General features: G+C 37.9%; 1 protein-coding gene, 1 long non-coding RNA gene and 1 pseudogene across 13 annotated transcripts; 2 read left to right on the top strand and 1 right to left on the bottom strand.

The window, feature by feature from the left end:
- Positions 1-20343: 20343 nt before the first annotated feature.
- Positions 20344-22866, top strand: LOC122070180 (annotated as a pseudogene).
- A 1301-nt stretch (positions 22867-24167) lies between these two features.
- On the bottom strand, positions 24168-59878 carry LOC122070184 (biogenesis of lysosome-related organelles complex 1 subunit 1). Of its 12 annotated transcripts, none has more exons than XM_042634297.1 (4): positions 59690-59878; positions 59396-59601; positions 45786-45887; positions 24168-24523 (listed from the first exon to the last, which is right to left on the bottom strand). In XM_042634297.1, the coding sequence occupies exons 1-3, from the start codon at positions 59844-59846 to the stop codon at positions 45795-45797; spliced, it is 456 nt and encodes a 151-aa protein (XP_042490231.1). In that variant the 5' UTR covers positions 59847-59878; the 3' UTR covers positions 24168-24523; positions 45786-45794. The 12 variants fall into 12 exon arrangements, with proteins under 12 accessions (XP_042490231.1, XP_042490234.1, XP_042490239.1 ...); XM_042634300.1 differs by having other exon boundaries at positions 24168-24512; XM_042634305.1 differs by having other exon boundaries at positions 45786-45884.
- On the top strand, positions 27226-29050 carry LOC122070185. Its single transcript, XR_006137693.1, has 3 exons — positions 27226-27687; positions 27810-27930; positions 28512-29050. It is a non-coding gene; the product is annotated as an uncharacterized LOC122070185 (long non-coding RNA).
- Positions 59879-71674: the final 11796 nt, after the last annotated feature.

The raw sequence follows: 71674 nt of genomic DNA, 5'->3' as shown, positions 1-71674 counted from the left end.
TTATGCCTCTTGTTCCAGGTTCGTCTGATGAACCTAAAGATTGTTTTGAAATTAAAGATGATTTAATTGAGGAAACCAAAAATGATTATTCTGAAAGAGAAAATGATTATTCTGAAAGAGGGTAAATCCCTAACATCCTTATGTTCCTCCTATTTCATTTCCTAATCGCTTGGTAAACAAAAAGAAGATTGCTTCCATGGATAAAATTTTAGAAGTCTTAAAAAAGGTAGAAGTGAACATCCCTCTTTTGGATGCCATATCCCAGATCCCCACCTATGCAAAGGTACTGAAAGATTTGTATACTCACAAACGTATCACTAGTGTGTCCAAAAAAGCGTTCTTGGCAGGTAACATTAGTTCCATAATTACTCAGTCTATAGTAGCCAACTATAAGGATCCAGGGAGCCCTACCATATCTTGTGTCATAGGAAACACCTACATTGAGCATGCCTTACTTGACATTGGCGCAAGTGTGAATCTTTTACCTTACCATGGGTACAACCAACTAGGATTGGGAGAATTAAAAGCCACTGGAACTACTCTTCAGTTGGCAGATATGCCTATTAAGATTCCTAAAGGGATGGTTGAGGATGTCTTACTAAAGGTGGAAAAATTTATTTTCCCTGTTGATTTCATTGTGTTAGATACCAAGCCCTTCTCAACCAAGGATGAGATCCTAATAATTCTAGGAAAACCATTCTAAGCTACCAGTAATGCATTAATCAATTGCCAGAATGGTTTTCTAAGGTTATCTTTTGGCAACCAAACTGTTGAGTTTAACATGTTTAAGATAGGCAAGCAACCACATATGGAAGAAAAGATCAATATGCTTGAGCATTATCTAGATTTTTCCGATGATTTAATTACCAACTTTGATATTGATTTTGATTCAGAATTTCAAGAGTGTATGGATAAGTTGGATGATAATAATGAAAATTTCTTTTCTGAAGTCTTGAGTCTTCACACAACTGTGGAGCACTTAGGACCCGTTTCCAATTCCATTCCCAATCATTCTATAGTTTAGCCCCCTAAGCTAGATCTTAAGGAGTTGCCATTTAATTTGAGGTATGTTTTCCTAGGGCCTGACCAGACTCTTTCTGTAATAATTTCTTCAAATTTGACTTCTAGCCAGGAAGAGGAGTTACTTAAAGTGTTAAATAATAATAAGGAAGCTCTAGGTTGGACCATGGATGATATCAAGGGTATAATTCATTCTATTGTGCAACATCATATACATCTTATGGAGGATTCCAAACCATCCATGAAACCCCAAAGAAGAGCTAACACAGTGATGATGGAAGCTATTAAGAAAGAGATCTTAAAGTGCTTGGATCATGGAATAATTTATCCTATTTCTGACAGCCAATGGGTAAGCCCAGTTCACGTAGTGCCTAAGAAGTCTGGGGTGACTGTAGTTCCTAATGTCAATAATGAACTAATTCCAACCCATGTCCAATCAAGGTGGAGAGTGTGCATAGACTATAGAAAACTTAATGTGACAACCTGGAAGGACCACTTCCCATTGCCATTCATTGATCATATGTTAGAGAGGTTAGCTGGACATAATACTATTGTTTTCTTGATGGATATTCTGGCTATAACCAGATCCCAATTGCTTTAGAGGACTAACATAAGACCATTTTTACATGTCCATATGGAATATTTTCTTACAGACATATATCCTTTGGGCTTTGCAATGCCCCTGCTACGTTCCAACAATGCATGATGAGCATCTTTTCTGACATGGTCGAAAAATTCTTAAAAGTATTTATGAATGACTTTTCAATTCATGGAAATTCCTATTGTGAATGTCTTCATCATCTTTCTCTAGTTTATAAAGGTACATATCCAAAAATTTGGTTTTGAATTGGGAGAAATGTCATTTTATGGTTAAATCTGGTATTGTTTTAGGCCAGTAATATCCAATGAGGGAATTAAGGTAGATAGAGCCAAAGTGGATTTAATTGATAATTTACCACTTCTCAATCTGTTGAGGACATCCGATCTTTTCTAGAGTATTCAGGCTTCTACATAAGGTTTATTAAGAACTTTAGTTAGTTAGCCCAACCTCTCATTTCATTACTTTCCAAAGATCAAACTTTTGAGTTTTCTAAATAGTGCCTAGAATCCTTTAAACAACTTAAGAAGGAGTTGACCAATGCACCCATTGTTCAACCACCTGTTTGGACTAAACCTTTTGAACTGTTGTGTGATGCTTCAAATTTTATCATAAGAGCTGTTTTGGGTCAAAAGATTAATAAGTTGCCCACTGTCATTTACTATGCTAGTAGGACCTTAAATGATGCACAACTCAATTATATAACCACTGAAAAAGAATTTTTAGCTATTGTGCTTGTATTAGAAAAGATTCGATCTTACTTAGTTGGTTCACATGTGGAGGTGTATACTGATCATTCTGCTCATAGATACCTAGTTCAGAAGAAGGATGCCAAAGCCCGTCTCATTAGGTGGGTTTTATTTTTGTAAGAGTTTTATTTAGAAATTAGGGATAAGAAAGGAGTTGAAAACTTAGTTACAGACCATTCATTTCGGCTTCCCAATTCCTTGACTGTCGATTCTCCAGTCAACGAGAACTTTCCAGATGAACAGTTATTTACAGTGTCCAGTGAACCATGGTTTGCTGACATTGTCAACTTCTTGGTTTCAGGTGTGACTCCGGATCATTGGTCCACCCAAGATAAGTATAGGTTTCATTCCCAAGTTAAGCACTTTTTTCTGGAATGATCCTTATTTGTTTAAGATATGTTCAGATTAGATTATCCGACGATGTGTTCCTAATCATGAGCAACATTCTATTCTCTCTTTTTACCATGATTATGCATGTGGTGGACACTTTGGACCTAAGAAGACTACCATAAAGGTTCTCCAATGCGAATTTTATTGCTCACTCTTTTAAGAGATGCTTTTGATTTTTGCAAGGCTTATCCTACTTACCAATCTTTTGACCTTATCAATAAGAGGAATATAATGCCTCTCAACCCTATTTTAGTAGTTGAGATCTTTGATGTATGGGGCATCGATTTCATAGGACCATTCCCTAATTTCTTTAGGAATTTGTACATACTTTTGGCTGTTGATTACGTTTCTAAATGGATAGAGGTCATACCTTGTAAATCTAATGACCACAAAGTGGTGGTCCAGTTTCTCAAAGAGAACATTTTTTCTTGCTTTGGTGCACCACGTGCAATAATTAGTGATAAGGGTAATTATTTTTGTAATCGGCTTTTTGAGGTCTTAATGAAAAAGTATGGGATCACCCATAAGTTATCTACCCCTTATCACCCCCAAACTAGTGGCCAAGTGGAGGTGTCTAATAGGCAGATCAAACAAATCTTAGAGAAAACTGTTAATCCCAACCGTAAGGATTGGTCTTTTAGGCTCATTGATACCTTGTGGGGCCATTAGACTGCATTCAAGACCGACCTTAGTCAGCCTCCCTACCGTTTGGAGTAGAGGAAAGCTTATCACTTACCAGTTGAGTTGGAGCATAAGGCCTTTTAGGCCATCAAGAAGCTCAACTTTGATTTGTCTGATACGAAATATCATCGTAGGCTCCAATAATCTGAGTTGGAGGAACTTAGGAATGATGCCTATGAAAGTTCAAGGATTTATAAGGAAAAGACCAAAGCTTTCCATAATATGCACATTATGTGTAAATCTTTTACAATTGGTGATAAGGTCTTATTGTACAACTCTCGATTACATCTTTTCCCTAGTAAGCTTAGATCCCAATGGGATGGACCGTTTGTTGTCCATAATATATATCCCCATGGGGTTGTGGAGATTCTGAATCCAAGAATAAGGGTAATTTCGAAGGTTAATGGTCAGCATTTGAAACCGTTCCTCGAGTTTCCTACTACTGGTAGTGAAGAGGTCATGGATCTCCATGAACCTCTTTACACTGATGACTAATTTTTAATCAGGTATGACCCCCTTGCATTGTCTTCGCTTTTAATTCTTTCCATGCATTGAGGACATTGCATGACTTAAGTGTAGGGTAGGAAAACCAGTTTCTGCTTTTTTCACTTTGTTTTGTTTGTTTTTCTTTTTATTTTTGAGCTTGCTAAGGATGAAGTCCTACTTTGGCATTTGGCTAATTATCATACCATTTGGTTGCTTAATATATGAAAATTAAAGTTTTGATTAAGGTACCCATTTCGAACGTATAAAAACCTTGTTGAGAAGAAAAAAACAAGTTTGTGTTTTGAGATGCAACTTTCTTTTGAAAAATAAGAGACTCTTATTTTATGGTGTTGGACCAGATGTAAGTCTGTGGGTTCCTTGTACTTTTGATTTGGAGTTGAGACATTCTTTTTAATTTGGCATGAGTTGACAAATGCACAATTTTAAATGAAATGTGAAATGTGGTATAAAGAAGAATAAGAGTTGATTCCCTTAGAACTAGATAAGGCATTGCGCTTCAGGAAGCATGGTGTCTTGAACGAAATTCCTAAAGAGAAAACTTCTAAAAGAACTCTAGCATCACTGTCTTTGTGGGTATATACAAAAAGTGAAGCTAGATACTAACTTGGGTGTCTGGTGTTTGCTCTACCATGTCATTCAAGCCAAAAGTAGTGGAGTAGAATAGAGTTTATTAAGCAAAAAAAAAATGAGAAAAAAATGTGCAAATGTCATTAATGCTAGGTAACATGTTTGGTCAAAAACACTCCAACGCCTTAGTCATTGGTTTCCTATTTCTTCACAAGTGGTTTTGCCTTAAGATAAGAATGTTTTGGAAGAGAAGAAGTGAGTTCCACATTAAGAAATATGCTAGTGCCTAGAATTGATAAAAGGTAATAAAAGTTCAAGTGTGGGGGTCCCTTGTAAGAAGAATTATCTTTACTCCGGATTGGTATGGCCCTTACCATTAGTCAAGGTTGGGATTTATTTATTCTGAATTTTGGGTATATATTTACTGCAAACACCCACAAGACACAACTCGTCCACTAGGGGTGACTTAGGGGTTTAAAGGCTTATTGCACATGCTAAGTGCAACCGTGGTTCATACGAAAGTAAGTTAAGTTTTTTTTTTATTCTTTTTCTTTTTGTTTTGCTCGAGGACTAGTAAAGGCTAAGTGTGGGTGAATTCTGATGAGCACATTTATGTGTGAAATCTAATGTAGTAAAACATGCATTTTACATATTTAGAATGGAGTTACCTTGGGTTTTACTCTTTTTTTGCAGGTTTTATATTTTCAATGCCTTAAGGACTATCGGGCGCTATATCTCCAATTTTACACACAAAGAGTTCCTATTTCTTTTTATAGTTGCGAAGATGATGCAATTTTGAGCAAGGTGGACGCGTTCAATTGCAAGTACACATTCTTTTGGTCAACAGTACAAGTGTCTATTCTTTCGGGCCAGAAAAAGAATAATGGATCAGAACTAAATCTAGATGCAAAACCAGCCCTTCTGCAGTTGTCCCAAGGGTATAAGGAATATTCTAAATACCAATAAGGATCAACGGACCACATCCGTAAGTGATTGAAGATTTATTTTTGGTAACAACTACCTAGCGTAGTTGGTGAGTTGTGGTGTGAAAGATCCCTTGCTTATTAGGAGGTCTCAAGTTCGAACCTCTTAGCTACCATTTTGTTGAGGTTCTTTTTCCAGAAGATTTTCTCTCTCCTACTCATCACTCAAAGGAGGTGGGCCAAAGGGTTTCTTACACAAGAGGAGAGATAAATAAGGAAATAAAGAGAAAAATAGAAAAAGGGAGAAAAAATAGGAAAGGAAAAAAAAAAAGGAAAAAAATAAGTAAAAAAAAAAAATCATCCAAGTTGCTGCCCATGTTTAAAGAAGAGAGAGAAAAGAAAAATAAAAAAAGGAAGCAAAATCGTTGGCGATTTCCTACTTTCTACGATTCTCTATCTTCTCTCTCCTCCACCTCATCAACAAGATAAAAAAAAATCTTTTTTTTTATAAGCTAAAATCATTAGCTTCCCTCCCCCATTCTCTATATAATAGAATTAACACAAGGGGAGGAGGCACTTCATTCTTCTTCTGGGGTTTTTTTTTAATTGCTCTATCTCTTTCTCCAGTTTTCTCTTTCTCTAGCTCTACTTCTAGGTTTATGCTTTAAACATTTTTGTAAGTTCTTTTTATTCAATTAATGCAAGCACTTTTGTTTTTTTTTATTCAGTCTTTTATTTTTATTATTTAAACAATTGAAGTTGTAATTTTCAAGTTCTAGTTTTAGGCTTAGTTCTAGGTGACAAGAACAAGCTATGAAGCATGTCTTTCAAGTTCAATTTTTTTCTTCAGATTTTTTTTCTCTAGCACTAGAAATTTCAGATTTGGTTTATTCCAGATCTGGTTTTTAGTACTGATAGTATCTCAAATCGATCAAGTTTTCAGTTCAAGGGTTAAAGTTCAAGTAAGTAGGCTCCTTCAATAGTCTTCTCTCCCCCCTTTCATTCCTTCTCCTGACTTCCCTTTCTTTCTTAATTTAGGATTTTAATTTTAGTCGTTACATTATTGCTATCCCTTTCCCCCAAGGTTCATGGTTAGTGTATGTGTTGGTTTTGCCCCTCTTAGCCATAGAACCATCATTTTATTATTTGTATTTTAATTGTCTCCCTTTCCCTAAAGCCAAGTAGAGTAATCCTTGTAAGAGTGACTCTCTTGTCAAGTAAGGAAGCTCATATTATGATGTATCCCTTGGGCTAAGTAGAGAAACCTACTTATGAGTCTCTGTCTAGCTTTATCCCCTTTCTTTTACTTTATTTTCATTTCAGCATTTTTTTTTCTTCATTGCTTTTTAATTGTGTGTGGTGTTTATTTTCAGCTATTTATTTATTAAATTTTAATTGCATTTCTTGCGTATTTAAATTCTTAGATGACGAATGGTTAGGACGTTATTTTAGATACATATGTTTAGGATGGTAATTAGAATTAGATCATAGCCATTTATTAGTTTACTTTCGCATTATTAAAAGAAACAAAAAAATAAAGTGGCTGCTCTCCCTGCGTTTGACCCGTAGCTACACTGATCCGTACGCTTGCGGTTATATTTTAAAATCTCAAACAGTGGGCCACTATAGGCACTTCATCGAGAATTTTTCTTGAATCACCGCTCCAATAACCAATTTGACCAAAAAGGCATGAAGTTTGAATGGTCTAAGGAGTGCAAAAATAGTTTCCAAGAGTTGAAGAACCAATTGGTGTCAACCCCAGTACTAAAAATTCCACAAGGCACAAGTGGTATGGAGGTCTACATTGATGCTTCCAGAATTGGATTAGGTTGCGTTCTCATGCAATATGGTAAGGTAGTGGCGTATGCATCTAGGCAATTGAAAGAGTATGAGAAGAACTACCCGACCCATGATTTAGAGTTGGCGGCAGTTATCTTTGCCTTGAAGATCTTGCGCCATTATTTGTATGGGGAGAAGTGTGAAATATTCAGTGATCATAAAAGCTTTAAGTATTTCTTCACCCAAAGGGATCTGAACATGAGAAGAAGGAGATAGCTGAAACTTATGAAGGATTATGACTGCGATATCTAGTACCATCTGGGTAAGGCTAATGTGGTGGCTGATGCATTAAGCCAGAAAGTTCAGACCGTATAACTTGTTTGCTTGGCCACCATCCTACAACTCAAGAAAGAAACAATACTGATGGATCTACCTTGGAGCTTGAACATCAACCAAATAATATTGAGCAGATGACTCTATCTCTAGCAATCCTGCAAGTACAATCATCCATCAGGCAAGAGTTAATCATGAAGCAACCCTTAGATCCTGAGTTACAGAAAATCAGAATTAAGATCTAAGAGCAAATGATGGACGATCCTGATTTAACAATAGCCAGTGACAGAGCACTATTGTTTTGAGGCAAGTTGTGTGTGCCCAATGACTTGGGGATTCAGGACAGGATAGTAAAGGAAGCACACAACTCAGAATATACACTTTACCCCGAAAGCAACAAGATGTATAAATATCTTAAGCAAAGTTATTGGTGCCCAGGGATGAAGATTAGAGCGGTGCTATATGTGGCGCAGTGTCTCATGTGTCGAAAGGACAAGGCAAAGCGGCATCGACCCTATGGCACTCTTCAGCCCCTTCCGGTACGAGAGTGGAAGTGGGACATGATTACCATGGACTTCATTACAGGGCTACCTCGTACACCCAAGGGGATGGATGCAATCTGGGTGATAGTCGACAGGCTTACCAAGACTGACCATTTCATTCCATTCAAGACTACCTATTCCAATGACAAATTGGCACAAATTTACATAGATAATGTAGTTCGCTTTATAGGATACCAGTGAGTATTGTATCAGACAGAGACCCAAGGTTCACATCTAAATTCTGGAAGAGCCTCCAGTATGCCATGGGAACAGAAGTGAACCTAAGTACTATTTTCCATCCACAGACTAACGGGCTATCCGAATAGACCATACAAATAATAGAAGATATGCTCAGGGCCTGTGCGACGAAAATGAGTGGCAGTTGGGAGGAAAACATACCTCTTATGGAGTTTTCTGATAATAATAGTTATCAAGCCACCATTAGAGTAGCTTTATATGAGGCACTGTATAGGAGGTGGTACAGGACTCCCTTATATTGGGATGATGAGAAAATGCCACATGTTTGATCCAAATATGATACAGATGACTTGTGATAATGTTGATGTCATTCGAGAGAAGATCAAGGCGGCCCAATCATGTCAAAAGAGCCATACGAACAATCGCAGAAATGACATTAAGTTCCAAGCGGGGGAGAAGGTATTTCTTCAAATCTCTCCTACCAAGGATTTACACAGGTTCCATAGGAAGGGCAAGCTGAGTCCAAGATATGTTGGCTCGTTTGAGATATTGGAACAAGTTGGCTCAGTAGCGTATATGCTAGCCCCTCCGCCTTCATTCAGCAACGTTCACAACATATTCTACGTTTCAATGTTGAAGCAGTATGTTCATGATCCATCGCATGTGCTAGCTGTGGAACCAAAGTACTTTGATGCTGATATAACTTATGAATAACAACTTGTTGAAATCCTGGATCAGAAGATAAAGACCCTTCGCAACCGATCTATTGCTTTTGTAAAGGTACGATGGGCCAACCACTCACTTGAAGAGGCATCTTGGAAGAAAGAATAAGAAATACAGGCTAAATACCCTCATCTATTCGGACTACCAGGTAACTTCAATTTCAAAGATAAAATTTTTAAAGAGGGGGATAAATGTAGAGCCCTGCTCTCTAAACCCGATTTATTGATCGGTTGGTTAGGTTTTATCATGCAGGGTCTGAACCGGCAAGGGTTAATGCAGGTACCCTATGGTGTATGACAGCAAGGGTGACGTCAATGCAGGATGGTCAGATAAGATTGAGTCGATACCTGATATGATTCGCATGCCTAAGCCATGCCTTTGCATGTATAATAAGGCCATGTATGAGTAGAGAAGGTATGTTGTCATATTTGATTACGAGAACGTGATCCACGACAAGTGGCAGGAATGAGATACGTGTTAAGAACCCATTTCCCACCAAAGTACAGCAAGATTGGCCTTATTTTGACCAACTAGTGGGTGTGACCCTCCAGTGTGACCCACCTGTGTGGGAAATATGGGCCCTAGCAAGTCCAACCTGGGTGAGCACGCATATTTTGGGTTTTCCATTGTAATAAAGTCACGTGTGCCCGATAATGCTAGCTATTTTGTCTGTATTGTGATTTAATGCATTTTGGTCCATAGAGGAACAAAACCAAATAAGCCTTAGTAGATATTTATAACCCAAGGTATAAATAGAATTTACTTCTCTCTCTCTCCCATTTATGATTTCAGCAAGATTTTGGTGGAGAGGAGTAAAGAAGAGGGAGAAAAGAGGAAGGAGAAGAGAAGGAAGAGGGAAGAAGTATTCCCCCTTGATTTTCGAGGCCGTATCTTGTCTTTTCGTTGCCAGAATAGTGACTAATGCCTTGAGATCTGCATATTAAGGTATGTAACGCCATAAACCCTTGGAATATAATGAAACCCTCTTATGCGTGGTCAAATCAAAGGGATAATAGAAACCCTATGTGATTTCTTTGAAGGTTTAAAAAAGGAAACCAAGAATTGAAATTATTTTGGTGACATTTTGTGTTGGGAAAGAGGATCCTAAGTTTTTGGGGTTTCTTGAGCTAATGAATTATTTTGTTTCCAAAAACCTTGATTGTACTTAGATCTATGGTATAATCAGGTGGATGAAGCCTAAAATGTGTGAAAAATGAGGTTAGAACAAACCCCTTGGATTCCTAAGAGGTGGAATGAATAAGGGAAGAAGTATAGCAGAACCTATTGAACACTGGTGGGTAGCATCAGCGGGTAGCCAGACGCACTAGTGTGACCCCCCAGTCTTACCTGGGCTTCTGGGCCTACAGGTGGGTAAGACCAACAGGTACCTAGACCCATCGGTATAACCCACCGATCTTGCCTGGGCTTCAGTAAGACCCATTGGTTTTGGATTAGCCCCTGGGTCCCTACCAGCAAGTAGGACCAACGAGTACCAGACCCACCGGTAGCACCCGTCGGTGTGTGCCTAAATGCTGTCTGCCTGGGTAGTTTGCACAGGTGGGTCCTCCTACCCGTCAGTATGACCAACATGTAGTCCAAATGAACTCTGTTTGAACTCAAACTCATCAACAACCTTCTTCACATTATTAAACTCATCGTGACCATATTCTATGTCTTTTTATAATTCTGAAATGGGCGTATTCTCAGTTTCTTATCTGTGTTAGGTTTCAAAACATCCGTCTTCACACGCCGGATCTTACATTGAATTTTATTTTAGGAGTGTTTATGGCATCATCCTCATTACATATATATATATATGCCATCTAAGGATACCATTTTTATGCATTTGCTTGCCTATCATAGGATGCATTATGAATCGATATATTGTATCTCGTCTTCCAATTACTTGTCTCTTGTTTTGAATTATGACCATGGATTATTAAATTGATTGGATGATAATAATTAGTTAGCCATGTGATAAATTGCTAGACTAGAAGCCGTAGTCGACATGGAAACGAATGCATTGGTATACCGTGAAATGGGACACAAAAGTACTATGCATTCGTATTATCTCATATAGGAGCATGTGATTAGGATTTGATATTCTCTCGTGCTACAAACCTTCCTAACTGAGGTTTAGGTGTTAGGTTATCACTAGGGGAAACGTCGGTCGTAGACCACCGTGGTGGTTAGAAGTACGTCTGGATGATTATTAGGACAATTGAAAACCTTGGTGATACATTCAGAGGGCCAATCATACTATTTTTATTTTCTACTGTGGTTTGACCACAATTTACCTTTCTGTTGTGGTTTGGCTACGATTTATTTTTCTACTGTGGTTCAGCCACAATTTGCTTTTCAAGTGCTTACTGTTGGCCTTCTCCAACAACCCTATGGGTCTATCGTAGGATGGAGAAATCATCTTGAACCGAGGCATACACGCACTGTGTTTGTAAGTAGCACATAACCTATGACTTAGTAATGTTGCTTAGGTGGATAAGATTAAAATGAATCTCATACATATAGTATCATTTGAGTTGTAATTGCTGGTGTGAGTCTTTCTTTCCATTTACTATGCTAGTGAGCTCACCCCTTATGTACACACATTTTTAGATGATTTTATAGGATTTCCAATAGAGGAATAAGTATTGGGGTCCACCAATAAAACTCCAGTGAGGGATTGGTGGGTTCTAGAAGGATTTAACCACAGAGTTGGATGCCTATGCGAGAGTTGTGTAGTAGGGCAACAGTAGTTATTCCAATACACTATTCTTCTTTATTCCTTTGGTATTTCCCATTTTTGTGCTCTCGATAATTAAATTATTATTTCTTGTATAAATATCAAGCCTACGGGCCCACATATAATTAGACTATGTATAATAATTTGGGTATCAAGAGTAAGTGAGGATTTACAGGTATTTATATATGACAAGACTTCCGTTGAATTACATTTTTATATTCTATGTTAGATGTGACTTGCTGTGTTGTGGTTACTGTATCAGATGATCCTGGTGGTTTTTGGGTTATTCGGAGGGAACCCGGTCACCGATCAGGTTCTATGTGAACTGGGTGTGACAACCGATCCGATACGACTGGTATAGCCGATCCTAGACCGACACTTGAAACCATGCTCCCTTATACTTGGCCTATATTTACTAAAATTATTTTACTTTTTACTTTTTTTCTAATACTCCCCTGTTTTTAGATTTTTACATCGCTTTCTCCCCTGCTCTTTTTTAATATCCATATTACCCTTCCTTTTCACTTGTAACCTATTAAAATTTTTCAAATTGATTGAGAATGAAAATTAATACTTTTCATGGGTCCCATTCCTCCATTAGAGGGTGGCAAGTTCCTATAAATTTAAATCTCTTTTCAGTGTGGAAGAACTAAGTGGTTCGTATTAGTATTGGTTGAGAATGATGCATATCCAATACTTTTATCAAATTTTTTTTATAATTTTTTTACTATCTAAAACCATGTGTCACAATGCTAACGAAGAATATAACATTAAATTCAATACCAATCCGAATTAGTATCAACTGAGACTGATACCAATCCAATACTGATAAAAAAAAAAAAAAAAAAGTAATTCACTAAACTTGTGATTGATGGATGAGATAAAAAAAAATAATAAATAAACAATAACCTTGATGGATGGACGAGACCAAAAAAAAAAAAAAAAAACTAATGAATAAATAATATCTTTAAGTTACTTAATATTAATGCATTTAAAAAAATCAAAAAAGATAAAATAAAAAACAACGATACGGGATCCAATGAGAAGTTTGAGTTTTAGCCAACAAAGCAATATTTAAACCAAGTAATCGTAAAAGGACAACCCCTGTTGGTTGTTTTCTTAGATTAGTAAAAGCATGTTTTGAACAAAAAAATTTGAAAAAAGTTTAATAGGTTACAAGTGAAAAGGAGGGGTAATCTGGGTATTTAAAAAGAGGAGGGGAGAAAGAGATGTAAAATATCAAAAGTAGGGGAGTATCAGAAAAAAAAAGTAAAAGATAAAAGAGTTTTAGTAAATATAGGCCAAGTGCAGGAGAGTGATAGTAAATTCCCCATTTTTTTAATCAAATGCCTTAATTAAAAATGTCAAAAGTAAGGGATTTTCAGGAAAGAGAGGATCAAGATTATTTTCTTTATAAGAAATATGAAAAAGCGAAACATGTGAGTAGAATGAGAACCAGGGAAGGCAATAGTTCTCTTCTCTCTCAATGTGTTCTAACATTTTTAATACAAACAACAACAATAACAATCATAATCTTATCCCAACTGAATTGGGTCAATTACACGGATCCAATATGGAAAAAAGAAAGTAAAGAAGCAAAAGAGAGCTGAAGAAACTTGGTAGAAGAAGGTATAGCAGTATAGAAAAACGCATCATGGAAACATCTCTTATAGGGGGTCTGCAACACGGGTCCTTGCCCTCTATGAAACTCTATCCGAAGTCATACTTGGGTCAAGCAATACACTTTGCATATTGTTTCAGACCACTTCGTTAATAGTCATCTTTGGTCTGCCCTTACCTTTTCCAGTTCCCACCAAATGAATCCGGTCACTCTTCTTAACTAGGGTCTCCATTGATCTTCGTTGAACATGGTCATACCACCTCAATAGGCTCTCATAGAGTTTGTCTTAGATTTGTGCTACCCCCAAATCATTTCTATCACGCTCATTCCTTATCCTATCTCTCCTGATCTTGCCGCACATGTTTCTCAACATTCGCATCTTCGTAACACTTAGGTTATTCAAAGTACTCTTCTTGATTACCCAACATTCTGCTCCATACGTCTTAACTGGACGAATAACTGTCTTGTAAAATTTTTCCTTGAGTTTGATAGGCATTCTTTTGTCATATAACACTCCCGACGCACCTCATCACTTCATCCACCCCATTTTAATCCTATGGGCAACATCATCCTCTATATCCCCCTCTTTGTCAATGATAGACCCCAGGTATTTAAAACAATCATTCTAGGGTAATTCCTGTTTCCCAAGCTTCACCACTCCCTCCCCTCCTCTAGATTGACTAAAGGGGTACATCATATATTCTGTCTTTGTTCTGCTTAACCTAAAATCTCTTGATTCCAAGCTTGATAAACATAGCTTCAGTTTACTATTAATCACATCCATAGTTTCATCTATCAATACAATATCATCAACAAATAGCATAAACCACGGAACCGAGTCTTGGATGTGCCTGGTTAGGTCATCCATAATGAGTGCAAATAAATAAGGACTTATAGAAGATCCTTGGTGTAACCTAATTGTGATTGAGAATTCATTACATTATCCCTCTGTCATTTTGACACTCATCACCACTCCCTCGTACATGTCCTTGATAATGTCTACATAGTTGATCTTACCTCTTCTCTTCTCTAGGACATGCCAAATTAGCACTTTCGGTACTCTGTCATATGCTTTCTCTAGGTCAATGAGACAAAATGGAGGTCCTTTCTGTGGGCTCTAAAAACTTCCATTAGCCTCCTTAGGGGGTAAATAGCTTCAGTTGTAGATCTCCCGAGCATAAAATCGAATTGGTTCTCCGATACCTTGGTTTCCTTACTTAGGTGGACTTCAATAACTTTTTCCCATAGTTTCATGGTGTGGCTTATAAGTTTTATGCCTTTATTGTTATTATAGCTTTGACATCCCTTTGTTCTTATAAATCGAAACCACAATGCTTCTCCTCCACTCATCCGGTATAGATTTTGTACTCAGAATTTTGTTAAACAGCTTGGTTAACCAAGTCACCTCATGTCCTCCCAAGTTCTCCCATACTTCGATTGGGATCTCTTCTGGTCCCGTAGTTCTACCTATATTTATCCTTCGCATGGCCTCTTTAACGTCGATTTTTCCAACTAGCAATAAATGTCCATCAGGTGTATTGGCTTCATGGCTACCCCCCTCCCACATCTAGGTTTACCTTATCAATTACAGTATCTCCATTTAGTAGGTTACAAAAATAATCACCCCATCTCCTCATTATGTCCTCATTCCTTATCAGCACTCTACCATCCTCATTTTTTATGCATCTAACGTGGTCCGAATCCTTGTTCATCATTTCTCTTATTTTAGTTGTCCTATAAATCTCTTTTTCTCCCTCCTTTATATTAAGGTTTTCATACAAATCATCATATTTCTTTGCCCTAGCTTTCCCCACAATCTTCATAGCCTCATTTCTAGCTGTGTGATATCTTGCTCTATCTTCAGTCTCATTAGTCCTCTGTCAAGTCTTAAAACAATCATTTTTAGTCTTAATGGCGGCTTGGACCTCGCTGTTCCACCACTAGGTCTTTCTAGGGGTACGTCTCCCACCCTTAGTTAAACCTAAGACCTCTTTAGCCACCTCCTTTATGCTAGTCGTCATTGTAGTCCACATCTCGTTAGTATTTCTCACACAGTCCCACGTGCCTCCTTAATGTTTGGAGAAAAATACCTAGAAAGTCCTAAAGTCTAAAGCTTACTAAAATGGAAAACCCACTATTTGTTTGTAGGTGGAGGAGGCTTTTAGACAAAGAAAGCGAGTGGGCACTGGGGGCACAAAGATAGAGCAGAGCAATTGTCACGTTCATGTCCCTTTCTAATTAGTAGTAGTACTTGGTTACTAACACGTACTTAATTATGAAGCGATTCGGTAAGAAAGCATTCTACCCAAAAAAAAACAGATAAGGTAAGGAGGCATCCGGGACAGGATACATGGACAGCTGTGAATAATAGCCAGATTAATCTCCCTTAAACATCGACAACATCCATCATTACTAGATTTAATCTATCATCATTTATTTAACTTCGAACGGATGATGATGATGTCTTCCATATTCTTTATATTTGTATGAGTTAGTAGAGAGAGAGAAGATTTGATAGTTCTTTATAAAGCTTCAAATGTAAAATCGGAAGGTTAAATATTGAAGGTAATTCTGTTTTTTTATATTTTTTTTTATTAAGAGAAATAGTTTTTTTTTTTTTGGGGGGGGTGAAATATTAAGGAAAATAGTAGGGTGGTATTACAGTAATTGCATGAGATACGTAGTATCAACTCGTCTCATCACAATATCATAGATTAATTTGAGATTGGTTAATGTCCATAATAGGTAACCCTAGGTTTATATTTTTTGTAGTTTTTTTGGGGTAAAAGCTTTTTGTCTATGAACATGATCCCAAACCAAGAAGAGGGCCAATAGGAGGGTGCATGAAAACAGCAGTAGTGTTGGAATTTTTGAGTGATTGTCATTTCACCCCATCATGTGTCTCGGCAGAGGCGTCAAATTCCGGGTAGAGTTCTTTTTCTCATTTTTTTTAGAAGAGGGTTCCTTTAAAAAAACTTGGACATGTGCTGGGAATACATGCGGAAGCATCAACTGGTGCAAAATGTTTTCCTTTCATAGGGGTGGAATGGTCATTTTACATTTCCCATATCTAGATGTAAGGTCACATTACCTTTCAAGATTCTTTTTTCCCTTTTAGTTAGTTATGGAGGCTTTAGTGTTCTTAGTTGTTAGCATAGATCATATATTTTATAAGGGTAAGAGAATAACCTCCAAGGGTAACTAAACTACAAGTTAGCGGGTACAATCAATAGGAGGGCGCATGGGAGCATTTTCAATGTGGGGTAATACAGTTTTTTTGCACCCACTTTGAGTGCAAGTACACACTAAAGAGTTGCATTCTTTCTTCCATTTAATTATTAGAAAAAAGAATGCTACCTTATTACATTTTCCATTCCATTCTCACAGGAAACTGTGAAATGATGCCCGTGCATGCCCCCAGTTGGGATTCCCATGTGTGTTCCCCAGTGACTCAGGTGCTGCTTTGGAGGCCATATATACGATCAGGTGCCAGGTATCGCTCTTTATAATAACCGAATCCAATCCAGTTAAAAACTTTCAACAGTAATTACAGTTTAATACTCTACCCAGAAAAGCAAATTGTACTTGCAATATATATTTGTGGGAAAAAAAAAAAAAAAAACTAGAGATCAGTAAGATTAGGAGAAGAATATGACCGATTATAACACGAGTTTGACTTCTGACTTGGTGTCATTGATCTACCCAGCTAGCACTATGGCTCACTTTAATTCCGGAGTAAATTACCACTTGCCCACACAGTATCCCCTTCTCTCTCTCTCTCTCTCTCTCTCTCTCTCTCTCTCTCTTCTTGGATGAGAATGATCTAAATGGATAGCTGACTTATCGAAATCCCATCTGAAATTTAACTTAATTAACTAAAATTTGACTTATTCAAAGTTAGATTTAAATATGTATATCTATTTTTGAAATTCCACAAGGAAATTTTATTTGCGATCTAGAAAACACATTGAATACAGAAAAAAAAATAATAATAATAATAACCATACAACCATAATGCAATGATTTACATGATTCAGCAAGGTACATATGTCTGTAGAGCCAATTTGATGCATGTGATGGTGAGGGGTGGTGGGATGGGTATTAAATTAAACATCTAAAAGGCTCTCTCTGTCCTTGGAATTTTTGTCGCTACTTTCAGTGCATTTGGCTTCTCAGCGAAGTGGATGCAATGAATACATCAGATCCTTATAACCACAAGAATTTCAATTCTGATAAATGGAGGTCCAGTTGGTTTTTTTGGTGCTGATCATGGCCTTCATCAAGGAGATCCATTATCCCCCCTGGTCCCAGCGGTGCAATAACTCCATCTCATTTACTTTTTGCAAATGATATATTCATCTTTATGAATGCTTCTACTGATTTGTAAGAAACTTGCACAACTTTATGTTAAAGTACCAAGAGTTTTCAGGTCAGAAGATAAATTTGGACAAGAGTAAGTGGTTTTTTAGGAAGATTGCTCCTCACTGGAAACAATTCGTCAATGATTATCTAGGTATCTAACCAACCCGTATTCCCACATGAACAAAACTCATATGTTACCTTTGGTGGACAAAATCAAGAGTAGATTAGCTGGCTGAAAAGGTAAGCTGTTGTTTTTGATGGGTCAGGTTGCGTTGGTGAAATCTATTATTCCCAATGCATTGTTTTGTTGTCTACTGGTGGCCTAACTCTATTATAAAGATGGTGGCGAGATGGATTAGTAATTTTCTTTGGACGCGTGATATAGAAGTGGTGAAGAAAATTGTGGTAAAATGGGATAATGTGTGTAAGTCAAAGATGGAGGGTGGCTTGGGTATTAAAAGGTTAAGAGATGTAAACCCGGACGTGTATATGTAAGCTCTTGTGGCAAATTTGAAATGAGGGTACAATCATAAGTAAGTTCTTTCGTGCTAGCTTTATGAAAGAGGAGGGGTAAATTAGAGAAAGGTATAAAACTTCCTCTATTGGGCCTGGGATAAAGAAGGTGTGGAATCTGATTACAGAAAATAAAAGGTGGATAGTTGAAAAGGATGACAAAATAAATTTTTTGGTAGACAGATGGTCAAGGGAAAAATCCAATGCTGAACAGTCTGGACTTGATCGGAATTTTTTTATGGGAGCCAGTTTTAAGGCTTCTGACTTTATTCACGAGGGCAGTTGGGCGTTTCCCAGGGAGGAGTCTCATCTCTTATCAGAGCTTCTTGATCTTGCCAAGAAATCAATTGTTCCATCATCTTCTAAGGATTTGTGTCATTGAATTCCGTCTTCTTTAGGTAGTTTCACAATTAAATCAGCTTGGAGCTGATTCGAAAGGCCAATCCAGCTGTGGGATGGTACTCCATCGTTTGGAAGTCAAACTTGTAATCTCACCTATCTATTTTTGGCTGGAGACTTCTAAATGACAAGCTGCCAACAGATGATGAGGTGCGCAAGGGAGGAATGTTGCTTTCATTTACCTGTGTCTTGTGTGGAAATAATTGAGGAATCATCATCTCATTTATTTTGTGTAGCTTTGCTTCTCATGTATGGAGTAAGTTCTGTGACTGTTTTGGAGTGAGATGGCTGGACTTCAATGAAATTACAAGATGTCTCAACTGGTGGAAGGAGCATCGAAATTTCAGTCTTTTAAAAGGGTGTGGCTGTCGGGATTCATTCTTGTTCTATTTTTTATTTGGATGGAGAGAAATGCAAGATTACAAGATGGCGTGTCAAGATCATTGTTTTTCTCAGGTGAAAACTAAAATCAACTTGCAAAATTTTGTCCTATCAACGAAGTCGTTGTCAATCTCTAAGCTCATGTGTACTCGAAGTATTGGCATTCAGATCAGCCAGCGTAGAGCTCGTTAGATGATTGAGATATTTTGGTGTGTTAAGGAAACAAAATTTACCATATTTCTATTACTACCAATATCCTTATCAATAATCCATTGATTGAGAAATATTCCAAGCTTGGTTTTATTCCAAATCTTCTTGCCAAGCTGGTCCTTTGTGGAATCCTTATTATCAATACCTTGATAAAGTAACATATAAAGCTTGGCTTTATTCCATATCTTCTTGCCAAGCTGGTCTTTGGTGGAATCCTTATCACGAATCCCTTGATTGAGTAGCATACCAAGCTTGATCTCATCCCAAATCTTGTTGCAAAACTGGTCATTGATGGAAGTAGCCATTAGTGCAATATTTTCTCTTATAGGAACCATCATAATTGACGCACTTACTATAATACTGTAATCCAATAGATCTGTAGCCCTCTATAGTCCTGTAATTGAAATGTACTTCGTTTTTTTTTTTTTTTTTTTTTTTTTTTTTTTTTTTTTTTTTATCCCATGTGTTTTGAGGGGGGTTACCATCACAAGAACTCATTTGAGAGTTAATTTTCTTTTCCTTCTTTCCTTGAAGTGGCGTGGGTGGGTGTGGTGTTTAAACATAACTCAATAAAGTTCTGAAATAAGATTATCATTTTAAAATTAATGATTAAGATATAGATCTTTGAACACCATATTTGGGATTGATGTCCAAGCATGTCCAACGGAAAACACAGATTAATGGTTGTGGATGTTCATATAAAGTTTTATGTCTATTTTGGGGAGTAGGAAGGAGAAGACCAGCGCACCATTAGGAGTCGTCCATGAATGTGACAAAAGCTTTCAATAGTTGTTGAGTGCCTGGAACCAATTTTCCTGAATCATATAGTACCTAAATGCTCTGCTTGGTTGCAATGGGAATTTAAAGGGAGGGAAAGTGATATTTTCATACTTTAAAAAGAAATGTTTATAATCATTACCTCATATGATTGTATAAACTACTTAATTTTTTTAACCATATTTAGCAATGATATATTTTACATGTACTTTTCATTTTACATATTATAGCAAAGGGTTTTTGATGCAAAGTAAAGTGAAATTTCATAACCAAATATAAAATGATTTGAAGTTAATGTTAAAATTACATGGGCAATAATTACATATATTTCTTTTTTAAGTATGAAAATTTTACTTCCCTTCCCTTTTATTCCCCTTACAACCAAACATAGCCAAAAGGAAAAGTAGTGAGAGAAGGCTTTGACGCGGAGAAAAGACCACAAACTTGGCGCCTGCTCTACAAGCAGAGGCTGCAACCAATGCACTATGCACTGGATTCACAATAAATAAACAGAATTCAATCGAAAACCAACAAGAATTATGTATAAATAGAGGCCACCGGTAGGCAATTAGCTCCACACCACCAACTCATCTCATCAGGTCTCATATTTACACACAAGCTCTCTTTCTCCCAAAGTCTCCCTCGTCTGTCATGGCTTCCTCTTCCACCTACTTGAAGCTATGCTTCACTGTCTTCTTCGTCTTGACACACTATGCCCCAGCCTCTACTCAGCTATCGTCCACTTTCTATTCGAGTTCATGCCCCAAAGCGTTGTCGACTATTAAGTCTACTGTTAACTCAGCGATATCAAAAGAGCGTCGGATGGGTGCCTCACTTCTCCGTCTCCATTTCCATGACTGCTTCGTTAATGCAAGTCCCCTCACTAACACTGCTTCCTCCTTTCTTCTCTTTGTGGGATAATTCTTCTCCTCTCTCTCTCTCTCTTTCTTTTGTGTTTGTGTGTTTTCTGTTTGTTTATTCTTCTTGTAAATGATGTAGGACCATACCCTTAGGTATCCTATTAGTTAAGTTCCAGCCATAAAACAAAGCATAATATGTGGTTAGAAAGTAAATTTAAAGTAGTTTTTTTTTTTTTTTTTTTTTTTTTTTTTTTTTGATCATGTCCCGGCATCTTAAATAGGACTAAAATTTTGTAGCAATGAACGCCTCATGTAGTCTCTTTTCACATATTAAATTTTAATCTAATTGAATTATAAGGAAGAAAGAGATAAACATAATGGGTGCTAGCATACGGTATATACTCAATCTTTTCCCACAAAATAAAATAAAAATTTAGGATCAAATGGGATACATGGGACTATAAGGGAGTTCATCGACCTACATGGGAGGGTATGTAATCACGTTTAAGATTACGTTGTGGTTGGTAGATTGTATGGTGGATTTCATACCATCCATGAACCTTTTTAGTGTTTGCATTATATTGGTCACCTCACGTGCCTCTTTAAAGTTAAACTTAATCCAAATCCAAAATCCAAAAAGGTAAAAATTTGTGTCTTAATGGTTGTGATTTTGTGTTCATGTGTGTCGTCACTTCTTGACCACAATTTGAATGGCCATGCATAATAACAGGGCTGTGATGGATCTGTATTGTTAGACGACACTGCAAACTTCACAGGGGAGAAGACAGCTGGGCCCGCCCAATAATAATTCATTGAGAGGGTTTGACGTGGTGGATACCATCAAGTCCAACCTAGAGAGCATCTGTCCTGGGGTCTTTTCTTGTGCTGACATCCTAGCCGTTGCTGCTCGTGAGTAGTACTAATGTAATAATTCAAAAAAATATATATATTTTAGAAAAAAAATGTTTTCTATCTAAGAGTGTAGAGATTGCATCAATGCAGGGCCTAATGAGCACCTAGAAGCATCACCGGGTGAACATTTTCACCTTTCATCCACCTCTGTATCTAGGTGTAAATCCTACATACCCCATAGAAAACATTCTCTCTTTTTCTTTTTCTTTTTTTTTTTTTTTTCAGTTTTAAGCCCTTTGGTTGGAAATGATAGGACTAGCACTTTATATTTTTCTTCTTCTTTATTTTTAATAAATTCTGATCTTCTAACAAAAAAAAAAAAATCCATGAACCAATTCATGACAGAAAAACTAATGGGCTTTAATGGTTTTCAGTTGGGAGGATCCACATGGACTCGCCCATTAGGAAGGAGAGACTCAACTACGGCAAGCTTAAGTGCTGCAAACACCGACCTCCCATCCCCTTTGTTGAGTCTTAGTGGTCTCATAACCGCCTTCTCAAACAAAGGATTTACTACTAAAGAAATGGTGGCTCTTTCAGGTATTCTTTGTTCCAACTACTTAATCAACTAATCCTTCCCTCAAGGGCATTCTTATACTTTCAGAATTTTCGTGGCAGTTGAAGAGGTTAAACGGTTAGCTAATGAACTTAAGGTTGCATGGGTTTTCTTTGTAATTGTCTAGGGTCTCACACAATAGGGATGGCAAAGTGCTCAGTATTTCGAATTCGGATCTACAATGAGACCAACATAAACACGTCATATGCAATGTCTTTGAGGTCGAACTGTCCAAGCTCAGGCGGTGATAGCACTCTCTCCCCTCTTGACACCACCACTTCTACTGTCTTTGATTCCTCTTATTACACCAACTTAATCAACAACAAGGGCCTTCTACACTCCGATCAACAACTCTACAGTGGTGATAGTGGCCCTATTGATTCTCTAATCAGGGCCTATAAAAACAATCCTGCATCTTTCTTCAGTGATTTTGGGAATGCTATGATAATAATGGGAAACCTTAGCCCACTCACAGGCACCAACGGTCAGATTAGGACCAATTGTAGGAAAGTTAATTCAGGCTGAGAGATTCAATTTTCAACACTGCTCCTATTTCTGACCATACTCTAAATGTTGATTGCTCAAAGGCAATCTTGATGTAATTAATAAGCAAACCAAAATGGTTTGATGCCAGATAATTGAATAATGATTATTGGCTGACTCTCCTGTTTGGCCTATTTCCACTCCATGGCTTCTTGAAGTATGTAATTTAGAATCCATGTATACTACACATTTATATCAATAAAGTTTTGTTTATAAAAAAATTAAAAAAGAAAATCGTTTATGCAACCCTTGAAGTTGATGCATTAACCACCACTAGATCCTTTCAACTAGGGGTGTCAACCGATCGGGCCAGGCCGATCTCGGTCGAACTTAATCGGACTTGACCATTTGAAAGCCTTGCACCGTGAATGCCCATTTAAGTAAATGGGCCTAGATTTGTAGGGCACGGTACAATTTACAATTGAGCCGGTCAGTGTTGGGCTTCAATCGGGCTTCCTTAAACGGATCTTAATTGTGCCTTAACTGGGCTACAGACCTATTTAAGTCTAAACAGGCTTTAAACGTGCCTACCCTAAAATTCTGGCGGAGTTATGTTCAAATTTAACCCGTTTATATATATATATATATATTCCAACCCCCCCCCCCCCTCCGGTTTATACAATATTCATCCTGTCTCTTCACTATGAGAATCACTACTATGTTTATATTAATTTACCTGCTTTTCTATATGATTTACTACTTTTTTGGACTATACACCTACGCTAGTTAGATTCATTCCTTTCATTATAACTGCTAGTAGTAGGATTAATATGATTAAAAATGTTCTAAATAGAAAGAGATCGGCCCCTAACCAGAGAGAATGAATGCCTAACACCTTTCAGCCCTTAACTTTGAAACTAACTAGGTGACAACTCCTGAAAAGAAAGGATATTCAATAAGAATTCACATTCATGGTGACTTTTCAAGAAACATTTGATTTCAGTTCCATAAGAATTCAATACCTACTCCCCATAACTACCCTTACCACCATAATATTCGATAGGACTTCACAGCTTCAATACTGATCTGGCAATTAGCAACAGATCAATTAACCATCTTATCCAGTGGTCAAATGAGTTAACATATGGTATACATTAATAATCATAAACTCAACCAAAAACTAGTGGCAATGATGTTGATATGCAATGTTATGATATGAGTTTGAAATGATTCAAACCGCATCACTATTTTATTTTAGAGAGGGGAACGGTGGTCATTTCACCGCCCCAATGTTTGGGCATAGAATTGCATGACTGGGTAACATTCTTTTCTCCTTTATTTTATTTTATTATTATCATTTTTTTTCTTATATGAAAACTAAAATTCATTCAAGCAAACAGAAAGGGATATTAAAGTGTACAGCATCACGTAGAGAATCAATTCTAGCCCTCTGAGCTAACTGGTGGGTCATAGACACCAAAATTCGACATTATTTTTCCAAAGTAAAAGAGACAAAAGCCTTCCTCAATTCCTTCAAGTCCAATAAAAAAGAGAATAATTCCCACAGCACCATTGATCTTGATGGTATAGCTCAACAAATTCCTCACATTCCGTCCAAACTATGACAACAGTGATACCTAATCACCTCGCCGGCTAGACTCGTTCGAGAATTTCTTTGACCTCGGATTCTTGTGTACTCCTTGCAAATCCAAAATTTAGGAAAACACAGACACAAAAACCATTTTTGGAAATAACAAGTGTCCATGTCATACAAACGTCTACCATAAAGCTCCCATCACAAAAAATGATACATGATGTGCCTAGTATAAGACCTTGACATTCAGTCCAAGGTATCACCAGGTCTGGGGTAGGGGTGATCTTTGGGAGTGGATCAAGTCCTTGTACGAGAATCATTCTCGTATGGTGTTTGATTTACACATGGACTTCACTTAATCTCTCTCTTCTTTTAATTGGTTTTTATTCTGAGTAGAGTCCAAGTGTAAATCAAACACCGTACAAAAATCATTATCATACGAGGACTTGATCCACACTCGTGATCTTTGAGGTGTTAGTGGAAGTGATGAGATTTAAGTCTTACATCCACTTGTTTATATTGGTCATACTACTATAAGGGTTTAACATAGTAGTTTCTAAGAGTCCAAATAAAGTAAAAAATAATAGCAGACTGCAATAAAGAAAGAAAAATCTCTTTTGAACAAAAGTTGACTAGCAAAGTTTTCAAACAAATGTCATATAGATGGACTATTTACACTTTTTTTTTTTTAATGAGAAAAGAAAACTTACGAGATGCAAGACATCAATGTTTTGATTAGGAATGTAGAGGTTAGAGAGATTGTTCATAAACTTGTGAGCTAAATATGCCAACATGCCAACAGAAGTACCACTCCAAGAAAGCTAGAAGATTATTTTTTTTAAATGTCCGAAAAGAAACTTACAAAATTCGAAGGCCATGATATGGTATTGCTTTCAAAAAAAATGTGTCATCTCCTGAGTTACTCCATGTGGAGATGACACATTTTTTCGAAAGCAATTACACACTCCTATTAATCCCAAAAAACCTATAGCCCAAACACATGACAGAAGAAGTGCAAATCTATTTCCTTTTCGAAGGAACAAAAGGGTGAAAAACTTCAATTTGAAGAAATTTAAATAAATTGGCTCTACCATTAAGACCATTGATAAGAGCTTCCACAGAAAAACTTTGAATTTATGATGCAACGATGATTTCCAGAGACCAGGCAAGATTGGGCTTTTTGAGCCCAAGGAAGATGATGGACCCGAGAGGAAATTGGCAGCATTTTTAGTAGAAAAAATTCCCTTCTTGCAAACATGACAACTCAAAAAATCTTCATTAGAGCTTTTTCTCATCAGTCATCTAAGAAGATTTAATCACTTAAAAGGTTAACCTTAGAGAATTAATCTTTTGTTCAAAAATATTGTGGAGCCTATAAATTGAAAATGTTGAACTTACAAAGATCAATGACCTAATTCTTCTGATAAGTGTGTGCTCTCAATCCTTGTTTTCACTCTTTCCAATAAGAGAGGCATACAATTATCAAATGGAAAAAAGCTACTTGGTCACATGGTTCTTGTCCAAACATAGAAGCAAGTGAAATTATCACCCCGCCCCCCATGAAATTCCATACATATTAATGCTTCAACACAAACTCTCATTGGCCCCCACGCTGGTGCAGGGGCCACACAACCAGGTAGCGATCTCTTCCCCTAGTCAAATTCAAACAATTGACAAGAAGCTTTAAAGAAAACCAATCAATAGGTTAGGAAATACTTAGGGTATGCAGATACTATGATTTTGTTGGACAGCTCTCACTTTAAAACATATTGGGTCAAACATTTGATGTACTCCCCTTGTTCTCCATCTTAAATTTCCAACTCAATGAAGCTAAAATTCCATGAAAATACAGTCTTCTACATTCATAAAGACAGCAGAGCCACTCTTGACCTCATTAATGAGAATGTATTTCGCATGGTCTAAACCAGGGAAAGCCTATGCTAAGGCCAGCAGAATGACCGTATGGCTTACTTTGCCTCAGAGTTCATTTAGGCTCCGTTTGTTTCGATGTAGATTTTACATGTAAAAATTCACATAATGAAATAATTTCATGTGTTTGTTTTCAAAATGTAGAACGTGGAGTAAAAGACATGCTCAAAAGGATAATGCCTTTACAGGCAAAACACCAAACATCTAATGTACACAAATTTCATGAACTTTGTTTTCTCTTGAACCTAAAATCAAGGAACTGCAGGTAGCGGACAAAGAAGACTAAGAAGTGGAAAAACCATTAAGGGTATAGATCTAACTCCAATGGCTGTCTATGTACAGCCAACGAACGCCTGAGTCCAGATGTACATTTTCAATTCTTCCACAACCCAAAACCAGTACAGAAACCATGGGGAATAACCCCAGATTTCCTGGCTTAGATGTGGAAGCGGGTAGGGAGGGGGAGAGAGAGAGAGAGAGAGAGAGAGAGAGAGAGAGAGGGAGAAAAGAAGATGAAGAAATAGTGGAAGGAGCCCCTATTTTTGGATGCTAAAATGGTGTTAATGTGCAGAACCTCTGTGAAGCTACAGTTATGAGTGTTTTGTTCCCCTGCAGACCCATGCTTCATCTCCCAATGAAATCATCAGAAAATGCAACAATAGTATTAGAACATAATAAATCTCCCAACAAAATCACAGCAAAACATAGGGATCTTGTTGGCCTCAACTTTGCGAATATCAAAACAGCCATCGTAAACAAAGAGAATCCATAAAATGGCTCTGAGAGAAGATCTGGAAAGATTCCTCTGCTAGAGAGATCAAAGTAATCAGAGAGCGCGAAATAATCATGAAATGGAGGTAACACTGGGGCCGAATTCCTCCAAGGCCTCCATTAGAGCTCTGGTTGTTGGGGACGAAGGACCGTCAAGTGTGTTTCGACTTTGGAGCAAATCCCAAAACCAGGAAAATTTTACCTATAAATCTGGCGTAAAATTTTATCCACTTATCTTTTTGGGTGATTTACATCTTTTTTTGGGCGATTTACATCAACCCCACTTGGCGTTTGTCCAAATTGCATCATCCCCCTGAAAATCAAAAAATTACATTTAAATCTGCAAAATTGACACCATTGGCATCTTTGTAGGGTTAATCTGTTAAGTGGATAAAATTTTAATGAAAACCCCATTTTTCCCTTATTGTCTCCAACATACCTACCCCACTTACATCCGATTCTGTTCGCCGGGTTCTCTTGAGGTTTTTTCTCTCAGGCGCGATTGTATCCAGTTCATCACCCTTCGGTGAAGTCTTCTCAGGCAACGGATTGCTTCGAGTTCTCTTCAGGTGAAGTCTTCTCATCAGGCTTTTGATTTCCCTCTGTTTTCCCAAATTGGGTTGTTCCATACGGTTTAAACTCATAACCGAAACTACTAAACCAGAAGGCACGGCCATTTGATGTTCTACAGCTCTAAGTAACAAGCGGGTTGCAGGGCTCAACTTTGGTGCTTCAATGGCGGATCCGCTTAGAAGCTGGAAAAGGGTCTACAGCTTCCGTCGTGCCCCCGACAGAAGTGCGTTCGAGAAATGGTATCATTTTCCCTTTTCATCGTCTCTTTTTTTTTTTTTTTTTTTTTTTTTTTTTTTTTTTTTTTTTTTTTTTTTTTTTTTTTTTTTTTTTTTTTTTTTTTTTTTTTTGGTCATCTTTCTCGAAAACCCATTTCGTTTCACTACTTATTTTTATTCCCTTCCCCCATCTTCTTACTTGAGCCTCTCTTGTCTCTTTCCCTACTTGTACTCTGTTTTTTCCCACCTTTTAGAATCCCAGGAGTTTGTTCCTCTACTTTCACAGTTCTGAACTACATTTTTTTACTTGAAATCCTACAGTGATTTCTGTGGCGTTTTGTTTGCCATCGCCCTTGCTGACATACATGTGTAAAGCCAAGACTGAACATAAAAGACTCAAAGCCGCAAACCAGAATCAAAACCCTAAAATACTGGTCATTGAAGACCACCCAGATCACCATTTTGCTGCTTCATGTATATGATCTTCTCTTACTTAGTTGTTCATTGGTCTCTGTTTTTATCTATACTCTCTATCTCTGTATTTGGGCATTCGAAGAAATTGTTTTCTTAGCGAATAATAAGATTCCTAATGCATTCGTTTGTAGATCTTTGCTTGCAAAGATGTGTGCATGTGATGGAAATGGGATGAATGAATAAAGTATGAGATGAACTGAAAATTTTCGCTGATCTTTGTAAATCATCATTTCTTGCCCGCTAGTATCTGACAAATTGAAGAGAGATTGATTTCGATTTTGAAAGCTATGGTCCGATTCCAAACTTCGTACCTGAAGCCTTTGAAGCCGAGGCCTAAGCTGTCCAAGATAAGGAGGGAAGACAACAAAAAGAGCAGTTCTTTACAGTAAAGCACCTTGGCTAACGAACCTTCATCGGAGACTTCACTCCACCTTTGCCGGAAATGACAATTCCTCTCCGTCGCCGAACACGGTAAGGGCATTTGTGATAGGTGTTGGTTTATTAGAGAGAAGAGGGGTGTTATAGGTATATAAAGTGTTAGGGGTAATTTTGTCTTTTAAAATTCAAAACTAACACTATGCGAACGGTGTCAATTTTGTGGGCTTAAATGTAATTTTTTGATTTTCAGGGGGGGGTGATGTAATTTGGACAAACGCCAGGGGAGGTTGATGTAAATCACCCTATCTTTTTTGAAAAACATGGGGTGTCTAGTAAAACTTTCCCCAATGTAAATTTTCCAACATTTAAAAAATAAAAATAAAAAAAAATTTTAAAAAAAAAAAATCTAATTTTACTGTAAAATTTTCCACACCGAAACAAATGGAGCAAAGGAAAATAAATATTAAAAAGCAATAATAGAATTCAAACAATGTGGACATAAAAATGAAACGAAAACAATGAATGAAGATATAAGCATTTCACACGGGATGGACAATCTAACATAATCACAAGAGAGTTGACAGCACATGAAAACTTAACACATTATCACTGAAGAAATGTAGTTTTAGTATTAGAAATATACATGCATGGATTGTGTCACCATTGAATTTGTTGACCTTTTAATGAGAACATAGCTGTCGTCAAATGAAGAAAAAACAAATAAAATAAAGGAGAAATGTTTCCTTCACCCACGGTGAAAAGAAATACCAACCCATCTAGGATCATTATTCCCCCACCACCCACCCACACACAAAAAAAAAATCGTTGGAGGTCCGAAAGACTCTTCACTGTTCCCTTGCACGGATCCAAGGCCAATGATGGCCATTCTTGAAGGAATTCCTCCTTCAAAGTGGCTTGAGGAAAATCATCCCCTAAAATATATAGTCAAAACCCCCGAAACGAACCAAAAAGTATGAAAAAATGAAAGAATAAAAATACAAAAGCATTGAGGCTCAATAAAATGAGTGAGTCAACTATCTTAACCCTTTCCTACTTGTTTCTGTTTGCAGAGCATGCAAACGGGAGAAGTTCCATAGCTAATTTCAGTGCCCTCTGTCTTTTTACATGCAAGATGAGGAGAGGAGATACGTTTCTTTTTTTAAGGATAACATTTTATTTGGCTCCAATTAAGGTAAAACTGTAATTATCTGAAAATGCATTTCTGTAATTTAAAATATGAACTGGCAGGAGTAGTCCTGTTTCTCACTCTTGAAACTAAAAACTGTTAAGAAAAATAGAAGATCCAAATGTCGAGGAAGAAAACATTTACAAAGACAAAACTCCAAAAGATCATAACAGAAGGTCTACTCTTCCATGAATAGCTGATGGTTCCAAGGGTATTTTATGATGCTGAGGTTAACAAAACTTTGTGCAAAAAGCAGTAGATCTGATCATTGAGAGATTTTTTTCTTTTTCTTTTTCTTTTTCTTTTTTCTTTTTCTTTTTTTTTTTTTTTTTTTTTTGGGGGGGGGGGGGGTTGTAAGGGGGCTATCTCTTTCTTGGGAGTTGAAGGTGCAAAATTGCGAGTATCCATAGAATTATCGTTCCTAATACAAGACCAGAGAGAATTACATCTGTAGTGGAACCCAAGCACTCGAAAAGATTGAAGGGAAAAAATGTGCAAGAAGCAGATCTATACAGTTGAATGGGAAGAGAAAGTTCATTGGATGCAGCAACTACAGCCTTAGCATGGTCAATAAAATGGAGATGGATATGCGATTTGGGAGTGAGTGAAGAAAGAAAGTTTGGTTGCATTAATTTGGAAAAACATCTAGCAATAAGCAATAGACAGTTCAATTATTCCCACTACAATAAACAACAAACAAACTAGCAACTTCAGAAAGAGGAGCCCTTAATGCTCTATTGAATAATGAAGAAATCAATCACTAATGCCATACTAATAACTAAATGATGAAGAATAAGAAATCAACCACCAATCAAACACTTTATGCTTCTTATGCCAAACATGACAAACTATACATTTCTAATTAACAAAATCAGAACACAGATGGTAAAACTCTATGGAAATGCAATGAGATGATGAAAATTACTATGAACATGTGAAAAATCTACTCTGAAACATTGATCCTCTCGGCAATTCTATTACCGTATGGGTGAAAAAGGTGCAATTCAATCTGACCTAAGAAGGACCAGTAGTAGTATCAAATGGACGACTAAAATCAAAGGGTTAATGGATTTCTTGTGCATACTTCTGTGTGGCAGTTCTCCACAATTTACATTACCCTCCTTGGATGAATCATAAAGCAGCCATGGGGAATGAACAAGATCTACTTGACCAAATACACTCTTTATTTATTCATCAAGACTTGCTGGATCTACTACTAAAATAGATGGAGATATCAGATCAAAACCCTCATTTACAACATATTGGAATAACTAATATATGACGAATAGTAATCTAACCCTTGGAGATCAGCAAGAATTTATTTTGAACAATTTTGCAAATCTTAGTGCACGATTCAAATCTCAAAATCATTGATGATCAATGGTGATGTATCTAATGTTCAGGTGCTCCTTCGGTTATTGTTTATCAGTCTCCCATCTTGCATTCCTAACAGCCTAATAGTCCTGACACCCATACCCTCCTTTCCAAATTATACCAAGATCAAAACATAGAATGCTGACTGCATAAATTACGGAATTCAAATCTTTAATTCTTGAAACCTTAAAAGAATTGCCACTAACAAAGATGACTGACAATCAGTCCGTAGCCCTTACTTGATAAGCCTCCATATCCAAACTGCAACCTTCAGATGAGGAACCTTAGACTGAACTATGTATCTTATCAGGATGCTGGGCAAGAAAGCTTCCAGTCTATCAACCAAGCAGTAGTGATCATATGTTCATTGACTGGTACGGATGTGTTAAGATGACCATAGTAAGTTTATTATTTACCTTGGTAATTTTACTATGTATTGTAGTAACTCTTGTAGATAGGGACGCTTAGTCGGAGACACCCTACTTTCTTTGTTACTTTCTTTATTTGTTATCGTTATAACCTTCTTATAAATAAAGGTGACCTCTGTCATTACTAACAGAACGAATCATTCCCAAACCTCTGGCTCTCAACTTAGTATCAAAGCCGAAAACCCTAATTTTTTTCTTTTTTCTTCTTTTTTGGTTTTCTCCTCCGTCTTTGGGAGCCATTGCCTCCTAGTCTAGCATGGTAGACTAAACCTTGTTGCATGCACAACTAACCCTAACCAGTCGCGCCTCCCTCCACTGCCACACCTTTGCAACCTAACATTGTCATTCCTTCAACCTCGCGTCATTGTCCCTCATGCTGCTCGTGCTCCTCGCACCTCCTCACTAGCCACTGCCACTACTCCTACCTCCCTAGCCCGCAATCCCTCTAGTTGTCGCGCCTCACCACAAGTGTCACCACCACCTATGTTGTTGCAGTCTGCTCCTACCGCCTACATGTGTGCCTCCCTTCTAAGCCATGGCTACTGTGACTAATGACACCAGCATTGGTATCTCCTCTAGGGTGCAAGAAAGATGGTAATCATTCAGGCAACCAGCTCTCCCTCTCCACCCTGGTCCTGTTAGAGCAAACACCAAAGAAAATGAAGAAAACAAACAAATTCGCACAAGATGACAGAAATTTTATGAGGTTCACACACCAATGTGATGTGCTACGTCCTCGGGCGAAGAAGATGATTCACTACGTTGGAAGAAAGATTAAAATGGAGTATTGAGAACACCCAAACTCGCGGCAAGAATACTCGCCCAAAAACCCTCACACGAAAAACCCAAAATCTCACTTAATTACACAACCAGACATTATAACATATAAATACTCCTCCAAGTCGGGTTTATCCAATGGGTCATGTTCGGTCGGGTCGTACTGTACCGCACCCCCATACGAGATTAGTGATGGGCTCCGACCCTCTACTACCATCACATACCTAAAAAAAAAAAAAAAAAACAAAACAAAAAACAAAGCAAAAAAAACAAAAAATCATTCAGGTCGTCAGCAAATTTTGTCGAAGCAGGTCAATCTTCAAAACATGTCAAGAATTCGACACACTCATAACAGGTCCAATCAAGCTCAATGGTCAAAACTATCTCACATGGTCTCGTGCCTGCCTACCTATAATCTGTGGGAACAACTTCACTAGCCTTATCACTGTGGACACATGCAAACCCACGGATCCTGTTGCCACTAACACCTACTTAGCTAATGATGCCCTCGTCATGTTTGTTTTGCTCAACTCTACTAAGGAATTATGAGATGTAAAACAAACCTATTCTCAAGGAGGGAACTACACTCAGATTTATGAGATCTACCACACGTTCATTCCACTACTCAGAAGGATGTCTCTTGCTACTTATTATTCTACCTTACACACTCTTTGGAAACAGTTGGATTTCTATCATCCGATCCCTATGGTTTGCCCTACTGATGCTGGCACTTTCCAAAGGGAGATAGAGAGATGGAATGGGTTTATGACTTCCTGACTGGTCTAAACCTTGAGTGTAATCAGGTAAGGGTGCAAATTCTGAGTCGTGACACTTTTCCAACTCTCTTACAGGCGTATTACATAGTTTAATTATGAGGATCATCGTCATTCTGTCATGATGCCCCCACAGTTCCTGTTCGATCAGCACTGCTGGCTATTATTACTATTGAGTATTCTTCCAAAAGGAAAAACCCAATTCGTGAGCCTGTTTAGTGTAATTATTGCGGTTGCCCTCGCCATACCATGGAAACTTGTTGGAAGCTCCATGTTCGTTCCAAAAGTGGTCATAATAACAAATCTGGAAAGCAAGGCTCCCAGGCCCATCTATCTGAAACAGCTGACAGCATCCTACTGCATTGTTCTCTCCGTTCTCAAACAATTAATGGCACAGTTAGTCACCACTTCTACCTCCTCTCTTGTGTCCAATCTTGCTCACTCTAGTACCTTGTTTTTCTCCTACTTCTCCCTTGTGGTTACTTCATTCAGGTGCTACCGATCACATGACAAGTAATTTTGAGGTCTTCCGCACTTATAATCCTTGTTCTGGTCAGGCTAAGGTACGTGTTTTCGATGGTTCTTTGTAACCTATCTCTAGTATTGGTTGTGTCTTGTTCTCCTACTTTTTCTCTCTTTTGTTCTCTATGTTCCTAAATTATGTGCTAATTTGCTGTCCATTCACCATTTGACTGTGGAGTTAAATTGTTCTGTTCACCTTTTTCTACTCATTGTATGTTTGACGATCTGGTGACCAATGCAACGATTAGATATGGTCAGGTATGTGACGAACTCTACTACTTAGATTCACCATCAACTGTCTCTACACCTGTTCCAGCATATACTCTTCGATCAAACAGTGCTCCCTCCTAACTCCACCAATGGCACCGTCTTAAGGACACCCTTCTTTTCATATTTTATGTCACATATTTCTTGATTTGGTTAAGCATTTTTGTTTGGAACATCTTAAGTGTGATGTATATGAATTTGCTATACATACACACAAATCTTATCCCCCTATTGATAATAAAAGAGATTTTCCAACAACAACAACAACAACAAACAGCATCCAAAACCTTATCCCAACTTAATGGGGTCGGCTACATAGAGATTCCAATTAAAGACGAGCACGAGGATCCCTACAAAAAGATTGATAGGGTATGACTAATTATAATAAGTGTCGGCTGTCAACTTGATGCACCACTACAAATCAGCCATAGGCTTATAATGACAAACCATAATAAAGTACCGGTTGTCTATCTGGCGTACCATATAGATTAGTCAAGCCAAAACATCCTACATGCATTACATCCACCCCCAAGACAATCCATCACCCAACCTACTTTTATGAAAAGAGGAATGAGAATTTTTTCTTGACAACCCCGTTGAGCACGAAAAATAATAAGAAATCAAAAGTCTGCACAATAAGAAATTTCTTTACATTTTTGTATCAACCTATATTCCGATCTATGACCCAATGACCATCTAAGAGAAATATATAATTCAAAATTTCCCAAGGAGTGATCGGATTCAGATTGAAAGAGCTAAAAGAGTTAGAGGCAGGCCTAAAATAACCATATAAGCTGATGGAGGGCCTTAAGGAAGACAGGTAGGATCAGAGTAGTAGGGGAAAAAGGGAAGCACACACTCTCACAGAGCACAAATTGTAACCAATTCTCATTCAAAATCAATTCACTCTAACTTGTCCATCGGTTACAGCCTATATATAGGGAAAATAGAGACATGAAATTAGAAACTCAACTGAAATAGTATCTAGCCTAAACTAGGAAACAACCATAAAAGGAAACTAATGCAAAGAAAAAAATCCTAAGTCCTACATTCAAGTCTGGAAAACAAAATGCATGAAATAAAAAACAAGTAACTAATTTATTTCCAGCCCTTCTTGTACCAAAACCTTAGGTTGGACCCGTTCTTCTTAGCTCTTGGCTTCCAAAGTCGGTCATGTTGGTCCAACCATGTAAGTGCAGCTATATCTTCATCAACTCTCCTTTTAAAGAACTCGACTCCGTCGAGTTATGAAAAGGACTGAGGAGATCGTCTAAAGGAATACATTGAATGAGGAACGATCCCACCATCTTCTGGAGCTTAATTTCAAGGAGATCTTTCGCAGAATGAAACTTTATAGTCTTTTTTGTCATGCGTGAAAGCATAGGTGTTGGCATAGCTACAATGTTGTACTTTCTTGTCCAACGACCAAGGTCGACTAAGAAGGATATGACACACCTTCATGGGGAAAACATCACATTGGACTGTATCCTTAAATCCACCAATAAAATATATGACCAAATATTTTTCTATAATCTTAAGATTAGTTTTGTTCACTCAAGCAACCTTGTAAGGATTTAGATGTGGCTCAGTCTTCAATCCTAACTTATGAACATCGTCTTCAGAGACAACATTAGTGCAACTACCTCCATGGCTCCATCAATAACCAAGGTTAACAGTTAGTCATTGCACTTCACATAGATCTGAAAAATACTACTACGGCGCCAATCTTCATTGCCAGTGACTCTGAGTGGGTCAACACATGAAGAATGACATAAATAAGACGTGGATCTATTGATGCACGATGTCTTGTATTTTGTCACAGTTTAATCCAGGGAGTACTGGTGCAGCACCTCGACAGGCAGGACGACGGTCTCGCTAGCCGGTTAGTAGGCCGTGGGGGTTGTAAGGGGGGCAGGAGGCCCCCCTGCATAGCAAGGGTGTAGCCCCCTGCTCAAATTTTTTATTTGAGGGCAATTGTGTACTTTTTGGATTAGGGTATTTCGCTATATATTTATAGTGAGGGTTTCTTTCTCTGTAATGCAAGCAATACTAAGAGGTGTGAGGGACGAGAGTTGTAACCCTATTCTCCATTGATAGTGAAACAATATCTCATCTCACTGGGGATGTAGGCAACGGACCTGAAATTAGTGTTAGCCAACTCAAATCGAATCTCAGTACTTAGTCCACTAATATAACGCATCACTCGTTGCTGATCTGTTTCTTGAAGTTAACACCTTGAAGACAGTTTGTGGAACTCAAAGGTGTAGGAATCCACGTCCTTGTTACCTTGTTGCAAATTAAACAGTTTATGGAACATTACCTTCTCATAATTAAGATGAACAAATTTTTCAGTCAGGATTTGCTTCATGGTCTCCCAATTGGTAACGAGTCCAAGTCTTCTGACAAATCTTGCATGCAGTACATCATCCCACCATGAACATGCATACCCAATAAACTTGGTGAAAATGAGTTAAAACTTTTTCTCGTCTAGAAGAAACTTATATGCAAAAATCCTCTCAACTTTGGTAAGCCAGTCAAGAAATTCCTCAGGTCCCTTTTCACCACTAAACTCTGGAACCTCAACTTTGATGCCATAATCTATCAGAAAATTGCCGGGTAACATCCTGTGAGACAACTGGGTTAAGTTGCTGCCTCTGAGGTGTATCTTCAATCCATAGGGCATTAAATTGAGGAGGTGGTGTAGATAGTCCTTCATCGACTCACGTTTCAGACTTTTGCATAAAGGCAAGAATCTTAGCGAGGGCACTTTGAGTGTCATCCATGAACTTGGCATATTTGGCCTCATTCTTCAAAATCCTAGCATTAGTTTTCTGTTGGTTCTCAAGTACCTCACGATACAATTTGTTCAACTCAGCATTGGTGATGTTACCTATCATGGTTAGAGAAGTGCAGGAAATTTGCTCTGATACCACTTGATGCAGATCCGGGTTCCAAGGAATGAAAACGGATCGCTTAGGGCCCACAATAAAGTAGTTAACTCAAAATATAAAAAGTAATGGCAGTTTTGTAAATAAATGGAACTTTAAAAGGGAGTGGCAGACTTGTAAATAATCAGAATATGCAAGGGTCTAGATAGCTCAATATGGGTGGGACATAAAGGCGATTAGTACTTATTTGGTAGGGACAAACTAGGAATGGCAGATAGACTAAAGAAAGTGGGGAATAGAAACAAAGATAGGGGTAATGCTGGGATTAAACAAAAATAAGGAATAAAACCTACTTTATGTTGTATTCTTCAACCTCACAACAGAACCAAAAACCAGCGGAAGAAGAAAAACTTCAAATCGACAGAGCTCCTTTGACAAGTCTCGGATTGGCCTAAAATTCCAAACAAAGGTGGCCAACCTTAAGGTCTCTTGAATCCGACTGATAAACACTACAAACAGGAACCAAGAGGGGTTGTGTTGTCTCTGCAACTCAGGTCAGGCGGTAACAAGGGAACCAGTTCTGAACTTGATCGTGAAGCTCACCACAAAGACTGAATCTGGTCAGGAGAACTCTGCGGTTAGGTCGCCCTAGGAAGGTGATTCTAGCCCCAAAGTTTGGAGGTGAAAACACTTGTATCTAGGGAGATACTGTCAATTCCTTTGAGCTGTAATCTGTCGCCCAGAACAGGGGCTGTGAAAGAGAATCAGCAAGAAGTAGAAGGAAAAGAAGGAAAAGAAAAATGAAGATGAAATAAGGAAGAAGAGAAAAAAAGGGAGAAGAAAGTGAGCCTCAGAGAGGAAGGAAAAGAGGGTCGGCAGCCATGGTTTCCAACCAAAACATCATTGTTCAATTTCATTCAATTCTTAAAAAAACTGCGTTCCTCCATCCATTACATGTCTAGTATGAAGAAAAAATTCAAATAATTAATGGAAACTACTTGAAAATGGAAACTAACCTACATAGCAATGAAAATAAAATCCAATCTAAATTAAAATACCTCAAACTAATTTCTAAACCTAAAAAAGGAAAGTAAATAAGAAAATCCCAAATCAAAGAGATCCCTTACATCGCCCAACTGCATCAGTTACTCTTTCCTAAAGTATGCTGGAAAACCCCAAAGTATGTTTGCGACATTGATTCTAGATGAGATTAACACAACAGTTGTTAAGTTTAGATCTCGGAGGGCTGACTCTGGAGCAACTGTGCCTATTTCTAATATCTTGCAAGGGTTCAAGCAACTAAACAAAATAAGTGATAATACCAGCTTCATCTACATGGGAAATGATGATAAGGTGCAGATTGAAGGAGTTGGAGCTTTAGAATTAAAGTTAAATGATGGGACAATTTTTTATCTAGTTGACTGTTTGTATGCTCCTGTCTTAGAAGAAATTTGTTATCTGTTTCAATGTTGGAAAAACTTGAATATGAATTTTATTTTGGTAATGAGAGATTTTTAATGAATAAAGATGGTGAAATTGTGTTGCATGGTTTTAGAAACAACAATATGTATCAAGTGCAAGTGTGTGATAATGTTATATGTGATGTAGATGTTGCTATGAAAGATAATGCTAATTATCACTGGCATTTGAGACTATGGCACATCAATGTAGATAGAATTGTCAAATTGATTTAGTTGGGCATATTAATTGGAGTAAATCTAGAAAGTTCCCAGCATGTTAAAGTTGCATTTCTAAAAAGATGACTAAAAAGTCTTATACAAAAAGTAAAAGATGCTCCCATGTTTTAGAAAAGGTACATACTGATGTCTATGGATCTATGAATAACAGTGCAAAAAGAGGTTTTCGCTATTTTATTACTTTCACTGATGACTTTTATAGATTTGGTTTTGTACATCTGATGAAACATAAATCTGAAGCCCTAGAATTTTTTAAAACATTTCGACTTGAAGTTGAGAAGTCAACTGGACAAGTGATTAAATCACTTAATTCAGACACGGGTGGAGAATATCTATCTGATGACTTTGAAATGTATTGTCTTAAAAATGGTATTAAACATTTTTGTACTCCACTTCACACTCCAGAGGCTAATGGCATTACAGAAAGGAAGAATCAAACTCTTTTTGGCATAGCTCGATCAATGATGACCAGAGCCAATTCGTCAACTTCTTTCTGGGCAGAGGCTTTGTATGCGGCTATACATAGACTTAATAGAGTTCTCACCATAGTGGATTCATCTCTTATGAGGTGTTGTATGGTAAACAAGCAAGTATAGGTCATATTTGAGTATGGGGATGTATTACACATGTTTTGACTCCTGATCCAGACAGGAATACGTTATTATCCAAAACTAGAAGATGTGTTATGGTTGGATATCCTCATCTTTCAAAAGGATACAGATTGTATGATCCTGAAAATCAAGTGATAATTGGAAATAGGGATGTTAAATTTTTGGAGGATTGTTTTGATAGTGGGAGTACATTAGATTTTGACAAAAGAGTTTTGGAGGAATTAGTAGAATTGATGGAAGTCAACAAAACCTATGAATGAGGGTTCTTCAAATCCGATTATTTCTTCAAATCCCAAGAAAGCATAAAAATCCTACTGATCCGGTAGAAAAAAAAAATGAAAGGATATCAAAAGCTCTAAATATGTCAGATTATTATGTTTATCTGGGAGAAACATATGAAAGAGTGAATATTAATGAAGTTGTTGAAGATCCTATTACCTATTCTCAAGCTATGTCAGATATAGATTTTAAACAGTGGGTTGATGCAATGCAAGATGAAATCAACTCTATGCATAAGAATGGTGTGGTTGATAAACCTGCGAACACTAAAGTTGTTGATTACAAATGGATTTTCAAAAAGAAAGAAGGATATGCATGGAAATGTTGAAAAGTATAAGGCAAAACTTGTGGCTAAAGACTACTCTCAAGAATATGGTGTTAACTATGATGAAACTTTTTCATCAGTTGTGAGCATACAATTTATTATAGTTGTTTTAGCCTTAGTTGTGTACTTTGATTTTGAACTTTATCAGATGGATGTAAAGACAGCGTTTTTTAATGATAATATTGATGAAGATGTGTTTATGGAACAACCTGAAGGTTTTATTTCTGAGGGAGATGAAGGAAAAATATACAAGTTGAAAAATAATATATGGATTGAAACAAGCTTCACGGCAATAGAATTTGCGTTTTCATGATTCTGTTATAGGCATGGGGTTTACACAGAATACTTTTGAAATACTTTTGAAACAAGATTGCATTTCTTACACTAATGTTGATGATATTCTACTTGCAGGAAATGATGTAAGTATGCTGATGGAAATAAAACAGTGGTTATTTGAGACATTTGAGATAAAGGATTTAGGAGAAGTTTTGTATATTTTGGGTATCAAAATTGAGCGAGAGATCGCAAGCAAAGAAGATTGAGTTTGTTTCAGGAGAAATGTATTGATACCATATTAAAGATTTTTCACATGGTGGATTATTTGAGTGAAAAAATTTCCTATAATTATCTCTTAGACCACACTGCAAAAAAGATAGTCCCAAGTCCAAAAGAGAAAATTTGAATGAATCATTATATCCATATGCCTTTGTTGTGGGAAGCTTGATGTGTGCAATGATTTGTACTCATCCAGACATAGTTTTTGCAGTTAACATGATTAGTCGTTTTCAGAGTTATCCTGGTAGAATGCATTCGATCACTATGCAACAGATCCTTAGGTATCTGAAGCACACAAAAGGCTTTAGATCGACTTATCGTTCGAATGAACTTAACAACATTGGATATTCTGATTCAAATATCAAGGATGTATTGATAGCAAAAAATATACCTCTATGTTTGTGTTCACTTTATGTGGTGGTGCTATTGCTTGGAAGAGTAAGAAACAGGTTTGTGTTGCTCAATCAACTACGGAAGCTGAATATATTGCATAAATGCAGCTACTAAAGAAGCTGTGTATCTTCAGAAGTTTTTATCAGAATTGTTGATAGTGGATTGTGTGGAAAAACCTATTCGACTATTATGTGACAACTCTGCAATAGCCATCACTAAAGACCCAACGTGTCACTCTCGTGCCAAACATATAAAGGGTCGGTATCACTACATTTGTGATGTGATAATGAAGAAAGAGGTAGATGTTCAAAGAGTGACATCTAAGTCAAACTTGGCTGATCCCTTTACAAAAGGTTTGTCTTTTGGTGTATTTGAGAAACATGTAATTATTTTGGGACTGTGTTAGGCCAAGTGGGAAATTGTTTGGAATTATGTGGCCCAACACATTTTTATTTGTGTTATTTTTGCACATTATTGTTGGACATTTTTATTTTATTATTACCTTTATATATATATATATATATATGCTAAAGTCTATAAAAATGTGTTTCCTTCCCATTTATGTGGGTATCTCTGATATGATACGATACCCTCTGATACGTATCTTAAATTTAGCCGACCGATATTGCAACCGATATGGATACTTTAATCCTTGCTTATACCCCTTTTGAGAGGCCGAGTAACCAAGGAACACACACCTTAGGGCATGATGATCTAATTTGGAGTGGGAGGGGGAGGAATTATGGGCAAAGCAGATACACCCAAAGACCTGGGGAGGAAGGGTAGAAGCAATGGAAGGATCCGGGAGAAATGAAGCACGAGGCTTGAAGTTGAGCACACTAGAAGGGACCCGGTTAATAAGGTGGGCAGCAGTAAGGACAACATCTCCCTAGAGGTGTTTAGGAATGCCAATGGCAAACATAATAGCATGAGTGACATAAAAAAGGTGAAGGTTCTTGCGCTCAAGGATCTCATTTTGTTCAGGGGCCTAACATTGGGAGTCTGGGAGAGAATGCCATTAGAGTTAAGGTACTGCTGAAAATTACCATCAATGTATTATATGCCATTATCACTGCGAAGGACCCAAATGGTAGCATTGAACTGAGTACAAATCATGGCATGGAAAGATGAAAACAATAGATGTTAGACTTATTATGAAGAAAGTACACCCAGGTAAAAAGACTACAATTATCAATAAAAGTAATAAACCAATGAAACCCATTTCGATTAATAGTCTGAGAAGGAACCCATAAGTTACAATGAATAATAAAAAAGAGAAAATCTCTCTTATTATATAGTCCAAAATAAGAAAAAAGTCCAAAAAAAAAAAAAATGGAAAGCAAGAGAAAAATAATGAGAAATGAGAAAAGAAAGATAAGGGTAAAAAGTTGAATAGAGAGTAACGGGAATGAGGTACAACTCAACAAGTCAGGATAGTCAAAGCTATATGGGGTCCGGCTACATGGATCCTTGCTCTCCAATATGCTCTATTTGAGGTCATACTTGGGACAAGACCAATACTAAGCATGTCATTCCTCACCACGTCGCCTATGATGCAGATACAATTGCACTTGCATGGTTGGACCACATGACCGGCTTTGGAAGCCAATAGCCAATAAGAATCGGTTCAGCCGAGGGTTTTGATCCAACAAGGGTTGGAAATAAAATTAGTAGTTTACCTGTCTTTTATGTCATGCCTTTTATTTTTCAGACTTAAACGTAGGAGTTAGGATTTCTTTCCTTGCATTAATTTCCTTTTATAGTTGTTTCCAAGTTTAGGCTAGACACTATTTCAATTGGATTTCTAATTTCATATCTTTATTTTCCTTATATATAGGCTGTGACTGATGGACATGTTAGAGTGAATTAATTTTGAATAAGAATTTGTTACAATTTGTGCTCCGTGAGACTCTATGCTTCCCATTTTCCCCCTGTGACTCTGATCCTTCCTTTCTTCCCTAAGGCCCTCCAACTTGGTATCAGAGCCAAAGGATCATTTCCTTCGTTCTCTTTTCCTTCCCTGTCTTCTTCCCATTCTCTGTTCTGGTTTCTGCTGAGACTGAGAACAGCCATTTTCATACAAAATGAAAGACTAATAAAAGATAATAAAAATTGACATAGCTTTTTGTAGATGTAGATCCAACCTCTGTAAAAGATTTTTGCAAGTGATTATAGAAGATGATCACGATAGGATGAAGGCACCAAAAATCTAAGGAACTCACAAGCAATCAGGGTGCTCACCCCAGCTGAATAGGTATACAATAATCTGGTATTTTGAGCTTCTAAAATTTCCCTTGCATGTGTGACCTATATATATATATATATATCTAGGGTGGAGTCGACCAGCCATAAAGTCTAACCCCAAGTGAAATGCTAGCCACCTAATGACTTTATCCAGAATACCCCTTGGGCTTATCTTAACAATTACTAAAATATCTCCAAAAGAAAAAGGAACAAAAATACCTACCTATTTCATAAATCAAAATCGTTTTTTACAAAAAGAGAAAATAGATAATATTTTTATATTAATAAATGAAACATTTTTCCTGCAAAACCATTTTGATAACAAATCTTTTTAAACTGGCAGTTATAGGTACGCATACACTTATATAATTGTCAAGTCACTGGAAATGGAACATTTGTCATTAAGATCAACACTCAACGTACATGAGGGCTTTTCATGGATGGACTCCATAGACCTTATGTGTACTGACCATTAAGAGACTAGTCGTCGTGTCTTCCATAGTCTGAGCAATTTTGACTTGCACCCTTCAAACCCATCACTATCCAACAATGCATATGTAAGCACATAATACATTAGGTGCGGTCAAGTCGAGGACTATAATGTGGCTCATCTAGATGATCATCCATAAATCAGTCCACTAATCCAGTAGACCAAATAATAATTGTACCATTTAATCAATTCTATAAGCCACAAAATATATATTACATGCATAACCAAAATGGAAAACACAGTACTGAGAGACAAGTGTATTCAATTGAAATCGTTCAAAAGGATGAAGTTTCTTACATGTAGTAATGGTCCATTGTCAACTTTCTAAGGAGAAAAGTCCACAGAGGATTGGAAGACATATGAGGCTTTCATGAGGCTTGGCTTGCTTACTCAAGTCCCACTTGGGTAGGAAACCAACCCACACAAAATTGTTATCATTGATTGGAATAGATTTAATGCTTCAAATCCAATGCATTACTTTGATGATATTATGATAAGTTGGTAACACCTAGGAGGAGCAATTGAACTTCGTGCATCTTATCAAATTCATTCTGCATCTTGCATCTAGGTTGAATGCTTGCCCCATTAGAACCCGAGGGCTATTAACAATGGCTTGGGAGTTATTCATCCTACACAGTGATCTGGGAATAGTTTAATGCTCTAAGATGTTAGCTTTGTAAAATTGGTGTTGGTTTTTGCATTGTTAGTTGTGGGTTATGCATAGTTGTCAAGGCGTCGCCAAGGCGGTTTGCCTGGGGCTTAGGCGACAGCCGCCTTGTTGCACTGCATGTCGCCTTGTGTTTCGGTGAAGTAAATGTTTTTAATTTTTGTTATTTCATTTACTTAAGATATTATTCATAAATAAGAAAACACCCCCTATTTGAATCCAATAAAAATAGTTTAAAAATCAAATTCCAAAAGGATAAAAAGTCAACCCCCCAGTCCAAGAACAAAAACTGGATTTTAGTTATAGGGACGATTTTCAACTTTTAAATGCTGGGGTTTTTCTCAATTATGAAAATTTTATAAATTCTATCATGTTAAAACATTGCTAAAAACCAAAAGTCCGGTAAAATAATATTTTGTTTTGATATTCATAAAATTATTTTCATTCAGGCAATTTTAACAGTATTCGCGCACTGAAAAATAAGTTTGACTGAAGCATAAGTTTATCATTACAACTCAGATTTAAGTAATCTTAGACTTATTAGAAAGCTGGTTTTATGTTATAACTAATACAAAAAGTCTCATATAAAAATAAAATCATTTGACCAGTCAAACTTATTATAGAATAAGAGCATTTCTCTAAATGTTGATTTTTATAACTTAATATGACTTAATGTTAATTTTTTATGATTTGATGTGGCTAAATGTTGATTTTTAATGACTTGATGTGGCTTAATCTTGATTTTTTATGATACAAGGTATACATAATTTACTAAATAATGTTAGAAAATAGGAAAAATAAAAAATAACACTTGTTCGCCTTCTTCGCCTTATGGCGGGCGCCTAAGCGCTTAGACCCCTCCACCGCCTTGGTTCGCCTTTACACCATGACAACTATGGGGCTATGTTTCTTCCCTCATTTCGGAGTGTTGTATTTCATTCTTGGCTTCATCAAAAAGCCATTACTTGTCACAAATGAAGAAAAATAAAGATGGGATTGAAATTCATAATAAATTTTGAGGACAAAGTTCTCTGTCCGATAGTGGCCCCTATGCCACAGACATAGGGGGGTCCAATGACCATTGTGCCCCTCTTGGTGGGGAGCATCCCAGTGCCTAGGCGCAGGGGCCACTCTCGGACAGAAAACACTTGCCCTAAATTTTAAAAATAAATAAATAAATAAGCAGTCACAAAATTGCCAATGACCAGCACTTGATGTTTTGTTCAGCTTCTACTGAGAATTAGTTTAGTACCTCGCTTAGAATGATTAAAGAAAAAGAAAATTACAACACCAGTCATAACTGAAACAAGTGAGATTATTACCATTGAAACAGCAATGCAAATGCAAAGTGCCATTGAAGCACAGATCTTCAGTTGAGGCCATGCAAAATTTAATTGTGGGACATAGCTGAGGATCACTCCCACATATATCCATGTTAGAAGGAAATGGAGTTAAAGTAAGAGATCACCCTGATTATATGAGACTACCATTATCAATACATATTTCATCAGGTACACCACACATTTCTTAAAGGAATGTTTGAGAACTCACTGAAGGAGATTATGATTGATAAATGTTCTGAATTGCAGCATTGATGCTTTTACAATCGTAATCCATGGTCTTCATCCAGTTCTCAAAATCTCCAATTTCCTGCTTCGGAAGGATACAACTTCAGGGTTATGACATGGTTGGAAACCACAACTTTGCCATAAGGACATGAACTAAAACAAGGAATATTAAGGTTTTTCATCAGCAAATTTAAGCACAAGGCATCATACTTTTGGTTCATGAGCACAATTTCAGCAACTCACCCCTCTTTTTTGCTACCAACCATAACTTCTTGGTTTTTGTTTGCCATGGTTATTCCTCACAACAAAGGATCTAATACTAAATTGATGCAGGACCTGTCAGGAAAAGTGTTTAATTACAATAGCTACTTGTGCTTAGGGTTTCTCAATTGAGAATCACAGTTTCTGAAAATTGAGAGCTACTGTTTTGGATTACACAATAATGAGGTTTGTCCATTTTAAATAAATAAAATTAACAGATGTAAGTAGATTAATAGGGCTTTGACTGTCATTTAGAGTGGTAGTCAGCTTCTATTTTTTGTTTGTCCCTCCTATAAAAGTTTGTATTTTTTGTTCTTTGTGATGGGTTCATTTCCATGTGAATAAAGAAAAGAAAAATTATAAGAGAACTCTACATATTTCACATGACTAGATTGAATATTATTTTCTAAACCAACTAAAACATTGAAAAATGAATCTCATCACAGATTAATAATCTGCCACAAATTTGACTATAACTAATTCAAAGCCACTGATTTGACCATAACTAATACAAATCACACTAGATTTGAGAAATCTTACAATCAATAGACAGTAACTGGAAAACCTCTAATGAAACCAAAATAAAGCCAAAGGAGAAACTTTCTGCACCCAAAATAAGGTGCAAGTAAAAATGAAAACAAACAACAATAGTGTCTTACCTCACTAAGACTCTTAAGATAAAATAAGAATCAAATAAGTTAACAAAACTAACAATACAAATCCATAGGTGGAGAGCTTGTTGTTCCACCCCCTTGGAAAGCAAGTGCGGAAGGTTTGGATAAGCTTAGCATAAATGGTTGCTCGCTAGGAAATCTAGGACCTTAGTGAGGGGGAGTGATCAGACTATGGAATGGAAAAGTGGTGGGACTTTCTTTGGGCCAATTGGTGAAGTAGATTCTACAAGTGCTGAATTTAAAGGCATTGAGAACAGGGACTCAATTGCTGATTGTGAAGAGATGGGAATAATACAACCGCAAAGGTGATTCAGCTAACATAATCAGGTGGATGGCGGGGACTCTTTAGATGGACCGTGATGCTATGCTCAGCTTGTTAGGCCCGTTAGGGAGTTGGTAGCCCGTTTGGATGTTTCTTCTAACTGTCGTGGCAAACAGTTTGGCAAAGCAAGGGGTTGCATAGCCTAGAACTTTGTTTTCGTAATGCAAACCCCAGGCACAAAACCCTGTTTTGGATTCCTATGGGCCCACTAAAGTGATGAAATTCTCAAGTAGAAGAATGTGTTGGCATATGAATGTTTAACTATCTACCTTGGGTCTGGTGAGGAAACTAACATTGAGATGATGGTCTATTGGAATACTAATGTGTGTGAACATGTACCGATCTATACAATTCGAATATTCAAGTGGACTGTCATGCATTTAAGAAGAATTCAATTGACCAAATGCAAGCCATGTCATGTGTAAAGAGCAAGGTGTTGTGGAAGCTTGATGAACCATATCGGAAAGCTTCATCAAGTCCCAAATCCATCAATGATTGGAATCTCCAGACTCAGAAGCATCATGAAGAATTCAAGTTCCAAAGCCAAAAGATTTTGTTCTTAATTTGTAATTCATGTATAATCCTATGTGTATCTCTCTCTCTCTAGCCTAAAAGTCCCACAAATAAGTCACCTAAGCCTTAATGGAACAATACCCCAAGTTAGGAGGTTGACTTATAGACATAGAATAAGCTTGCACATAAGTGCTCTATTTCAGGAACGAGTGTGAACGAGACAAACATCTGAGCTAAGGAGAGTGCAAATAATAACCCTCAAGTTCGTGAGTTATTGCAAACGTCTACAGGACATGACGGATATCTAGGCCAAAAGAATGTATTTTTGACAAACCTCAATCCCCAGGTCTAGGAGACGTCCACTAAATATCAGGGACATCTAACAGACATGACAGACATCCTTAGGTATCTCACAGACCATAAGAAAGGATTGCTCTGTTTGGTACTCTGATGCCTCGGACAAAGCATTTCATAATTATGCAGACAATATCATGGCTTGGTGTGGGGTTGGGGCGTTGCACAAATGCTTTGGGAGAGAACGATTTTTCCCCCCTATATTTACTAACTTGTGAATCATATGTAAGATTACATCAAAGCCCTTATATTAATAACCTCATACTAACATAAGAATACCTAAGGTGGTAAAGTACAAGCTGTCTATCATTGTTCCCATAATACCCTTACTCTAAGAACTCTAGCATCCTCTCTATTGTAACCCGGTAGTCACAGAGAGGGGGGTGAATCAGTGAGTCCAATTTCGATCCCCAAAAAACCTATCCCGAAATCTGACTAGGAAAACCCTAATAATGTACATGTCCCTGTACCTATCCCTGTTCCCACACAGTCGTATGCACACTCAACCTCTCATAGACACTTCCAAGTGTGCACACTCATTCTGCATTCCACACACTTTAATGTATATAATGCAAACAAGCGCACCCATAACACAAGGTTTTTACGAGGTTTAGCAATATGCATACATCCCCTGAGTAGTGCCTATAAAGGCTTCATACCTACTCAATACACTACTTTTGATTGCACCCATACTCAGGAGCACCCACACCCAATTTTCTCAAGCCACAGCTGAGATGGCACATGCAGTGCCGTACAATATGCAGCACCTACTGCACGGGAGCACCAAGCACACAATACAAGGATACAATTAATTTGGGGCTTATATCAATGCCCTCTAGTCAACCACTGCCTACAACTAACTACCATGCACACAAGTCATCAACAACTAACCTAGCATACATACATGTAATATAAATCTAAGGTTAGGAAATCTCACAACCGGTTGCCTGGGATGACTGGGAACCTCCGTTGACAAGCTCTCCCTTGTTCTCCTCTCTTCCCTTGCTCTTCGAAGCATCAAGCAACCCTCACTTGCTCTCCTCTCTCTCCTTTCTTCCTCTCTTGGCATGGAATCAACTTACCATCAATGGAGTACACCAACCTCTTTTTATGGCCCTACAATGGAGTAAATATCACAAGCATCACTCGTTCCAAAGCCATTAACGAAGGGGGGAGCTTTACCTTAAAAATTCACACCTTCCTTTTACCAAAACTCTGATTTTTTGCTTCCATAGCATAGAAAGCAAATTTTGTGAGATGGCAACTTGAATGGACCCATTTGCCCTTATGGTTAGAAAGTCATGACCATTTCAATTTGGAACAGCCAAAACACAAGAAATAGAATCTTCGGACATTGCATGGCGTACACTGGTGGTGCGAGTAACGGTGCATTAATCATGGCCATAGATCTGGGATCAAAAAGAAAATTTAATCTGAGCCATCAAATTAAAGTAACTTGCATTTAATAAACACCATAGGATCAGCATCATTAAAGTCTTGTGCTGATGTAGGCATTACGTAAGCCGTCAGCCCAAGATGCATTGTCGACATCCTATTAGCTGCGTCAACCGAAATTGAGGAGAGCTGCTTTTGCTTTTTCAAAAAGCTTGATCCCTTTCAGCCGTCGGATTAACTTCTTGATCTCAAGATCTAACAAGATCTTAAGATAAGGAATCTTACGCGCTAGTGTGCTCCTATGCGCCACACACAAAATCGAAACACTTCCATAAATCACTCAAAATCCCCTACCTTTATATAATTGCATAAAAGCCCCTCGAAATTTTGAAATAAATTCTAAAAACATCTCTACAAGCCGAGAGCAAATTGGCCAATACCAGTTCAGATTTTTTGACTGATCTCGCGAAAACGTGTATATCTTCTTCAATCGGTATCCAATCGAGACGAAACGAAGTGCCTTGTAACCACTTCTACAACATTCCAGAAGACTCGATCATCAAAATCAGCCATGTAAAAAGACCATAATGCCTCTGAATCTTTCTGATGCCGCAACTTCCTCATACGGAAACGAAACTCAATGAAACCATATGCGTTGGAAAGATTGGATTTTTCTCGCAAGGTTACATGGAAAAAAAAATTTCTAAAAAATTCATCTTCAATGTTGAAACTGCCACCAACTTCCAAAAAATCCATTTTTTTACCGCGGTTGTTGTAACTTCATACGGTATTGAAAACACGACAAAATCAGGTGCGTTGGAGTTGGACTGGATAAATTACACTCTTAACTTTCTAATGAAAAAACCCTCTTCCAAAAAAATCATTTTCCCAGCTGAAAATGCCTCCGAGCATAAATAGGCCAAACTTGCCAGTTTTAACCAGGAATCCCACACCACCTATCATGGACATATCAATCCACTCTATACACACCATGTAGCACTATTAACTCATCGGAGGCACCAAACACTACTATGTCACCACTTCCAGTCATGTCACCTAAACTAACCACGTCATCATTGCCATGTGGCCGAGATTGCCAACAATGACAACCATAAAACAACACTCTCCTCAGCCAAATCATACCATTAGAATATCTCCAAACTATGAGTCTAGCGAAGATAATGTTCTAGGTTGTATCCCCATAGAAGTCGAAGACATCTAACTTGGCCCCGCTTTGAACTCCATAGGGAGGATCGTCAAGAGGTCAATCAGATCCATATGGTGGTGGACCGGTGGTGGTGGTCGGGCAACGTGAGACGAGCCCTATGGAATGTAATTGGAAGAATCCACAGATTGAATCATGGTATCAGAAGGTGTCATCTATTAATGCAAGCTCATAGTAATGACATCATGGTATGAAGAACAAAGACATTTTTGTTGAATTTATCAACCCTTGCAGTGAGGTGATCAACCCAGTCTACGAGATGGGAAATGTCTGCTTGAGTCTTCTCCTTAAGGGAGTTGAGCTGCAGATTTACTTCACTGTTGGCTACCATAATTAAGGGTAAGGAAAAGGAATGTCATTTCTAATACCAATTAATGCTTCCCCAAGTCATAAAACGCAATGAGCCCACTAAAGTGATGAAATTCTCAAATCAAAGAATGAGTGACAATTTCATAATTTCTGGAACAATTCAGCTCCTTAGGAGTAAAATAGGCAAACGAAAGGACCAAACTATAAAAAGAATACAAAAAGAAGTGGTTTTTTGACATTTAAAATGAAATGCAAATAAAATAGAACTAAAATTTAGGAAGGCCTTTGTATAATATTTAAGAATTATGGTTTTAAGTGCAATTATAAAGACAAGGTTGTCTTCAACTGTCAACAGAAATGAATCTAGCAGGAGTCTTGATGGCTTGTGGTGAGAGAACTCTCACATACGGGATCCAAACAATCTGAGATCCAGAAGGAACTTCCTTGATACGGATCCGAGGTCCAAGAACAAGAATCGGATCGCTTAATGGCCCACCCAAATAAAGGGAACTAAATAACCAAGATGCAGTGGCAGTCTTGTAAATAAACAGAAATTATAATGGGCTACTTGGGAGATGGGACGTAAAGGGAATTAGAATTATTTGCTGGGGTTAAACTAGGAAGCAAAAATAGAGGTAAGGGATAAGGGAGATTTCAAGGCAAACATAAGGGTAAAATAGGAACTCAAAGTAAAGGGGAATAAACACTAACTCCCGATTGGGGCTTCTTCTTTCTTGGCCAAAACAGGGCAGACGATAGTGAGAAGCTTCAATTCGATGGAGCTCAGCCGATCGGTCTCGGTTTGGCCTGAAATATCGGGCTTAGGGTGACAACAACAGGTCCTCCAAGATTCCAGCACCAGAAGCCCTGGACAGTCCAGATCTGATGGGTTTTGAGCCTACAACTGGATATGGCGATGGCAAAGTCAGACCTGAATCTGATTTGGATTTCTTCAAACCAAAACCCAATTTTGGAAGGGGATGTTCTAGGATTTGTGTCGCCCAGGGAAGGGCTACCTTCGATCAAAGGCTTGACTCAAACAGATCTCTCATGAAAGAGATCGATCCACTTCCTTTGGGACTGCAACTACTGCCCAATAACAGAGAAAGGGAATACAACCAGAAAAGAGAAAAGAGAAAAGAGAAAAGAAGAAGAAGAAGAAGAAGAAGAAGAAGAAGAAGAAGAAGAAGAAGAAGAAGAAAAGAAGAACTACAGAGGAAGATGAAGAATGTAAGGAAGAAGAAGAAAAGCAGGGGGGTCACACAATCACAATCATCAGCCATTAAACCAGTCGTTCAAATTATTTCATTCCAAAAAACTTCAAATCTGTCTTTACTAGTGAATTACATGGCTTATAAAAGAAAACTCAAAGTATCAAAATGGAAACTAATTTAAAATGGAAACTAATATAAAATTAGAAGCTAGCTAATACAAAAGAAATTGTTTTTAAATCCAAAGAGAATCAAATCAAAAGATTTTTTTTTCTAAGTCCATCGTGCAACTGCATCAGCTCTCCTGGTTTTAGAACTCGATTCCGTCGAGTTAGGTCGTGCTCCCAAGATACCCTTATAAGTTGCCCGCTGATGAGGTGGCACATATCTCGAAGCAGGAGATGGGAATATAACACCAAGAGGAGGAAGAGTAGGATAACGTGTCTCTAGAGCAGGAGTCAGTCGACTTGGCATGTTTGATAATGCATGTGGCCTCATTAAGTACGTACGACCTCCTTGCTTCACCTTGATAGTGTTCCGTGCACCATCATAGAGAATGCCTGCATGTCGCTGCCAAGGTCGCCCTAGAAGAATGTCGCAGTGCACCAATGGGGTGACCAAGCAGGTGACATGGTACTGTAACGGCCCAAACTATAAGTGAACTCAAACAACTGCAGTGGCCTCTTCTCGAGCTGTGGGTCCAAAACCTCTCACGTGAATCTTCTTGAAAAGATGCTTCTATGGAAGGTTGTGTGCTCGAACAAATTCAGTAGATATAAAATTTGCTTCTACCCCAGTATCAACAACGGCATGAACATCAGTATGGTCAGAGCCGTGCAGGAGAGTACCCTTCTGTCTGAAGAGAGGAACCTTATCAACTAATCTATTCGAAAATGATGAAAGGCTAGCTGAATGAGCTTCTACATCCTCATCTTCATCATCGACAATATCATCATCCTCGAGGAGATAAGGATATAAATGAGATTCATCTTCACTCTTGCTCTGTCGGCTGCTTCTCTGCTACGTTCACAGAACGAGTCCTATTGGGACACTTGTTGGAATAGTGACCCTTCTCGCCACAACTATGGCATATGATATTCTTCACCCCAAGACTATCCTTGTTGAACTCTGACATTTTTTCAACTCTGCGAGCTTCAGGCTTCTTTTCCTTCATACGTGGTGGAGGTCTATAAACTGAAGAAGTCTTGAGCATACCCTTCCAATAAATGGACTTCTCTTTAGCTGTCTTGGCATGAGATGCTGCCACATCCATAGACCTGAAATCAGTGTTAGCCAACTAAAGTCGAATCTCAGTACTTAACCCACTGATATATCGCATCACCCGTTGCTGGTCTGTCTCCTAAAGTCGACACCTTGATGACAGTTTGTGGAATTCGAGGGTGTAGGAATCCACATCTTTGTTCCCTTGTTGCAAGTTAAGTAATTTATGGAACATTACCTTTTCATAATTAAGAGGAACAAATTTTTCAGTCAGAATCTGCTTTATGACCTCCCAATTTGTAATGGGTCCAAGTCTTCTGACAAACCTTGCATGTAGTACATCATCCCACCATGAACATGCATACCCAATAAACTTGGTGATGATGAGTTCACACTTCTTCACATCTGGAAGAGACTTATATACAAAAATTCTCTCCACTTTGGTAAGCCAGTCAAGAAATTCCTTAGGTTCCTTTGCACCACTGAACTCGAGAACCTCAACTTTGATGCCATAATCTCTGTCAAAAAATTACCGCGTAACATCCTAGGGAACAACTGGATCAAGTTGCTGCCTCTGAGGTGTATCTTCGATCCGTAAAGTGTTGAGCTGAGGAGGTAATGTAGAGGATCCTTCTTCAGCTCGCTTGTCGGACCTCTTCATAAAGGCAATCATCTCTTCCATAAACTTATCAAACTTTGCTTCAGTCCTCTTAAGCCTAGCATCAGTATTCTGTTGGTTCTCGGCTAACTCGCGATACAATTTGTGTAACTCAGCATTGGTGATGTGACCTGTCATGGTTAGAAAATTGCAGGAAAATTTGCTCTGATACCACTTGATGTGGATCCGAGGTCCAAGAACAGGAATCGGATCGCTTAATGGCCCACCCAAATAAAGGGAACTAAATAACCAAGATGCAGTGGCAGTCTTGTAATAAACAGAAATTATAATGGGCTATTTGGGAGATGGGGACGTAAAGGGAATTAGAATTATTTGCTGGGGTTAAACTAGGAAGCAAAAATAGAGGTAAGGGATAAGGGAGATTTCAAGGCAAACATAAGGGTAAAATAGGAAATCAAAGTGAAGGGGAATAAACACTAACTCCCGATTGGGGCTTCTTCTTTCTCGGCCAAAACAGGGCAGACGATAGTGAGAAGCTTCAATTCGATGGAGCTCAGCTGATCGGTCTCGGTTTGGCCTGAAATATCAGGCGTAGGGTGACAACAACAGGTCCTCCAAGATTCCAGCACCAGAAGCCCTGGACAATCCAGATCTAATGGGTTTTGAGCCTACAACTGGATATGGCGATGGCAAAGTCAGACCTGAATTTGATTTGGATTTCTTCACAGCAAAACCCAGTTTTGGAAGGGGATGTTCTAGGATTTGTGTCGCCCAGGGAAGGGCTACCTTCGATCAAAAGCTTGACTCAAACAGATCTCTCATGAAAGAGATCGATCCATTTCCTTTGGGACTGCAACTACCGCCCAATAACAGAGAAAGGGAATACAACCAGAAAAGAGAAAAGAGAAAAGAGAAAAGAGAAAAGAGAAAATGTAAGGAAGAACAAGAAGAAAAGCAGGGGGGGCAATCACAGTCATCAGCCATTAAACCAGTCGTTCAAATTATTTCATTCCAAAAACTTCAAATCTGTCTTTACTAGTGAATTACATGGCTTATAAAAGAAAACTCAAAGTATCAAAATGGTAATTAATTTAAAATGGAAACTAATATAAAATTAGAAGCTAGCTAATACAAAAGAAATTGTTTCTAAATCCAAAGAGAATCAAATCAAAAGTTTTTTTTTTTTTTCTAAGTCCATCGTGCAACTGCATCATTCCTAATCCATAATCCTCTGAACCCCATTCAATATTCCCTCATTACCATATATTAGAAAAACTAATTAAACTTCTTTGGGCGGTAAGTGAAGAAACAGATCTGAAATCAATCCTGCAACTCACAAATCCAGCAAGCTTTAGGGCTCAAATTCCGCAACTCACAAATCCAGCAAGAATCCAAATCTTGGTCCGAACTGTAAAGCATAGTTGTCACAGCGTCATGGCGACCCAAGTCGGTGGAGGAGTGGCTAATCGATTTGGCGATGAATCGCTGGTTATGGCATTGCCATGGTGGTCAAGTCGCCCACATGTTATTTTTTATTTCTCCTATTTTCTAAAGTTATTAAGTATGCTACAATATACCCTATAACATATAAAATCAACATTAAGCAACATCAAGTCATCAAAATCAACATAACTTCTTGACTAATACATCAATTCATCAAAATTCAACATATACATCAAGTCATCAAAAATAAAAATGACATGAGATATGCATTCAAAAACAGATATGATCATATGAATTTATGCAATGAATATAGTGAATATAGCAACAAACATGACTAACGTCTCTTTTTTTTTTTTTTCTAATTAGATCATTATCTGCAATACATCCAAGGAAAATTTTCAGAGTTCACCACCCACAGCCAGTATTGCAGACTTGCAAAAAAATAAAATAAAATAAAAATTAAATATATAATCATAAAAAAAAAAAGGATGAAAGAAAGAAAGAAATAAGAACAAAAATAAGAAGAAATAATCACATAATTCCAGTATTCTATAAATAGAATCGCCAAGCCCTGATGAAAAAATCCAGTCAAGAAAATATATTTTAATGGGGCTGGAATGGTGCAGTGAACAGTGGCAGTAAGAAAACCCAGAAATAAAGTATCAACCATATGTAGGATTACTCTGACTTAGAACCTCAAGGTTATCACTAGAATTAAAAATAAAATACACAAATAAATCTCAGACAAAATTTTGGGCCAACCAATCAGTAGGCCATAACCATTATTGAAGACTTGCAGTTGTAGAGCTGAAGAAGAAGAACTTAAGACGAAGAAGAAGAAAAAGGTGACTGCACACTACGTGTGATATGGCGTCAAAGGTGTCTACATGGCGATGTCTATGCCGTTATGGCAACCGCCATTCGTGATTCAAGGTAATCGTTCCTCCGATTTGTTTGTAGTTTTCCGCCAGGACGCCAAGGCAGCGCCTTGGCAATGCCTTGACAACTATGCCGCAAAGGTTTAACTGAGTTCTAAGATTTTGTTCTCAACCCAATGGTACCGCCAATGATATGAAAAAACAGAAAATGGAAGGTACAAAAAATGAGGAAGAATATAAACAAAGGCTGAAGGAAGAAGAATCAAGCAAGGGAAGGGGGTAGAAGAGGGGAAAGAAGAGGAAGAACCGCATGGCCAACCTTGGCTCCAAAAACAGCAACTCAAATCAATTCATCACAATCAACTGAAAAATCGATCACAACTACATGAATAAATAGACTCTACTAAACTAAAATTGACTTCTACTACGAAACTATCTCAAACAAGGAAACTACTGAAGGACTGTCCTACATATCTGACATTCCATAAATAAATATTTACAAGATAACCACCATAAAAAAATAAATTTCTACCAACCCCTATGGGACTAGAGTCCCCTGGTTGATTTGGTTCATCTTGGTTTGGGTTTTCAGATCAGGTCATGCAAATCTAGCAATGCACATGCAACTGCATCATTTGGGATGAATCTGGTTTGGGACATAAGTTTGACCCTTAGCAAGGAGCACCAAAATATATCTCTCATGATGCCTTCGCATATGGTGGTCAAACAGTACGACAGTGCATTCCTTTTTATATACCCGAAGAGACGAGACTAAGGATTGTGCTTTCACCATAGGTAAGCCGCAGGTCTTCACAGCGGGCCCATGACTACGCCACATGGCTAAATAGGGTTGATTTTTGTAGTCCATGTGTGTGCAATGTGTATGCAGTTTCTGATGCATAGTTAGCACAATCATTTGGTATGGTATTCTTTTGTAATCTGTTCAGTTCTTTAGTTTGTTAAGAGGGGGCTTTGCTTTATGCATGGCCTCTTAATGTCATTTGTATCTCTGTTTAACACTATGTACAATTTCTCTTTCTTCACTAATAGATTGATATTACTGAAACACACCTCCCACCGCCATCCCCCACCCCCCCCCCAAAAAAAAAAAAAAAAAACAAAGCTAGCCTAGAATAATGTAGAAATAGACCAAATCAGAACCCCACATCCACAAAAAGTGATGACCCCAAAACCAAAACCATCTATGGGTTCATCCACTAATACAAGCTTCAAGATTATCTTGTTCATCAACCTAACGTTTCCCACCTTATACTTTAGCATGTTTTCAAAGTAGCCACAATTAATATTACAATTTTTTTACAACTCGGTGTTCAGTGAGGAATGCTTGGATTGCACTTGGGCGGGCATAAGACCTGAATTATTTTTATTAAGCATCGGTTCAGTTGAAAAATTAACTAATGAAAAGGTTCTCTGAACCACCGAAGCAGAGTTCGCTAGCACTTCTTTGTCCATCTCTCTCCTCACCCCTCCTATGTATGATACCATTTTTTCACTCCTCATTGGTGCGCTCCCCATATGCCTCTTGCTCAGAGAACCCTCACCCTAACTAATATAATTATGAGTGTTTATAAGGCTCAGGCCTGTAGAAGTCAGAATCCAGACTGAATAGATTCTGCCAGACTTTTCATGCCTAAAAGAGTTCTATTTCCTAATGGCCATTAGATGCTCAGTCATCCAAAGGCTTGCAATGAAAGGAATCTAATTAACATATTTCATATTTTTATAGCTTAATTAAAACCTATCTTTCTAAGTTTTACTGCTCAACAGTAATTATATATTAAATCATTTGGAAGTACCACCAAAAATATATATATTTCAAAAAGAACAAGGCCATGGAACAGAATTATGTTCTTCATTTTATTCAGTTCTAAAGGCTAAATGAAATGAAATAATAATCGTGTGAACAACAGAAAAATAACAGCCATACAGACCCAAACACATCTAACCATTTAAGGGTAAATGGCCACAAAAATTATTAAAAGGAAAAAATATTGGTCCTCAATCACCTTTCCATAAGAAAATGAATTGTTACCAGAAAGCTTCCACACATATTAACATACAGAGACGACTCATGGCACTCATCTTCAATAAAAACACTAGTCTCAAGCACATGAAACTGCTCACGGTGACACTTATTGGGATAGCAGAAGATCCCAGCACCATTCCAAGTCAAATGTAAGAAGAAACAATCTGAAATGATCCATAAGGTAAGCATAAAACTCACAGACTGATCTTGGTTTATAAATAGGTCAACATTCAGAAATTTGTACAACATAGAATCACAAGAGGGGGGGTGACCGAGAGGATTTTGACTACTCTTGCCCAAAAATATTAGCAGCAGGTTGCCAGTGAGAGCAGCAAAACTTTTATCTTCCTATTAAGGAACCTTTGTACTCCATACCAAGTCCTTCATTATACCCATTCAAATCAATCCCTCATCACTTCAAAGTGGGCCAACAAATTCCAGAAAGCTTCAATCTCCACAGCTCTGAGGTTATTTATAACTTTATAAACATTAACCACCAATGAACTGTCCTGTCGAAACTTCAAAGCTTGCATATTTAAACGAAAGCATTGCTTGATGCCACCACATAGAAAATGAATCCCTCAAATTATCCCTCTTCATTCAACACATGCAAGACCACAGTGACAAAATCCTTCTCATAGAGGTGGCCCCCCTGCTCTCAATCTTCGAATTCACGCTCTCAAAGTGAGACCGCACTCAATCCTTGAATTTGAATGTGTCAGTGTGCTCAAAAGAAAGGAAGTATGGTTGGAGAAAGATAAAATTTGTTGGATTAAACATTGAGGGTGTTCACATTGTTCATCATCTTGAAACCTTAATTCAATGTAGCTTAGAGCGCCATGTATTGATACATCCATGTACAAATTCCCCCCACCACCTCCCCCCCCCCCCCCCCCCCCCCCCCACAACAAAAAAAAAGGTAAATTTGACAGTTTTGTCATCTCTGAAGTCAAATTTAGTTGACAATTTATAGTAAGCTTATCAAAGCAAACTCTATATATCAGAATTTAAACAATAGTATTAAAAGCAGTATTTCAGGATTAATATGAAATCTGCAAAATAATAAATAGTAGGAGAAACTGAGCTGAACCAGAAATTAGTGCGCATGCTACTACTCTCACCTTAAGAGCAGAGTTTATCGAATGAGTAGCGGCACGCCATTGATCTGTTTGCTTCGAATAACGCAAAACTGTAGATATTAAAGAGCGAATTTCTAACTCGATTCGCTTCTCATTGATAAAGGATTCTTCCACTCCTCCATTCACAATATCCATCAAAAGATCCGCAACTCTCTTCCCATTCATAATAGCATCTCTCTTGGCCTTTTCTGTTCATTTATGTAGATTAATTAACATCTTTAGGTTTCCAATTCTACCATTTGAGACGCAACAAAAGATGAGAGAGAAAGTGGTGACCTGTCTGTACTCCAAGTCTGAGAGAGGAATGGTGATGATCGTGGATGAGTTGAAGCAGAGAAGATTCCAAGCTTCCCCCGACCTCTGCTGCTTTGGGAAGATTTTCAGTCTCCGAAGGCGCGCGGACACGCGGGAGAGAGATACGCTGCGGAATCATTTTAATTTTTATTTCAGTTCCGCTTCGATGGGACGTGGATTCATTCGGTTCTGTATATATATTGACTCTAGGCTACCCACTGACACCAGATGAGTCCAACATGGCTGAGTCGCCCATGAGCCACCGTGTTGAACTCAGACCTCGTCCCTGGCGAGTTGGGCTAGAACCAGGGCCATTCGTAAATCGGTAAAGGGAAGCCGTGCCTGATCCCGGCCCGTTAACCAAACGCCTTAACTACTACCCAGTGGGGTGGAGAATCCGTACAATGCTACCACCCCAAACAATCCCTTCAATCAAACGGGCCCTTAGGCATTGGAGTGCTCTGAGATGGGATCCTTCTTCCCCCTCCCTTATTTTCTTCTGCTTACCGAGTTTCTTCCATTCAGTTGTTTCTTAGTAATGAAATTTTGTCCTTCGAATTAAAAGAAAAAATGAACATTTTTAACGATTCTTAAAGAATTATAATGACAAATACTGAAATTTTATTAGATTGAAAATTGACACGTGACTAAATAATGAAGTGTACATCATGCCTAAGAAACTCAAACAATAACCAAACCGACATGACACTTCTCGCCTTGCCCAACCCAATAAAATGGTCACCTAAGTATTCAATCTACTAAGCCAACCTAGCAGAAGCCCCATTCATCAATTGAGAATATATTGGTAGTTTCCTATTCCTTTTGGGGAATACTTCTCTTCAATAATTTCTCTACACCTATATCCCAACACAAATGTTTTTGCCACTCGGAATGTAATGTGGCAATTTTGACTATATGTATATTAATGTAATGGTGTGAAGTAACTAAATATCTGATATATCATGAAATAACCTCACCAATAAGTGTAGGACATGTGGTGTTCAACCACCGACTAAGGAGCTCTTCACAACTCAAGGTACCTATCTACAAGGGCAAAATAAGGCATTTCACCATTTATAAGGATTAGGGCTTCATTACATCAACCCTATAAAAGGGAAAAGAGACCAATCTCTCACTCTCTCTCCACTATTCTAATAAATTATTTGTTGTCTAAAACTGATTTAGACATCGGATCCTCTTGGTCGGAGCACCCCTCCGGCCCCCTTCTTGTAGGTTTCTCTCCCGAGGTCGACGGTCAGATTTCTACATCGACAATATCAAATTTTGGACTTAGATTCAATCATATACCCTCCTATGGAATGATATACCTTCCTATATATGCCCACAAACCCTTTCTCCACACTTGTATGACTTAACAGTTCAATGTCTTATTTTACTGCTTGGGAAGCTTTATTTGGATTTTAGCTCCACATGTGAGCAATAGATTGGCATGTGTGAGGTAGTTTCACAAGCTATCCCCAACAACAATTAGTTAATAAAAAAAAAAAATCTAATTTAAGGATAATGATTTCTTGCTTCAAGTAGTGGTTACTTTGCAAGGGACGAGATTGGAAACTTGGCAAGTCTTTTAGTGTTGTAATAATAAGTTTTATGGGTTTTAGAGAAAGTGTCGAAACGGACTCTAAGGGGTTTAATAGTCTTCGTAATTTTCTAGAACCTTCTCTCTATTGTTGTAAATAAAGAGGACTAGTGTCATATTAGACACAAGTCATTACCCCATTCAACATGATATCAAAACCTTAAGATCCAAAACCCTAAGGGCTCTCCCTCTTCTCCATCTCTTTGCCTCTCTCTCTCTCTCTCTCTCTCTCTCTCTCTCTCTCTCTCTCTCTCTCTCTCTCTCTCTCTCTCTCTCTCTCTCTCTCTCTCTCTCCCCCAGCGCCTCCTTCATTTGTGCTTCCCTCCATATATCTCTTCCTTTGCTTCATCTAACCTGCTCGATGCTCCAATCGTCTTGATTTTTGTTGCAATTGGTGCCTCTTATCCTTGTGGTGGTATATACCAATAATTTTTTGTTTGAGGTCTCTGTTCTAGGGCTATCCCCATCACTTTTTCAGGGTTTTCTCCCTGAGAACATTTTTTCAATGTCGGGATGCTTTTCCCCACTCGATGCTCTAATCGTCTTGATGTTTGTTGCGATTGGTGCATCTTATCCTTGGGATGGTATGTATTGATCACTTTTTTGTTTGAGGTCTTTGTTCTAGAGCTATCCCCAAAATCATTTTCTCAATGTTTTACCCTTTATCAATTTTTGGGTTTCTAGCTTTTCTGGTTATTTTGGTGTTTTCTCTATCTCTGATTAGTGTTTTTTTCTATTTGCACAGCCTTCTTGAGTAGCAACCATGTCTGCCATCTCATCTACTTCTACTGGCGGAGACACCATGGCTTTTCTTACTTTTCCTCCTTTTTCTATCAAGCTTGATGGCACAAACTACCTTATGTGGTCACACTCGGTCTCTCCATCAAGTCCCATGGCTATTACAGGTACCTCATTAGAGCCACAAAGCGTCCAACCACTGGTACTGAGATTGATAAGTGGGAGTATGTCAACACTCTTGTTATGGCCTTCCTTGTCAACTCCATGTTGCCATAGCTTTTGGGTGGCTATCTCCTCCTTGACACCGCTGCGAATATCTAGAAGTCTATTCAGGATACCAATTCCCAGGCAGGGAATGATGCTCAGGTCTTTGAGCTTCTCTAGAAGGTTCGTGATTTGAGGTAGAGGGGGCTCACTCTGTTACAATACTACTATGAGTTGCAGTCACTATGGACTAAGTTGGATTTCTATGAGGAGTATATTCCTTCCACCACTGAAGATGTCACCAAGTTTCAGAAGCGAGAGGATAAAATTAGGGTTTATGACTTTCTGGTAGGTCTGAATGTGGAGTCTGATCAGTTGCAGTCCCATGTTTTGAGTCGCGATCCCTTTCCTACCTTGGATCAAGCCTATGCTGTAATCCAACTTGAGGACAGTCGACGTACCACTATGCTTCCACAACTAGCTGCCACTCTTACTGAAAGATCTGCACCTGTTTCTGGCACTCAATCCCTTAGTGTAGCCCTATAGTCTGGTGGCTCCTCTACTAGGACTCTAGTGAAGTGCGATTACTATAGGAAAGAAGGTCACACCGAAGAACATTATTGGAAGCTTCATGGTCGTCTTGCTAATACATCTGAAAAAGGACGAGGGAAGGATTATGCCGATACTTCTGAGTAAGCCAACCATACTAAGAGCCCTGACTCTGACTCTGCTCTTAACTTCTCAGTAGCCTCACTATCATTTGATGAGCTTACTACCCTCTGGTGCCTCTTGACACGTCCAAACTCTCCTGCATCTGCCACTGCGAGCTCTGCTCATTCCACTTGTTTTGGATCAGGTATCGCCTTATGTGGTCATACTATGTCTGTTGCTTCTACCCCTTGGATTATAGACTCTGGGGCTTCTGATCATATGACAGGTCGCTTGTCTTTTTTTTCATAGTACACTACTTGTCCTGGTAATGGTAAGGTCAAATTGGCTAATGGGACTTATTCCATTATTCTGGGGAAGGGCTCTGTTAGCTGTACCCCCTCTTTATCCCTTTCTATTGTATTGTATGTTCCTTATTTTTCCACTAACATTTTGCCCATTAGTAGTCTTACTTCCAATCTTAATTGCAAAGTACATTTTTCCCTTATCATTGTGTTTTTCAGGATTTAGTGATAGAGGCAACGATTGGCTCTAGTAGGGTACATAGTGGTATGTATCTGCTTAATGATGACTCAATATTGGTCTTTGGTCAGGCTCTTCAGACATCTGTTACGTCACCTCCCATCCTTGAGTTACTGCAATGACATTGTCGGTTGGGACATCCCCCTTTGGGAACTTTAGCTAGAGTTTTTGTTTCCTTTAAAAATTGTAATTCGAGTCAGTTTTTTTGTGAGACATGTGTTTTAGCCAAACAAACTCGAATCACTTATTTTATTTCTGAAAATAAAAGTGTCACTCCTTTTTTATTGATACATTTTGATATTTGGGGTCCATCCCGCTATGTGTCTGTCAATGGTTATTGGTGGTTTATCTCTTTTGTTGATTGTCATTCTCGGACTAATGTTTGTATGATGCGAACCAAGGGCAAGACCTTCCATTGCTTTCAGTAGTTTCACCTCGTGGTTCAGACTCAGTTCAGTGCTATCATTAAGATCTTTTAAAGCGATAATGGTTGGGAATACTTTGAAGCGTCCTTTCAAGCTTACCTTCCTGATCATAGGATGATTCATTAGACTAGTTGTGTGGATACTCCGGCTCATAATGGGGTTGCTAAGCGGAAGAATCGCCACCTTTGTAAGGTAGGACACTCTCTTATATTTGAGATACGTGTTCCTCCTAGTACTAGAACGACACAATTCTCACTGCTGCCTTTCTTATCAACTGAATGCCTTCTCGGGTCTATGTCTTCCACTTCCCTCTGGATCGTCTCCAAGGTTCCGTTGTTTTTCGTATTCTTCCTAAGGTATTCGGTAGTGTTTGCTGTTCCTCCCCAGTACTAGAACGACACAATTCTCACTGCTGCCTTTATTATCAACTGAATGCCTTCTCGGGTCTCTGTCTTCCACTTCCCTCTGGATCGTCTCCAAGATTTCGTTGTTTTTCCTATTCTTCCTAAGGTATTCGGTAGTGTTTGCTATGCTTACAATCATCATCCTCATAAAAAGTTTGATCCTTATGGTCTCTGATGCATTTTTTTGGGATATGCTCCTACTCAGAAAGGCTATCAGTGTTTTCATCCTCCTACTCGACGTTGTTTTGTGACTATGGATGTTGCCTTTCACGAGTCTGCATCATACTACACTGCATCATCTCTTCAGGGAGAGTCTCCTTCCATTATGGAAGATGTGTCATCGTCTCTTAAATTTGCTATCCCTGCTAGTATCCCATTTCAGGGGGAGAGTGACACTCCTACTTCTCTTATTACACATCGCCCAGAGATACATGTATATAGTCGCAGAGAGTAGACTCAGATTACTGCACATCCAGCATCTACCCTACCATGCCAATATTCTCCTCTCAAGCTAGATCTTGTCCCCTTAAACCCTGGTAATTCTCCTTCTCCTTCTCTTGATCAATCTCTTGAGTTGCCTATTGCTGTTCGTAAAGGCATTAGGTCTTGTACTTTACATCCTATTGCTAAAACTGTTTCTTATGACTCACTCTCTCCTTTCTACTATAGTTTTGTGTCTTCTCTTTCCTCTGTGTCCATTCCTCATACCTGACAGGAAGCTAGTGCTGACTCACAATGGCAGGTAGTTATGGTTGAAGAGATGCAGGCTCTAAAGAAGAACGACACATGGGATCTTGTGTGTCTTCCCTCACAAAAGAAGACAATTGGGTGCAAATGGGTCTTCACAGTAAAACAAAATGTTGATGATACAATAGATCGGTATAAGGCCAGACTTGTTGCCAAAGGCTTCACATAGACTTATGGGATAGACTACTAGGAGATTTTTACTCCAGTTGCTAAGATGAACACAATTCATATTATCTTGGCTTATGCCGCCAACTAAGATTAGGATCTCTAGCAGTTAAATGTAAAGAATGCCTTCCTTTATGGAGAACTTGAAGAGGAAGTGTATATGAACATTCCTCCTGGGTTCACTTACTCCAAAACCCAAGGGAAGGTATGCAAGCTAAAGCGTGCTCTGTATGGGCTGAAGCAATCCCCTCATGCTTAGTTTGGACATTTTCATTAGGCTATGATTGCTACAGGTTACTCTCAAAGTAATGCTAACTACACTATGTTCATCAAGAGACTTGGTGGGAAGATTGCTATCCTAATAATCTATGTAGATGATATTGTTGTTACTGGTGATGATCTGACAAAAATCTCTCACCTCAAGAGATACTTGAGTGAGAAATTTGAGATCAATTCTTCCTCGGTATTGAAGTTGTCAGGTCTTCTCATGGAATTTACTTATCTCAGCAGAAGTATGTGCTTAATCTTCTCTCTGAGACAGGCATGTTGGGGTGTAAGGCGGCAAACACTCCTATTGAAGCTAATTGTCACCTGAGTAGTAAGGAAGGTGATCCAGTAGATAAGGGGAGATATTAGAGATTAGTGAGACGGTTGATCTATCTCTCTCATACACACCCTGACATAGCATTTGTTGTTAGCTTGGTTAGTCAGTACATGTATAATCCCTACTCGACTCATACGGAAGTTATGCTACTTATTCTTCGGTACTTGAAATCTGTCTTAGGACGTGGCATATTTTTTTCTCCTCATGATCACCTTATGGTGGAGGCCTTCACAGATGCAGATTGGGCAGGTTCCTTTGATGACTGTAGGTCTACTACTGGTTATTGTACCTTTGTTGGTGGTAACCTTGTTACATGGCATAACAAGAAAGCAAGCCGTGGTTACCCGTTCAAGTGTTAAAGCAGAGTTCCGTGCTATGGCACATAGCATTTGTGAGCTCCTATGGCTTCATGGTCTTCTAACTGATTTGGATATTCCTTCTACTCTTCCTATGAAGCTCTTTTGTGACAGTAAATCTGCATTAGCATTGCTCACAACCCTGTTCAATATGATCGAACTAATTATGTAGAGATCGATTGACACTTCATCAAAACGAAGCTGGATATGGGCCTTATCACTAGCTGATGTATTTACTAAAGGTCTTAGTAGTAAGATATTTCATCATATTATCTGCAAGTTGGGAAAATGTGATAACTATGCACCAACTTGAGGGGGAGTGTTGTAATAATGGATTTTATGAGTTTTTAGGAAAAGTGTTAGTTTTTTAAACGGACCCTAAGGGGTTTAATGGTCTTTATAATTCTCTAGAACCTTATCTCCATTGTTATAAATAAAGAGAGTTGGTGTCATATTAGACACAAGTCATTACCCCATTCAACATTTATGTATCTCATCTTTAGAAGTTTAATCAGACTATGAGTAATATCTAGGTAGCTAGATAATTATTGGACATCTATTCTACTATGTTTGATAACATCATCTCAATCTTTTGTAAAGACCAGCTTCAAGTCTTTGATACCGATTTTTCATATTTTCAATTAGTTTACCACCCTCTAATGTGACTTGAAGCTTCTTTGTTGAGGGATGTGGATCCGTAGATATAAATATTTCTATCTTTTAATTTATCAAATATGATTGCAAATTCTTACAACTAAAATGTTATAACCTTCTTTTAATTGTCCCTTGACAATTATTCCCAAAGTTATTTAGTGTAGTATTTAATATAGGGGCAAGAAAGGATTTTCAAAATATTAAATTTTTTATATTAAAATGGAATGATAAAAAAAAATATGTTATATAAAAGGGGAAAAAAAGGTAATGTTGCAATTTCTTAGTTCACACTTTTGTTATAATTAAGAATTTGCCATCTCATTTTATGTTTGCCTTAAAAAATTAAAAAAAATAAAAAATGTAGCATTTGGTAGAATCTTTCAGTCCCTCCTGTCTTGGAAAAAAAAATGTAATTTCTCTCAATTGTTTTATATAGAAAAATATTTGAATTTTAAGTTATTACTAAAAACATGATACTCTAGGCATCATATGTACCAAAGATCTATTGGACATAGTCATAGTCAAAGCTTAATAAAATTGTAGGATGTTGATTTTAAATTAAGCTTCATCCAAGTAAAAGTATTCTCTTATAAGATATAACTTAGGTTATAAGTACAATTGAAGAATTTTAGGTTTATAGTCATGCAACATCAAATTGGATATGGATAGACAAAAGGACAAACATAGAATTTCATGGTTTTGTTTAGATTTTAGAGTTATAATAATGAATAGACTAAAAGTATCTCAAATTATACTCAAATTAATATCCAGTAAGATCATACATGAATAATAAATTCAATCCAAAAACGATCATTTTAATGATTCAAGGAGAACTAGGCTAAGGAAGATTCAAGAAGCAAAAATATAAGAATGAAATCAATAGATGAATTGATTATCTCTAAATGGTTGTTGTATCGGTTATGCCCCTATTGCAACGAAAAAATATTGAAGTACAATGGTCAATACCAATTCAGGAGTGGGTAAAAACAAATGTAGATGGTTGTTCATTATGAATTCGGGTCATGCGAGTGGAGTTCACTCAAACTTCTATGCAAAACTCTTAGCCCTAACTAATGGTTCGAAAATTGCTAGAGTCAAAAGACTGCAGAATTTGTAGATTGAATCAAACTCTAATGTTGTAATTCTGTGTGAAGAAAAAAAATACTCCTTGGACATTTCAGCAAAGGTGGTACCCTGATGCAATCTCCTTCACGGGATTACCCGAATACAAGGATTAAGAGAATTCTTGACTTTGTAGATAAAACCAATTTCGGACATAATGACCTTCAACCAGTAATTTGGAGATAATTCTCTGCCCTGATACTAGTTTGGCATGATTCAAATTGATAATTAAAGATAAGAAGTGGGGCTACAAATTTTTTGAAATAAGAATTGTTGATATTCCAGGTGAAAAAAAGGCTTAAAAGGGATGCAAAGTTACTACACTTACACAGTTCGAATCTGAAAATAATTGCTTAAAAAATTCAACTCTTTTAGGTTGGGTCTTTGAGAGGGTGTGATTTCAACTCTTCTAGGTTAATTGAAAGCCCAATCTCTTCAAGGATGGGTGAAACACAATTTGGTTTAATAAGATAAACTCTTCAGGGTTCATAAGAAGCTTGGAGCAACTTTGAAATTTTCTTTTAATTCAATTGTATTGGCTGTCCCTGCAACTCAAGATTTGTCCTCTTTATATAGGACTACAATCTTTAACCTAAAAGACTACAATTATCTTTTAGACTTTCAAGTTGTGACATGGACCAATCAAAAAATACATAGACAAATAAAAACTCAATAGAAAATCTAAAACTAAACAAAGTAGTTGAAGTCTTCCTTTTGTTGAGGTCTCCCTTGTCTTGATGCAAGAGTTGAGGTCTTCAATGCAAGATTCAATACTTTGATTCTTGTTTTAAGATAAGTAGTGACTTCCAAATAGGCTTTCTTTGTAGCTTTCAATGGAAAACAAACTTCTTGACTTAGGGAAGGGCAAGAGGAGCTTAAAAGAATGCACAATGACCTTAAAAGAATCTCTTAGGGACTCCCAATGGTAGATTTGGAAAAAAGTATTTTAATCCAAAAAGCTCCTACGATATCTCAACCGTCAATTCCATTTTAGTTTCTATGGCTGAGATTAAACATTTACATTGCATAATAAAACTAAGAAATATTAATTTTATGGATTAAACTTAAATGTTTATTCATATGTTGGTTAGGCCTGCATCATTCTCCTATTCTTCAAAAGAATTTGTCTCAAATTCTCACCCATCCTAAAATGTCCTCGTGCGGCACTAAGATCAAATGGGAACAAGATAACATCTCTATTTAATTTGTTGAATGCACAAAACTGACCATGCAATTTGGTCACAGGTTGGTTGATTATCTTCATTTCGATATACATGAACAAAATTAGTTCATATATGTCATTTTCAGTTTGATCATATAATGCATCCATATTTGGTTTGTTGATGTCACTCATGATACAAACAAACTTAATTCTAAGTGAAGGCATAGAAATCTCAAAAAAATGGATCAACATACTCAACTTGAGGAATCGATGAACTCTTTGTCATATCAATTATAATGAACTTTGTCATCGTCATTGCCTCCTTCATGTGGGAATTTGAAAAAGAATCATTAGGCACAAGAAATAATTTATGGTCTTCAAGTACATATTCTGAAACAAATTATGGTTCAAGTGTTTCAAAACTTTTATCTTCGTTAACTTCCTCATTTAGGTACTCTCGTAATTGGGAGGTTCTCTTAAATCAACATGGATATTAAAGTGATCATCTTTGATAATACTTGGCTTAGATTGAACTTTGTTTAGAGAAGCGTAATCACTTGCCTCTGAAATGATAGATGAGTAATTCAAAATTTCTCCATCGATTGAAATCTATTCTGAGAACTTTGGCATGTTATCATTGATGCTCCTTGTATGAATATATTTTTAACTCTTTGAAAGATAAAAAGCAAGAGTTAGATGTTTCCTTAATAGGATCTTCGACCATCATGGAGTTTTCTTCAATCGTTCGATCTCAAGAATTAAGCCAACCACTTGATACTGAAATTACAACATCTAGACCTCAAAAACTAATTTTGCAATATGGTGATATTGAAAATTAACATCTCTACCCCTTATTTGAATTGAAGGCATGGTTCTCTCCTTCAAAGTTCTGATACGAAATGATGCAATCTCTCTCAAGAGAATGCCCAAATACAAGGATCAAGACAGTGCTTGACTTTATAGATAAAACCAATTTCGGACAGAATGACTTTTGACCAGTACTTTGGAGATAACTCTCTACTCTGATATTGGTTTGGGGTGATGCAAATTGAGAATTAAATATAGAAGTGGGGCTATAACTTTTGTGAAATAGGAATTATTGAGATTCTTGGTGAAAAATGGCTTAAAAGGGATGCAAAGTTACTACACTTACATAGTCCGATTCTGAAAATAATTGTTTAAAAAATTCAACTCTTCTACGTTGGATCTTTGAGAGGGTGTGATTTAAACTCTTCAAGGTTGAAGACTTAGCTCTTCTAGGCTGATTGAAAGCCCAATCTCTTCAAGGATTGGTGAAACACAACTTAGTTTTATAAGATGAACTCTTCAAGATTCATAAGAAGCTTGGAGCAACTTTTAAATTTTCTTTTGATTCAATTGTATTGTATGTCACACCCTGTTCACACTGAACTGGAGCGGTGACTGAGTTAACACCGGTTAACCCAAATCTGCTAGGATCATCAGATACTGTATTCCACCACAGCATACGCACACTAACATAAGTTCATCAGATCAGCGGAAGACTAAGTTTTACCTGTGAATAAATCCCATATACTTGATACCCGAATTGTCATATAATAATTATATACATGTGGACCCGAAGGCATGATAATTACACAATAAAAGTACAATTCATATATCAAGTATATACAGGAAATCATCAAAACAATCAGAGTGCACAGCTCGGCTCGGTTTCAAGGCTGGAGCTCAGCTCGGCGTTAAGGGTTGAGCCCAGCTCGGCCTAAGCACTGCTGTCCCTTAGCACAGCTCTCGCACGAGCAGTCAGCGCCGTGCTCTAACTCCTCCGGGGTCCACCAGTCCTCTTCAGGAAACTCGACTGTGGGACCCACCCCATGCTCCTCAGAAGTATGACCTGCAAAATCATCTAAAAAGGGGCGTATACGTGGGATGAGCTCACTAGCTCAGTAAGTAGAAAGATGGACCACACAGCAGTCCACACATCACAACACATCATATGCACTACATGCCATGCTATACATTTTAAATCACATCCACCTAAGCAACATTACTAAGTCCTACTAAGTCCTTGGTTTTAGTGCTACTACAACCACAGTGCGCGTATACTCCGGGTACGAGCCGCGAACTCCCTCCCGCGATACGCCCATAGGGCTGTCGGAGAAGGCCCACCGTGAGTACTCGAAAAAGTAAAGATAATGCCGTCCACCGGCTCTCAACAGAAATGTAAATGACTGAAATAAAGGTGCTAACTCCAGTAATTTAAAAGCAGTACGATTGACCCTCTTGAATGTACCACCGGGGTTGTCGACTGTCCTACATGACTCGTCGGGCGTTATGTCTAACCGCCACAGTGACCCGACGACCGCAACCACTGCTTCCCCCCAAATGATAACCCAACACCTTAACCCCTGTTGGGAAGGGTCGTAGCATGGGATGGTGAGAATCCTAATACCGCATGCTCCTATATGACAATAGTACGACTGTATAGTGCCTCCGTGTCCCATTCCACGGGCCGCCAATGCATTCGTTTCCAAGCTGTCTACGGCATCTAGTCTATCAATGCATCATGCACAATGATGTCCACAATCAACATATAAACATCTCATTCAATTGGTA

This window comes from Macadamia integrifolia, unplaced genomic scaffold (genome assembly GCF_013358625.1).
Source record: "Macadamia integrifolia cultivar HAES 741 unplaced genomic scaffold, SCU_Mint_v3 scaffold848, whole genome shotgun sequence".
NCBI classification, from domain to species: Eukaryota; Viridiplantae; Streptophyta; class Magnoliopsida; order Proteales; family Proteaceae; genus Macadamia; species Macadamia integrifolia.
This window is presented reverse-complemented; position numbering and strand designations above follow the sequence as displayed.

What these genes read in the sequence shown, in the direction of transcription:
- LOC122070184 (XM_042634297.1), bottom strand. Translation starts at nt 59,846, where the DNA reads ATGATTCCGCAGCGTATCTCTCTCCCGCGTGTCCGCGCGCCTTCGGAG. An exon ending in CAGACTTGGAGTACAGACAG is followed by an intron (nt 59,602 to 59,689) that starts GTCACCACTTTC and finishes ATAAATGAACAG; the next exon opens with AAAAGGCCAAGAGAGATGCT. An exon ending in CGATAAACTCTGCTCTTAAG is followed by an intron (nt 45,888 to 59,395) that starts GTGAGAGTAGTA and finishes ATCCTTCCGAAG; the next exon opens with CAGGAAATTGGAGATTTTGA.